The sequence below is a fragment of the Podarcis pityusensis genome (genome assembly GCF_964106645.2).
Source record: "Podarcis pityusensis genome assembly, chromosome: 8".
Taxonomy (NCBI): domain Eukaryota; kingdom Metazoa; phylum Chordata; class Lepidosauria; order Squamata; family Lacertidae; genus Podarcis; species Podarcis pityusensis.
In genome coordinates, this window is record NC_138033.1 from 63,330,986 (window position 1) to 63,403,074 (window position 72,089).

The 72,089-nt window shown below is 43.8% G+C and overlaps 1 long non-coding RNA gene across 2 annotated transcripts; it reads left to right on the forward strand.

Annotated features, from left to right (window-relative positions):
• Window positions 1–15,355: 15,355 nt before the first annotated feature.
• On the forward strand, window positions 15,356–37,722 carry LOC308483400. 2 transcript variants are annotated; one of them, XR_013989658.1, is made up of 4 exons: window positions 15,356–15,437; window positions 29,302–29,417; window positions 31,964–32,117; window positions 37,495–37,722. It is a non-coding gene; the product is annotated as an uncharacterized lncRNA (long non-coding RNA). The 2 variants fall into 2 exon arrangements; XR_013989659.1 differs by having other exon boundaries at window positions 15,372–15,437; window positions 29,299–29,417.
• Window positions 37,723–72,089: the final 34,367 nt, after the last annotated feature.

Consider the following 72,089-nt stretch of genomic DNA (forward strand, 5'->3'; position numbering starts at 1 on the left):
TTTTAAAAGAGGATTGGATAAATTCATGGAGGAGAGGACTATCAGTGGCTGTTAACCACGATAACTCTGCTCTGCCTTCATGGCTGGAGGCAGTAATGCTTCTGAATATCAGTTGCTGGGAGCCACAGGAGGGGATTGTGCTCTTGTGCTTGGGTCCTGCTTGTGGGTTTCCCACTGGGACATCTGGTTGAAAACAGGACGCTGGACTAGATGGGCCATTGGGATGGTCCAGCACACCCCTCTTATGGTTCTTATGTACGTTTGTGGTTGGCATTAAGACTTTGGGTTGGCTAACTTGCCTAATTGTCTTTCCTTGCCTAGTCAGCCAATCAGGACCTCAGACAATTCCTTCAGCTCAAGCCATTGTTTTAGCCCCTGATTCATGCCAGCAGCTCAAGCTTCTTAATTTGGGGACCTGACTCCCCACTATTCTTCTCCCCACCCCATCCAAAGCTTGGAAACTTGTCTCAGATGCCCTGGAAATATGAAGCACCTCCAGATGATAGTGGCAATAGCAATAAATTTCAGGGCAACATTTTTCATACTGTAAAGGTTACGTCCTGTTCGATGCCTTGTCCTGTTACCAGCTTTGGAGTGTTAGCAGGGGGAGAAAAAGAGGGAAGATAAATCTTGCGAGATGCGGCCTCATTATCTGTGTGGCATTTGAGGGTAATTTATGCCCCACATCCTACCACTCTGCTCAGCAGGAAATCATGCCGTTGGTTCCTCTCTGCCACTATGGCAACTGTGTCAAAAGTATTGAAATAAATTGATTTAACTTGAATCCTCTGTGAATTTTTATAGCCTATTTATCAATGTGGGTGAGGCATAATATGTACTAAATTACTTATCTATCAAGAAGAAGAGGAAGGAGAGAGAAATGTTTTAAAGCATTTTTAAGGGTGAGCCGCTTGTGCCATTGGAATGCTTATCAGATCTGGTGTGAATGAATTCATTCTCAGAATTTCTCCTCTGAGTGTTTCAATATTGAATATTCTCCAGATATTCCTTGAAATATTAAAAAAAATGCTTTTGACATTCATTGGTATGAATGTTCTGTGTTCGATCATCTACAGTGGATATTTGAGAGTTAGCATGCAATTGTATAGAGAATGCAATGATGACATGCAATAGCGCATAGTATAGGATATTTGTTGGATTCCTTACCTGCCTTTCACCATAGTGTCCCAGGGTGGGTTGCTACAATAAAGACAGTATAAAGTAAAACAAAACCAAATCAAAATCGCACAAAATCAGTGACACACAACAGGCACCAGGATCTGTCGGTAATGCTTAGATAGTAGGCAGGGTATTATTTATAATGCTGTTTCTATATTTGCTATTGTGCTGTGTTCTATTATGTTACTAAAGGGAAGTTCTTGCCATTCCCTGGGACATTGCAGAAACCAAAACATACTGTGATTTTTAAATGGATATTGCAATTTGCGAGTTTGGACCTGTCAAACCAAAAATCAAGCAAAGTCACATTTTGGTCTGCCATCTTGATTCAAAATGGTGTCTGGTATCCAAACACCATTGAAGACTGCTGCCCCCAGCTCGGGAACCCTTGTGGCAAGTTTGGTGATGATATCTCAAGAGGCAGTCAAATCTATGCCAAAAGACACCAGTCATTTTTCAGTCTGCCATCTTGATTCAAAATGGTGATCAGCATCCAAATAGGGGCAGAGTCCATTGCCACCACTTTGGAAACCCTCATGCCACATTTTGTGATGATATATTGAGAGGCCGCTGAACCTATGCCCAAAAAAGGGCAAAGTCAAGCCAAAGTCACATTTTGGTTCACCATTTTGATTCCAAATGGGATCCAGTATCCAAATGTCAACAACAGCTGCTGCCCCCTGGGCCAAGTTTGGCAACAATCTCTCAAGAGACAACTGAACCTATGGAGAACAGGCAGGCAGATGGACAAACAACCTACATAGTAGATTATGAAATTGTTCTTGTGGTGGTTGATCTCCGGATGCATTCCTGTTTTCTTTGTGGTAAACTGCTTTGAGCATGATCCTTTATTTTTAATGAAAAAGTGGAATAGAAATAAAATCATGAGCAAATGGAAGTAAATAAAAGAAAACAAACTAAGAACGTCCTGGCCCTAATCTCGACTGCCTCCCCCTCTCATCCTGCAACTGCATTTATAGAGTGAAAATGCACCAGGAGTTCTATAATGTGTAGTGTGACCCTTTGTAACAACAAGGCAGCATCACACAATGTTCTTTTCTTCCCTGGTAATGAATGACCAAGTGGAATCCTTTTTGGAGAAGTCAAAAATGGAGCATATGAAGGATGTATCTCTCTCTCTCTCTCCCTCCCTGAGCGTGGGCGCGGGAGCCAGCACAGCAGCTGCGAGCTTCACTCCATCTGATGCCCCAGACAACAGCGGGATGTGCCAGAGTGACTCCAGCGATCTCCTTAATTTGTCCTTCTGTCATCTAGTTTCTGGACAAAAAAGGATAATTCTCTTCAAACCTTGTCACCCACCCCAGCAACACTTGAGACGGCGAACCGGTTCCACGTGCCGTTGAATAGCACAGAACTCAGGACAAACCTATACTTTTAAAAGTATTTATTAATTATTATTATTATCATTTATAGACTGCTTACTATCTGAAAGGGATGCGGGTGGGACTGTGGGTTAAACCACAGAGCCTAGGACTTGCCGATCAGAAGGTCGGCGGTTTGAATCCCTGCGACGGGGTGAGCTCCCGTTCCTTGGTCCCTGCTCCTGCCAACCTAGCAATTCAAAAGCACGTCAAAGTGCAAGTAGATAAATAGGTACCAATCCAGCGGGAAGGTAAACGGCATTTCCGTGTGCTGCTCCAGTTCACCAGAAGCGGCTTAGTCATGCTGGCCACATGACCCGGAAGCTGTATGCCGGCTCCCTCAGCCAATAAAGCGAGATGAGCGCTGCAACCCTAGAGTCGGTCACGACTGGACCTAATGGTCAGGGGTCCCTTTACCTTTACCTTACTATCTGAAAGATCTTGCAGCATTTTACAATAAATAAATATGAAGAAGGTTCCATGAGAAAGAGAGAGAGAGAGACCATTTAATCCAAACCTGTGGCTCTTCAGATGCAGCAGCAGAGCTAGATGCCCCGGTACCTGGAGTGGCACACATGCCATGCACCCAAGGGTGGGGCGATCCACCCATGGGGCATGGGGCAATCTGCCCAGGGAGTGGGGTGATCCACCCACGGGGGTAATCAGCATGTCAGTGGTCCACCCGGGGAGCGATCGGCACTGCGGCGATCCACCCAGGGGAGATTTTGTCACCCCCCCTTTGGGATGACACCCGGGGCAAACCTCCCCCTCCGCACCCCCCTTCCTACGCTCCTGATCAGATGTTTCTGCCAGCCCCAGCAAATATGGCTAGTGGCCAGGAAGGAGAGGAGCTGGAAGCTGGTGAGCTGTAGAGAGGAACACACTTCTCAGCCTTGCCTTCCAGAGACAACTTGGGTCCATTTCTTTTGTCTGTCTGCTCTTGTCTTGCCATCCTTCAGAGCCCAGGTTTACACTTTAGGAAGCGGGGGGGGGGGGGGCAGTCAGCTGAAATGAAGTCCTCTCCCTCTCCCTCCCTTTCATTCTGTGCTGGCATGTCAAGTGAGACGTTTTTGCACATCTGGAGTGGCACATCAAAGCTGAGCTCAAGCTTTGCAGAAAAGTTTCACACTTTAGTGAACAATCCAAGTGTGTGACAATTTCAGCATCCTTGTGGGAGACCTGCAGCTCTCAAAAACATTCTCTCTCTCTCTCTCTTTCCTCTGCCAGCAGAATCAGGGCTCCCTGATTTGCTAGCAGCCGGCGAATGCCCAGATATTCATTACGATTGAGGAATGAGCAGCTAATAATTTATACAAATTGTATGTATAGCTCAGTGGATTAGCCAGCATGCCATTAGCTAAGGATTATAAATACCCATTCTCTCTCCCCCCCTCCACTTCTCCATTGTCAGAACATCCTTCCCCTGCTCACATTTTATTTTCTCTCTCTCTTGCATAGGCAAAATCGGATGCCAAGAACATAACCTGTTTGCAACAGAGTTTGGAAGAATTCATAATACTCAGATCAAACATTGCCCCAATTCAATTTTTGATTGAAAGATGCAATGTGGGGGATGGCAAGAACGTGCCAAGAACATAACCTGTTTGCAACAGAGTTTGGAAGAATTCATAATACTCAGATCAAACATTGCCCCAATTCAATTTTTGATTGAAAGATGCAATGTGGGGGATGGGGGAGAAATTTATTTATTTGATATATTTATATCCCACCTTTCCCCCAAGTTGGGATTTGAGGTAGTTTCCAACATTTAAAAATGTCATTATAAAATGCAGAATGTGTTTATCTTTAGTGCACATGAAACAAAAACTTCATTGACTTAGCTTATTGTGATAATTGACTTTTCTAGCCATGGACCCTAGAGAAGGGGAAACCATTTCCCCTTCACTTGTAAATGCCAGTTTCTGGACTGCAGCAGAGTGGGGTATACTCTTCTGCTAAGGCTTTGCTTGCTGGTTGGCCACCATGAGAACAAGATGCTAGCCTAGATGGGCCATTGGCCTGATCCAACAGGCTCTTTTTGCGTCCTTAACATTATATCAATGGATGGTCTGCCATCCTTCGCCAGTCCTGATCTTGTCACATTGTAGTGTCACCTCTGGAGTGATGTGCTGGTACCCACTTTGCCCAGAAAACCAGAGGGACCCTTTGAGAGTTTCTATAGAAGGCATGGAAAGCCTGGTGGGTGGGTGAGTCCAAAAGTCTGGGTGGTTGAAGTGCAGCTTTCCTCCTCACTTGCCACCCAGGCAATCTATCCCAAATCTGCAGTTAGAAAATAATAATAAACACTTTATTATTTATACCCCACCCACCTGGCTGGGTTTATTAGGAGATGGTTAGCCTTGCTCTTGAGAGAGAAAAAACCCCACAAACTCCATAATTCTGGGCAGGAAATGATGCCCCTTGTATCTGTTTCCAACTTGGAAACAAAACCCCTCTTTCACCTGCTCCATCCCCATGCAAGAGGAAAGTTTTTCTTTGCTTGGGGAATGGGAGGTGGCTGAGATGGTTTCATCAGAGGGGCCTGGACCCACTGGAAAAAAAAATTTAAGCAGGGGGAGTTTGCATTCTGAACTACAACCTGCTCCCCCATTCATTGTCTCACACAATGAATAGGTAAAGGTAAGGTAAAGTTAAACACCCCTGGATGGCTAAGTCCAGTCGAATTTGACTATGTGTTGTGGCACTCATCTCCGCTTTCAGGCCGAGGGAGCTGGCATTTGTCCGCGGACAGCTTTTGGGGGTCATGGGCCAGCATGACTAAACCACTTCTGGCACAATGGAACACCGTGGCAGAAACCAGAGAGCATGGAAACGCCATTTACCTTCCCGCCGCAGTGGTACCTATTTATCTACTCACACTGGTATGCTTATGAATTGCTACTGTAGGTTGGCAGGAGCTGGGACAAAGCAACGGAAGCTCTGTTGCATGGATTCAAACTGCCAACCTTACGATTGGCAAGCCCAAGAGGCTTATTGGTTTAGACCACAGCGCCACCCGTGTCCCTCGTGACTAATCCTGTCCTTGCCAACCTGCTACTCTCCAGTAGGAACATAGGAAGCTGACTTATACTGAGTCAGACCACTGGTCCATCTAGCTCAGTAGTGTCCACTCTGACTGGAAGTAGATTTCTGGAATCCAAGGCAGGAACGTTCCCAGCCCAACCTGGAGGCACTGGGAATTGAACCTGGACCTGGACCTGAACCTGCATGTGAGGCAGACCCTCTAACCACTGAGCTATGGTCCTTCCCCATGTTGGCTGGGGGTGATGGGAGTTGTAGTCCAAAACATCTGCATGAGCCCAAGTTTGCAAAGCCTAGATTAACGCATACAATTTGAAAATTAAAATCCGTATTGCACCAATTTTTTTTTCCAGCCTCCACTCCTGAAAATAAAGGTACTGAGTCTCTTCTCTAACTTAATAGAAATCAAAATCACCTGGAAGCAAACACATAGCGGCAAGCACCACTTTTCCAGCAAGCTATAAATCTGCAGGATTTGTTTGTTTGCTGCGATTTCTGAAAACAAAAGCGAGCGCGCGGTGCCCTACAACTGCTTATTGTCCAAATATTGTTTAAATATTTCATCTGGGAAATGCAGCACTGAAGGAGGAGGCAGACAATAGCTGGCCTGACACAAGATTTATTAGAGAAACTTGGCACCAATAGATTTGTAAGGAATGGAAATATGTTTGTAGAGATTATAGCAGATTTACAGTGATTAATAATGGATTGGACATGGCAGACATCAAAGGGGTTGGCTCTCTCACAGTTTCCATAGCGGATTGAGGAGGAAAGGAAGATTAACTTCACTGTTTCAAAATGCCTTCAGAAAAAGAGAAGAAAATGAGGTTTCCTTCTAAACAAAGGCAAAGGAACAACATCTCACAATAGCTGTTAGGCAGGGCAGGATCTGCATGCTGGTGCCCCTTGTGGTAAATTGCTGAACTGCAGGTGGCAGCACTCACCGCAAAAGAACCTTTTAGACTGGACTGGCTCCACCCACCCAGACTAACCATTAGATTTTTCTAGACAGGACGGAGTATATAGGGCTTCCTGTTTCAACTCAGTTGTCACAGAATCATAGAATTGTAGAGTTGGAAGTAACCTAAATGGTCATCTAGTCTAATCCCCAGCAATGCAGGAATCACAGCTAAAGACTATCTGACAGACAGCCATCCAACCGCTGTGTTATAAGAAAAATAACACATAATACCTTATGGGGTACCCAAGAGCCCGTATAGAGTCCTTATGTAGGTTCCCTATTGGTAGGAGAAAATAACAGAGGCCAACCAGAGAATATTGAGAAGCAAAGCAGCTAGTAAGCCTGATCTTTATTAAACTGTTGAAACAGGGTCCTCATCCCCCCGTGCAGGAGGGAGGAGAAACCCAGAACATTGGTGTGCAAGATAGACTTTTGAAACTGCCTACCCTGTAGCTCAAGACCCCCCCCCCCAAAAAAAAATCATACATACATCACTGAAGGGGCGGTCTACAGCAGAAAACCTGTCTGCCAGGATACCTGATAATGGACACTGATTGCTTTTACCCGGGCATCCTGGCCATTCTTTTGTGATGGTAAATACTCAGTTCCTGAATCCAGGTCACAGGCTCACCCTATTCATGCACAGATACGTCCTTAAGATCTGTGAGCAAAGTGGGAGGCTTTCTCATTTCCTTCCTCCTTGCAGAGAAACATTTGAGGTCAATTTGGGAAAGTCAAAATGGTTTCAGGATTGCTCTCCTGTACTATTTGAGACAATATGTGTTTGCCTTGTAAATTTATGAACATATGATTTATATGTATGAGACCTTAGAATTCATATAACACTGTTTAGAAACATCAGATGAAGGAGAGGTTTTGTTTGAGTTCTGGTGTGTGCGGACATTCAGCAACTTGAGTGGTTTAAAAAAAGGATTTGACAAATTCATGGAGGATAAGGTGATCAGTAGTGATGTTTGGAGGCAACATATCTCTGAATGTGGGTTTCTGGGAATCTCAAGTGCTGTTGTACTTGTGGGTTTTCCCACATGCATCTGCTTGTCCATTGTGAGAACAGCATCTTGTACTAGATTAGCCTTATCCAGCAAGGTTTTTGTTTGGGGAAGAATATATACAGCTTATCCATGTGAGGATGAAAGAATTGGCTAGATCTCTAGATCCAAAATGCAGGGCTAAACACACTCTCCAGCCACAGAGAGCCCCTAGCAGAGTATTAAAATCACAGAAGCAAGCAAAAGTATAGTTTGGGAATATAGGCTGTTAAACCTTTTAAATATTCCATTCTAGTCTCTTCCAGAGCTTTCCCGTTTCCACCCCTCTTATCATTTAACAGGCCACACTCATTAGTAAGTTTTAAAATGTTTTAGCCACAGAGTTCCAAAGGTCAGGTTCATGCATTTATCCATGAAGCAGCAAGTAAACACAGGCAGAAATCTTGTGCTACAAAATTTGGTGAACTAGCTGTAAGCATGCACTGAGCTTATAGTGGGCAAGCTCAGGAACATCCTATTCCTAGTTTAGTCTAGGAATAAAGATCTGTGGTCTTAACTTTTTCATGCATTAACTAGTGCAAAGCTTGCAAGATATATTTGACTGCAATTTCCTACATTTTCTATTATATTCTTAACACACCACCATTTTGCACCCTCCACAATACAACAGGACTAGAGTCAGTCAATGACATTGTATTTGCACATGTTTGTGTGGTTGTGTGTCTGCAGGGGGGAAATGGTACCTACTATTAAATTGCTAGAGAATATTTAGTGGTAATTCTGCAAATTTGCCTTATTTTTCTAGGTTTGGTGGTGGGGAAATCTCACCGAAAAAAGTCTTCTCGGAAATTTCAGCTCTTGCTCCAGCCATCTCAGAAATGATTATTGGTCCACATGCCTTCCTTTCCCTCCTGTTTGCAAAATCGAGACTATCTCTATCCCAGCTGGCTAAGCTCTTCTCTAATCTAAACTTTGCCTTTTAGATGAAAATGCTGCTGAATTGGTGCCTGCCTGAGCTTTAAAGCATGGGGAGGGAAAGGAGGAAGACCCCAAACCTTCCATTAAGTGTCATCAAGCAGCAAATCTGCCCTTCCCTGTGAAATTAAAACAACCACACTCAGCACAGCTACAGAGAAAGGGAAGTGTGGAACGGAGAGAGTAACACAAAATAAAAAATACATTAAGTCCTACCTAGAAGACGGTTAGTTTATGCTCTAGAGAGAAAAACAAAGAGGTATTTGATGCTCCAACCTTATGACAGGTCAACTTCCCCTGTTCTTTTTTTATGAAGACAAATGGTCAAGATTATCAAATGGGAGAGTAAAGCCTGTGTAATACATCTCACCTAAAGTGAGCCGTTTGACAAAGTTCCTCGCAGCTTCTTTGTAAACAACGTTCCATCCTTCCAACCAGAACACATAGGTCTTTATTAGGGGAGCATCCTCTGCAGGCCCTCTGCCCCTGAAGTGCAGTGGGTGTCCCCCATGGAGCATGGCCACCACGGAACTGATTTATGCTCAGAGGAGATGCACTTGGGTACGTTCAATGTTTGTCCTACTCAGAGTGGACACACTGAAATTAATGGATTCAAGTTAGTAATTGCCATTCATTTCAATGTGCCTACACTGAATAGGAATAACTTTTTTAGTTAACTTTTTTAGGGACGCAGGTGGTGCTGTTGGTTAAACTGCAGAGCCTAGGGCTTGCTGATCAGAAGGTTGGCAGTTCGAATCCCCGTGACGGGGGGAGCTCCCGTTTCTCTGTCCCTGCTCCTGCCAACCTAGCAGTTTGAAAGCACGCAGTGCAAGTAGATAAATAGGTACCACTCCAGCAGGAAGGTAAATGGTGTTTCCGTGTGCTGCTCTGGTTCGCCAGAAGCGGCTTAGTCATGCTGGCCACATGAACTGGAAGCTGTCTGCCAGTAAAGCGAGATGAGCGCTGCAAACCCAGAGTCATTTGCGACTGGACCTAATGGTCAGGGGTCCCTTTACCCTTTACCTTACTCTGAATAGGACTAACTTTGGATGTACCCAGGTGAGTGTCCTCTGAGCATAAATCAGTTAAATACAACCTGGAGTCATCAAAGTTTAGGGTAACATGGCAGTATAGCAATAGAAAAGCCACAGTTCCACAATGCAACAGGTATTGCAGTATAAAAGAAGTCTTCAAAAGTAGGATACAAGTGCTAGCATTATAACCAGGAAAATTATGCAGTTCCCTACAAAGAGACTGGCTCCTTCCTTGTGATCTTTCTCCTGGCAGGCTAAGGCATTCCTGTTCAAACAGGCCTTTGGAAACAATGGTTCAAACAGTGATGACCACTGAGCTGCTGTCAGGGCAAACTGGGTTATATTTTCTGGTTCTAAATGTGTTGTGATGTCTTTCAACCGTTGGTTTTAACTAGTTTGTTGGGGAGTTGGGAATGTTTATCCTGGAGAAGAGGAGACTGAGAGGAGATATGAGAGCTATCTTCAAATATCTGTAGGACTGCCACATGGAAAGATGGAGCGAACTTGTTTTCTGCTGCTGCAGTGGGTAGGACCCAAACTAATGGATTCATGTGTCCAGAAAGGAGATTCTGATTAAACATTAGGAATAACTTTCTGATGGTAGGAGCTGTTTGATGGTGAAACAGGTTCCCTCAGAAAGTGGTGGACTTTCTGTTGTTTGAGGTTGTTCAACAGGGGTTGGGTGACCAATTATTTAGGAATTATTTAGCTATGATTATTTAGCTATGATTCCTGCATTGCAGGAGGTTGGGCTGGAAGACCCTTGAAGTCCCTTCCAGCTCAACAATTCCATGAATTTATGATAATGGGAATACTCAAATGTTGCTGAATTTTGTTGGTCAGTGTGGAAGTCAAAATCTTTGTCATTGGCTCTGAAGTCTCCCAGCATGCTTAGCTGCAGCTTGACTGCTTTGGGGCTTATTGAGCCAAAATTAGCTTTACCCACAAGAAACATGTCAGCTGTTGCAAGTGGAAATCCCCTCTTAAAAGGTTATGGTTGGAAACAAAGGTATTAGAGGTGACAGTGGCCCAGAATCCACATATTGCCCTAGGACAGAAATGCATGTGACAGGAAGTCTTAATAACAAAGATCGCTGCAGAAAGGGAAGGACTTGTGGTATTTAGGTATCACAGGTAATAAAATAAAGTTACTTGTGGAAGATCTATTGATCCACCTGAGGGCTATAAGACATTTGAGTGGTGAATTCAACTCCAAAACTGCCAAATCTATACTAGGACACTAAAATTGCAACTTTCAGCACCGTTAGACACGGCTGGATTCCTGCAATGTGGTCTGTGAAAGGCTGCCCTTTGGTTTGGAAGCTCCAGCTAGTGCAGAATGTGGTGGCCAGATTGCTGATGGGGGCATCTGGTGTATAACATGTGACACCATTGTTAAAACAGCTGCAGTGGTTGCCCATCCACTACCAAGCCAAGTTCAAGGTCCTTGTGTTAACTTACAGAGCCCTGAGCAGCCTAAGTCTACAGTACTTCAGGGATCACCTGATCCCTTATTCCCCAGCTCAATCACGGAGATCATCTACAGGAGCATCATTGGACAGTTATCCAGAAGTCTAGGCCAGGCATAGGCAAACTCGGCCCTCCAGATATTTTGGGACTACAATTCCCATCATCCCTGACCACTGGTCCTGTTAGCTAGGGATGATGGGAGTAGTAGTCTGAAAACATCTGGAGGACTGAGTTTGCCTATGCCTGGTCTAGGCCTTAATGATTTCTGAACCTCCGCTAATAAAGGACCTTTGCGGAAGGGTGCAATGTGTGTCTTTGAGTGTAGATGCAGAGATGCATTGCACTACATGAGGGGTTCCAGTAATTCAAAGGACTCCACCTTTTGTAACAATGGATGATTTGCTCACAACTGCTAGCCAAACACTCATCACCAGGCTGTCATTGCATCTTATCTGCTTTCTTGTTTGTACCTTCCTTGAAGCTTCCACACTTGTCAGCATCAGTTAAAGAACCTCTGAAACGGATGAACTACCTAATTACTAACTGGGAGCTGACAGCTACAGAAATGTGTCTCATCAGTGACAGATTGCTCGATATTAATCAAACATTATTATATGTTATGCCTGGAAGGCATTTTGCAAACTAATGAAGATGTGTGCGCGAGTTTGTGTGTTTTCCCCAATCTCTCCTACATTTTTATCATGATGCTCAGAAGGCTTCAGCAAAAGTCCTCATTCTGCTTCCAAGCGCAGGGTTATAGGAATTCCCAGAAGTCCTAGTTGCCATGGAAATCTTTTAATGCATCAGTTTGAATTCCTCCCTGGAGTTCTCCCATGACAAACTGGACTCATGGTAGCTGTAATCTTCAAGCTGTCCGTGTAAGTGATTGATTGAGCAGAGCTGGTGTTAGAACCATCTAGGTGCTCCTTTCGCAGCAGGGGGTGGAACAAAACAAGGCAAATGGAACACAAGAGAAAAAGAGAGAGATTTTTCTCCAGCAGACCTCTGTGAGGAACTTTCTCCCAATGGTGGATGAGGAAATGAGTGAAAGTTTGCTTGTGCTGTGAGAGCTGACTTCTCAAGGCATTTATAGAATCATAAACATTCCAGGAACCTCTTTTTACCCAGGTGTCAGAATCTACCTGGCTAAAAACAACTGGTAGTAATGTAGAAAGCCTTTATCATAGTCAGCAATAGCTGTGATTCCTGCATCGCAACTGTTTGGATTAGATGACACTTGGGGTTCCTTGCAACTATACAATTCTATGATTATGCGATGATCATCATCATTTACTTGTATGCCGCCTTTCCATAGTTAAACTCTGGTCAAGGGAGCTAATGAAACAAAAAGATTTACATAACAAAAGTAATCACATACAATAAATAAAGCATGTCAATAAGTATACAGTAAAATTAAATGGTTTCCACATAAGTCATAACAAGATCTAACAAATAATAGAATTTGTTAGAGAATAATAAGAACAGGAAAAATTAGGCATTTCCATTATTGTTATTTGAAGAAAGACATAGTGTGTGTTTTTTTTAATTTTTAACATAAAACATACAAGGAAATAACATTCTTCCATACTGCTAAAGACAGAAGCATTGAATGACATGTAGAGCCTATATATTGAACATGTTGCAAGTCCAAAAATTCAGAGTGCAGAAGATACCTACAGATTTTGTTAACAGACTAGGAAGCTGAAATGAGATAACCCATCCAGAGAGCCTGCTGCAATTCAGGAGGACAAAATGCATCTGTATTGCTATTAACAAATGAAATAAATTGAAGCCATACACCCTCAAATCTTTCATTTTTTTGTACTTCTGCAGACAGCTCTACAATCATGAGTAAGTCTCTCTGAAAGAACTACGTTTCACAAAACTTCCTAAACAGTATCTCACCCCAAGAGCACCTGGGCACCCTGAGCAGGACTCACAACAAAGATGGTCTCCAGCTTTTTCAGCCTCCTCAGCTTGGTTAGTAGAGTCAGTCAGGGCCCCAGGGCCCTCCCAGGCCAGGTGGAAAGACAATAGCAGGGCAGGGAGCAAGGCTTGCTGGACTCCTAGCAAAGGTTATGGTATGAACTCAGTGACCAGTACAAAGCAGATTCTCATTCAGTTGCTCTTAAAACAGCAGTGACAATAAATCTCATTTGAGAACAAGGGACAAGGTCCTGGAGTTCAGAACAGTAACAAGAGCTCAAGACAGCAGAAGAAGCTGTGAAGTTGCTTCAACAAGTCTCCCCATTAAGCTTTTAAGCAGAGGTGGTGAGAGCTCAAAAGCTCAGTTACTAATGAGGGTTCCTCACCTTGATGGAATTCACTGCCAGAGCATAGGCACTTCACTTGGGGATGAAGGAGGAAGTCTCCTTTCTTGTGGGAGATATCACTGCACACATCTCCTCCTCCAAATTTGACCGTACTATCTTAGTAGGCTGGGCCACTGGGCTGCTCCTCATCCTCCACAGGTTGGGAAGGAGCAGCCACTGGGTCATCCACCTTGTCAAGGTTGGGCATGTCCAGAGGCAGGGGGTTTCCTCATGTGGATTCTGCTACATAGTCTCATCCCTCTTCCTCTTCTCATGATGAATCATCCAGAGTTGCCCACTGCTTGTCTGAATGAGAGGGCAGCGTGGGAAATCATGGCTGTCTGGAGCATCATTTTTCAGTGGTGAGCTAAGGGGAAGAACTTTCTGATGGCAGAAGCTGTTCGACAGTGGACTGGACTCCCTCTGAAGGTGGTGGGCTCTCCTTCATTGGAGGTCTTTTTCAGCAGGAGTTGGATGGGCAGGGATTCTTTAGCTGTGATTCTTGGGCTAAATGTGTCTTTGGGTCCCTTCCAACTCTACAGTTCTACAGTTCAAGGAATATAAATAAATAAACCTAATAGTGTACCTAGTGAAGGGAAGAGTCGTACCCTTGAAAGAGGGAAGGGCTCTCCGACTGTGTCTGAATATAAGAAAACACACTGGAGCACTGAAAGTACTTGAGACCCCCCCCCCCCAAGGAAATAAGGCAGGAAACCTCACAAGGCGAACCAACCAAATTTATCCCTGATCTCTGCCCCCAGGGTCCCCCACAGAACCACCTCTTTCTAGCAGTCTGATGGACTGTTTTGCAGTTTGGGTATCAGCTGTTACATCTCATCTCCAATCTAGTCATGCCTCCGAGTTATAGCTGGTTCTATAAATAAAGTGAGAATTCTCCCGCAATGTTGTTCTCCTGAAATTAACATGCATCCAGTGCAAATTAAACGGGATAAAATTAAACATATATTTACCTTCTTATTCAATGTGTTTCATGGTGCTGGTGGAGCAGCAGCTGGAGGAGGGGTGACCGGGGGGTGGGGTGGGTGGCAATGGAGAAAGAAGCAAAAATCCTAATGTTGACATTTGTGAAACAGCCTTTCAAGCTGATAAGAAAGCATGAATGATTCATAAAAATAAAAGAACAAAGGCGTTCTAATTAACCATCCCAGGAAATGTGTAATTTCCTTATGCAAATTACATTATGGGTTTATCACAAGGTTTTGGGGATTTCCCCCCTTCTTCTGCTTCGCCAGATCCATCTTGCGACCAGGCTGCAGGGATCTGCACAGCTGAGGGAAAACATACAGGCAAACTAAACAAGGAGCTGATAAAATGTAATAATTGAAGTGTGTGGGGGTGTGTGGGGGAGGGTGTTCCTGACTTCCCCCCTCCCTTCACACCCACAAAACCTGATTTAGAAATCAGTCCTGTTGCAGAGAAGGGAACATCAATTATTTAAAACAGTCAGCCGCTGAGATTCTGCTCAGTAGTTACACAGTTAGAAACTTTGCTACTGGACAGTCTCTTTTGCAACACCTAATAATGTTCCACTCCAGGAGAACAGCAGGTAAGTCCCCAGAAGGGCTATTTCAGATGTTTTGCAGAGGCAAGTCTGGCTTTGATACAGGCAGATGAAAGTGATGCAACGGTTAGTGCACTTAAATAGTGGGATCAACAGGGAGTTGCAACCAGTGCTGGGCTGAGGGGGTTGCCCCTTTTTTTGGCAGTTTGGGGGTGGGATCAAAGAAGCTAGAGGGATAACTCTGAGGACATTTTATGGGGGAGGGGAATGGCATCAAGTCCGTCTAGTTCAGCACTGTCTAAACACAAAACCAAGCATGGCATGGAGAAAGTGGATAGAGGAAAGTTTCTCTCCCTCTCTCAAAACACTAGACGTCCAATGCAGCTAAATGTTGGAAGATTCGAGACAGATAAAAGAAGGTCCTTCTTCATGCAGTGCAGAGTTAAACTATGAAATTTGATCCCACAGAAGGCAGTGAAGGCCACCAACTTGAGTGGCTTTGAAAGAGGATTTAGCAAACTGATGGGAGAGGTGGCTGTCAAGGCAACTGGTGAGTTCCCTAGCTTAATAATGTGCTATGCAAAGAAGAGTTTTCCCTGAATCCTCCAACATCCCTGACTCTGACTCAGAGGAGGAGCTCCCTGAAGGACCTTTGTTCCCACAGCCCTGCAGAAGCCAAAGACTTAAAAGTAAGTTGACGCCTTTCCCCTCTCCACCTCTCCCCCACTTTTCTTCCTAATGTAACCCTAATGTCTCAACAAATGAAAGTGACCTATGGAAAATGTAACTTGAAAAAAGAGACATTACGCATAAAGTGGTACCTCAGGTTGCATACGCTTCAGGTTACAGACGCTTCAGGTTACAGACTCTACTAACCCAGAAATAGTACCTCGGGTTAAGAACTTTGCTTCAGGATGAGAACAGAAATTGCGCAGCAGCGGCATGGCGGCGGGAGACCCCATTAGCTAAAATGGTGCTTCAGGTTAAGAACAGTTTCAGGTTCAGAACAGACCTCTGGAACAAATTAAGTTCTTAACCAGAGGTACCACTGTACCTGTGTAAACCAAGAAAACTTTAATAAAAATGTATATTTAAAAAATGATTTTTTTAAAAAAAGTAAGTTGATGTCCCTTTAAGCACTCAGCCGGTACGTCCAGGGAGGGAAAGCCTATCACATTCCAGGTAGTCAGCTTCATGATTCATTGCACTCTAGTTCCCAGCAGAGGCTGCATCTTCTGTAGCAGCCTTAGGGTGGAGAAAGTCTTAAGGCTGCAGTGCCCTGTTGGAGCTATCTGAGGTCCTGTTCTTGTATGTTCTATACCAGGGGTGTCCAAACTTTTTTCAAAGAGGGCCAGATTTGATGAAGTGAAGGGCCATGAGGGCCACCCAAAGGGCCGACCAAAGTTGTTATCCTTTTTTTTAAGGATTGAAGTTGTTGAGCTTTAGGTATGATTTTACCCCAAAGTAAATACAAATTCATGCTGGCCACATGACCCGGAAGCTGTATGCCGGCTCCCTCGGCCAGTAAAGCGAGATGAGCACCACAACCCCAGAGTTGGCCACGACTGGACCTAATGGTCAGGAATCCCTTTACCTTTACCCCAAAGTTGTTGAGCTTTTAGCATTGATGTTGTTGAGAGAGACCGGATTGAACTGACTGGCGGGCCGGATTAGGCCCCCGAAATGGACTTTGGACATGCCTGTTCTATAGAAATAAGCTAACATGGTGCCCTTTAGATATTGAGCAAGAACTAGCCAGACAGCTGCAAGAAGGTAGCAAATAAGAGGCTTTAGGTGACCGTCTCCAATGTTGTGTTGGGAAAAAAAAGTTTAATGGGGCTAGTTCCAGAGATTTTGATATCTGCCATCCAGTTATTTTAGTAATTTCTGCAAAGACCGCTGTCCAAAACTGTGATGCATTTTTTTCCACAAGATGAAACAGCACTGGTTACAAAAGGTGATGATGGTGATTTATTAAATTTGTATACTGCCCTTCATCTGTCAATCTCAGGCTGGGCCGCAACATAAAAATACAAGATAAAAAAACACAAAATACATAATGACATGGATCTAGAAAAACAGTTTCCTCCAAGGGCACATGGATTTGGTCCAAAACCACCTGCTCAATAATCTTGCCCAAGAAGAGGAGATTAGCAAACTGGCCAGTAGTTACTTAGATTTTCCAAATCCAGGGAGGGTTTCTTGAGGAATGGTTTTACCACTTCCTCCTTCAAACAGTCAGGGACCATGCCCTCTTGCAAGGAGACATTAGTCCCCTCCCTGGCCCAGATAGCTGTCCTTTTCCTGCTAGTTTTTATCAGCCTAGAGGGGCAAGGGTCCAGAGTGGTCACTCTGATTGATTCAAGCACCTTGTTCACATCCTTGAACCTTACTAACTGAAACTCATCCAACACAACAGGACAGTGCTCTGGACACCCCATGGAATCCATCTGCTATAAGCGGATTATGGCTTCCCAGCTTGACCTATATGAACCCCATATTTGCAGCTAATATTCCCTAACAATTGGGAGGAAGGAGGAAGCATTAGTCATTGTGAGGGAGATAATCTTGGACAAACAACTGAATTAAGAAGCAAACTGACCTCTCCTTCTCTATCAGGTTCACTTCAGGTCTCTCCTAATTTCTTACATCTTGAAAGGAAGCCTTAAAAGTTCTGTGTAGGCAGACCTGAGAGATGGAGGGATTGATTCATTCCCGGTGTAGTCAATTTCAGTTCTACTTATTCATAGGGTTGTTCCATCCCATTTCCTCATTAATCTACATTTTTAAGGCACAAAAATTGCATTTAAATAAGTGTCTTATCACAACACATGCATTTCTAAATGTTATTTTATCAGAGAATAAACATTTTGCTGTATTCTTTCCCCTAGCCAAGTAGTGTATTGGGAAATCAGAAAAATGCAAGATGTGGTGGATAATTATATTCCCATTTGTGCTTCAGTCTGACATCATGTAAAGTGGATCATGTAAATTCACACTGGAAGTCATGGAAATCAGATGCATGCCATGTTGTCAGCACATTGAGTGATTATTCTGGACAGATAATAATAATAATAATAATAATAATAATAATAATAATAATTTATTTATATCCCGCCCTCCCCGGCCAAAGCTGGGCTCAGAGCGGCTAACAACAGTAAAAATAACACAGTTTACATACAATCACAATCAATTAATTGAAATACATTCTAAAATCAATTCATTCTAAAATCAATTCAGAGTCAAATTAATGGCAGCCATTTGGGTTAGAGTTCTATGAGGATTACAGAAGGAGGGTGTCAGACTGTGCCTTGGCCAAAGGCCTGGTGGAACAGCTCTGTCTTGCAGGCCCTGTGGAAAGATGTCAAGTCCCGCAGGGCCCTAGTCTCTTGTGACAGAGTGTTCCACCAGATCAGGGCCACGGCTGAAAAAGCCCTGGCTCTGGTTGAGGCCAGCCTAACCTCCCTGTGGCCCGGGATCTCCAAGATGTTTTTATTTGAAGACCGTAAGGTCCTCCATGGGACATACCAAGAGAGGCGGTCCCGTAGGTACGAGGGTCCTAAAAGAAATTACTTCTTCATGCAGCGCATAGTTAAATTATGGAACGCCCTCCCACAGGAGGCAGTGATGGCCATGATGACTATGCTCTGATGCCACTGTTGGAGGCAGTGTGTCTTTGAATCCCCTTTATTGGAAACTGCAGAAGGGGAGAGTTTCTGGCCAGCTTGAGGGTTTTCCACAGGCATCTGGTTGGCCACTGTGAGAAGAAGATGTCAGACTAGATGGGCCATTGGTTGGCTCGTCTATGTTCTTAAGTTTTTACAGCTAAGCTAACTTCAATGATATGTGCTGGTGGTCATTATTTTGGCCTCTTGATGATCACTATATTCATTCCAGTAGAAAAGGCAATACACCTCTTAATACCTGTTACTGACAGACAGTGCCCACCCCCATGTTGCTTGTAAGTAAAAGGGCAGGAAGGTGGAAAGCTAGCTGAGAGGCGAATGAGGTTGGTGGGACACTTCCCCATTCACTATAATGGACTATCCACCACTGCAACAACAATAATAATTTCAGAGGCAGGGAGAAGGAATGCTGAAAATATCTCTGACAGATGGTGTTTGGCTTTTCCCTAAAAGCCTTCAGGGAACAGGGAGATAGTATGTTCCCTCCATCTTACACCCCCTTGCTGGAGTGTTCTGAGAATTAGAAACATCTGATCTGCATAGAAAACCTATTTCTCCCCTTCTCTTTCCTTCTTTCACTCCAGTACCTTGGAGAGATGCCTCTCCACATAGCAGGCATCAGTTCCAACCCATTGCTGCTATGAAACAAACACTCTGATTTCCCCAGTTGGAGCCTGTATAGATATCATTTTGAGTTGGTTTCTGGTCTCCTTGTTTGCACGAACAGTGATCCTTGGAGATGAAACATCCTATTGGCAACTTGACCTCCCCCACCCCCGCAACCCACCTGAGTGTTTTGCATTTTCAACATGGTAAACATCTTATTATTTGAGTGAGACTGGTTTTCTTACAGCAGGTTTGAGATCAGGATTATAATGACTGTGGTGAATCTTAGACAGAGACCTCCTCCCATCAACACAATTACTTAATGGCCCAGAAAATATAATTATTTAGAGAACTTCAGTTTGTTTTGGAGAATGTTCTCAGATGCTGGCTTTGAAGCCCTTGATCAGTCAATGGATTTTGCATCATTGCTGTGGCAACTGTTTATTAGGACTGTGCATTATCCTGCCCAACCTGATCCAGAGCCCCATTGCAGAGCCCCAGATTGGCCCCAACACCTGACCTGACCTGGATCCAGACCTGAATAAATTTAGATGGCAGGGCTGATGTTTAATTAAGGTGGTTGATTCTTATAAACAGCCAGTGAGTGAAGGATTTGATCCTGCTGGGTTCTGCTTCCCTACAATGAACATACTGGTGAAGCAGACCCCTAAAACCAGCAAGACTGTACCCAAGGCAATCCAAGGCTGCCTCAACTCGACTCAGTCAAAGCTCAGATCAGTCCAAATCAGTGCAACTCAGTATCGAGAGTACACGACTGATTTACATTAAGAAGACCCTATTGGTGTTTCGCAACCTTAACCCGTTGCAGGATCTTAGCCAGACCCAGTTAAATATAGCAGAGCTTATGCAGACTTCCAGAAGCAATCAGTTGCAGGCAGGTAGGATGAAGCAGGAACATGACACTGCTACTAGTAACTTGGTTACTTATAGGTGTTTATTATTTACTGCAGACTCACAAGTTACTATATACAAGATACAGACACGGATCTTCTCTCCCACTAAACAAACTCCAAACAACTTTTAGTACACACACTGACCAACCAACTAACCAACAAGGAAGGTCATGAGTCATCATGCCTATATGGAGACCTCAACCAATAGCAGCGTTGTATCCAAGGTCCCATATCTCTAGGCAGAATAACTCCCATGCTCAGTCTTCTTTGCCTTCGGCCAACTTCTTAATTGCTTTGTGGGAAGCTGCATCAAATAGCACGTAGTCAAAAATCCCAGCAGATCCAACCACAAACCAAACTGTGGGCTGTATCCCAGTGGTAAACTTATTTGGAGTAAACCCATCAAAATAAATGGACGTGATTCACATTGGCCCAATAATTTCAATGGGCCTACTCTGAGTGACTCTTAGTTGGATACCACTCTGAATGGCTCGTGGCCAGCATCCACCCCACCCCACTGCACTACTGTGAAGACCTACACACCACCCCTCAGTCAGAAACCCCCAAGATTTTCATACCTAGTCCCTAGTTACCTAGCAGAATACATTTTGTTCTTAATGGCCAGTGCATCCTGCTTCCTCTACTTTTCTCGACAACAACGAAAATTAGTAATTCTCATCTAATTTCTTTTTCCCTCCTTGCCCTCTCCTGCAATGGCACATTTTTTAACTGGCATACGTAGAAACTGGGCGTTAATGGTGCAATGGATTTATTCTGCTACTACAGTCCTGAATAATGAATTTCTAAAGTATGACTAAGTAACACAGAGACCCAATTGCCTGCTTTATAGTTCTCCAGCTTCTCAGCTTGTCGAGTTGAAAGTAGCCACAGGGGCTTCTCAATTCATCCTGAAACAGAACGTCAAATGCACAAATTTGTTTTGGTTCCCTTTGCCACCTTGGAGCTGCCTTGCAGTTGGACAGATCATTGACATGTCTTCCCCAGTTCTGGCTGCTTTTAACTGGCAGCAGGCTCTCCAGGGGTCCAGGTGTGGGCCTTTCCCACTCTGCTACCTGTAATGAGTTTGGATCCATGAATGTACATCCACAGAATGAAGACTGGCAGGCATTTGAAGCAAGAGTCAGTCAACAGCTTGTTCGGCAATCCTAGGCCTCCCTCTGCTCCATCAGGGCATGTCCACAAGATATTGATTTCGAAGAAGCAACTAGCCTCCCAAATAAATGAACACCTCTAAATCCTAAACTGTTGGCACACATACACCACAATACCTTTGAACTAAACACATTTGGAAATGGGATGTTGCACACCTACACACACACCAAGCTTTTCATGCCTTCTATAGAAACTCTCAAAAGGTCTTACTGGTTTTCTGGGCAAAGCAAGGAAGCAGGGACTGGCACATCACTTCAGAGGTGACACCATGCCCTCCAACATTTCTCCAATGAAAATAGGGACGTCCCATTCCAAAATGATAATTTTGCTATTTATACCCCACACATATTACCAGGTTGCCCATGCAACTCTGGGCAGCTTCCAATAGATATAAAAACGTAATAAAACACTAAGCATTAAATAAAAACTTCCCTATACAGGATTGCCTTCAGACGGCTTGGGGGTCGGATAACTCCACACCCTCCAACATTTCTCCAATGAAAATGGGGACATCCTAAGGAAAAGTGGGACTTTCTGGGATCAAATAAGAAACTGGGATGGTTTCTCTAAATCAGGGATGTCACTTGAAAAAAAGGGACACTTGGAGGGTCTGGACTCCAGATCATAGAACCTTAGAACTGTAGAGTTGTTCTCTGCAAGAAACCATATCAAGCAGATTCCATTCTGCAGAACTATTTCAATTCTACTTTCATTCAAAGAAAAAGGGGGATCTGTCTTCTGCAACAAAAGAACTAAGCTCTGTTTGAGATTCCCCTGCTCAGCGTTTTATAGTTTGTCTGAAGCACAGATAATATAGTACAGAAACTAAGCTGAAAACATTACCCCTACCCAAGGATATCCAATCTACCAGAGATATTGATCCCTCCAAACCCCTTCACTCAAAGAGCAGCAGTCAGACCATTGACTGGGGCTGGTTGTAATGAGAAAGGGCTCCAATGGCAACCAGTCTGTTTCTGGGCACAATTCAAAGTGCTGGTTATGACCTATAAAGCCATATACAGTAGTACCTTGGGTTACATATGCTTCAGGTTACATACGCTTCAGGTTACAGACTCTGCTAACTCAGAAATAGTACCTCAGGTTAAGAACTTTGCTTCAGGATAAGAACAGAAATTGTGCTCCGGTGGCGCGGCAGCAGCAGGAGACCCCATTAGCTAAAGTGGTGCTTCAGTTTAAGAACAGACCTCTGGAACGAATTAAGTACCTAACCCGAGGTACCACTGGATCGCTTAGGTCCAGGCTATCTGAAAGACTGGTTCCCCTCATACAAACCTGCCCAGGCTCTGAGATCTTCAGGGGACACCCTTCTCTCAGTCTTGCCACCCTCACAGGCACACTTGATGTGGATGTAGGAAAGGGAGATTGCTCCCAGGCAAGAGAAGCTGAACTGGTTCCCTCCTTGTTGTCCTTCTGCTGAGGGGGCGGGGGCGGGGCACAAACAGAGCCTGAACACATGCCCAGGAGATGGGGGGCAGGGAGCTGACCTCTCCTTCTTTAGGGAACTTTCCTGCCTGAACTGTGTTGATTTGGTTTCTTCTGTCTCATTGCTGTTTGCAGAGCCTTCATGTTGTTATATTTCAATAAATACAACCCTTTTTTCACCACATTTATGTCGTCTTGAGTCTTCTTTATGTGTGCAATTCCTACCTTGGACCCTGTCCAGGTGGTATCAACAGCCTCAGTTGTCCAATCATGGTAACACTAGGAATTCATCAAAGCAACCACCAGCCTCAACAGCTTGTTGCTTTTCTTCAAAATCTCCCAAAGAGCTGTCTCTCTCTCATATATATATATATATATATATATATATATATATATATGAGAGAGAAATCTAATATGAAATCTATGTAATAATAGGACTTGTTGAGGAGAGACAGCATGATCTGGAGGAGGACACTAATATGGTGAGGTGGCTGGCTGGATTTTTCTAGCCTTCACATTTCAACAGCCTGGTGAATCACAGAAGTATTTTTAGAGATTTAAGCAACTTCAAGTTATTAGAAAGATAAATAAATGCTGAATGTCTCCAACAAGTCTGGGCGCTTTCAGATGGGCCATTGTATAACTGGTAGTCATAACTGATGAGGGGGACACTCAGTGGTGTAGATGGCCAGCAGCTGAAGAGCAATAAACATCCATGTCTGGAAAGGCATGTGAAAGTCAGAGGCCCACACAGAGAAATCAGGATTCAAGTGGGAAGAAGCCGAATGAGTGGATTCATTTCAATGCAAACCTTCACATTTCACACCTCTTGAAACACAGCTATCCTTTTACAATGCTGCCCCCACCTGCAAGTGGGGATGGTTTTGCCACACCCCAACTCCCCTGGGCAGAAGACTCAGAATGGTTTTGCTCTGGGGTCAGGGGCAGGACGTCGGAGGAGGAATGGTGGAGACCACCTCCCCCTTCTCCTGAACCTTCCTGAGAAGAGGAGGACAGTATAGATTTACAATGGTGATATGCAGAGGGTCACAGCTCAGAGATAGAAGAGGGGCAAAGCTGGGAAATAATGGGAGAAGCAGAGCAGGAACAGCTGGCTGACATGTTGTCACTAAAGAGCATTCCTGACCCCCCTTCTCCCAGAACCCAGAGATCAATGAAAGTAGGAGAGCAGAGAGCTAAGAGACAATTGGCCCTAGGCAGCCACCATAAGGGGTGTCCTGTTGACAACTGAGAAGGGAAAGGGGAAGAGATTACTCAGAGCAACGCAATTACAGTGGTACCTCGGGTTAAGTACTTAATTCGTTCCGGAGGTCCGTTCTTAACCTGAAACTGTTCTTAACCTGAAGCACCACTTTAGCTAATGGGGCGTCCTGCTGCCACCATGGTTCTCATCCTGAAGCAAAGTTCTTAACCCGAGGTACTATTTCTGGGTTAACAGAGTCTGTAACCTGAAGCGTCTGTAACCTGAAGTATCTGTAACCCGGGGTACCACTGTACCCAAAGAGGCTGCATTTCTACGCCTCTCTCTGTGAATATTGAATAAAAAGACATTGGTAAGAGCTTCTTGCCTTTCCATTGCTGGCAGCCTGCCATGAGGGAGGGGGATCAGATCCCCTGAAGCCTGACATCTGGGGAGAAGTTAGGGAAGGGCCAAGCAGTTTATTGGGCCAATCAGGAAAGGACTCCCTCTGATCCGGAGGGACTGGCTCTACGGAAATCGGGTCTGTTCCGCTACGGCGAAGCGGGGACCCTTTAAAAAATCACAGGCGGGTGAAGCCTGTGACCGTGGGACTCAGCGGGCACCTTTCGCGCCCCCCCCCCCCCAATTTGTAAAGGAACCCAATTACGGGCTCCGGAGCGAAGCAGGGCAAGCGGCGCAGTGCTGAGAGTCAACTGCTTCTTCCATGGAGCGAAACCGCACAGCCATTACCGGAGAGTGCTGACTTTTTCCTGTGACAATCTGGCTACAAAAACAACTACCCGTGAGTAGGTTAAACTTGGAAATAAAGGAAAATAAAGACTTAATTTGGCACCGAAGCGGGGAGGCATAAACAGGAAGTCCGCCTTCCGTTTCTTGTAAATAGAGTAAAGCAAAGAAGTTGTAAGCTAAAACCTGGAAAGTCGATTGAAAAGGACTATAATCCTAACATCAGAACAAGCGATTCCCCCCTTGGTTGCAGGAGAGGAGGGGGGAAAGGTGTGAACTATATTTTCCTGCAAAAAGAGAGGAAAGGAAATAAAAATCCACCACTTAAAACCTGGGAACGGGCTGCCAATGGACAATAAGAATGCCGTATTGTGAATGCGCTGTTGGTGAATAGAGTACTTTTTTGACAGCTAACTCTGCAAGAGAGATACATTGTTTCTGGCTGGCTTCTCCTGATTTTAAAGTAACTGGAAACTAACTGAAATTGAAATTGTTGCCTATTTTGTGAATTGGGGGATTAAAAAGAGTTATTTTTTAATGCAACAAGCTTTGACTGCTACTGTGTCCCCCTAGAGGAAGTTTGAAATTGTTACAACAACTGGGCCAGGGGAATTTTCCACTTCAAAACAAATTCTGGCCATGGGATTGACCTTGGGCTTTAACTAGAGTGTTATGGCAGATGGAAAAGAAAAGATAGACTTGTTTCAAGAAAAAACAACGAGGGATAGAAAAAGGGACACGACAGGGGTGCCCAATCTCCCCACTGCTTTTTATATCGGTCCTGGAGGTTTTGCTAAATATGATTAGAAGGGACCGGTTGGTCAAAGGTATACAGGTCGGAGGCAAACAGTACAAACTGAGAGCATTTGCAGATGACTTAGTATTGACGTTACAGGAGCCAGAATCTAGTACTAAAAGGGTTTTAGAATTAATTCAAGAATTTGGTCAAGTGGCAGGTTTTAAATTGAACAAGTTAAAAACTAAGGTTTTAGAGAAAAATTTAACACCGATTGAAAGAGATAGGTTTCAGAATGAGACAGGATTGACTGTGGTAAAGAAAGTGAAATACTTGGGGATTAATATGACAGCCAAAAATGGGAACTTATTTAAAGATAATTATGAAAAATGTTGGACGGAAGTGAAAAAATATTTAGAAATTTGGTCAAATTTGAAACTTTCATTGTTGGGCCGCATTGCTGTGATAAAAATGAATGTATTGCTGAGAATGTTGTTTTTATTTCAGACATTGCAAATTGTGGACAAGATGGACTGTTTTAAGAAGTGGCAGAGAGATATTTCTAGATTTGTCTGGCAGGGCAAGAAGCCCAGAATAAAATTTAAAATACTAACAGATGCAAAGGAAAGGGGTGGATTTGCCCTGCCAGACCTTAAACTTTACTATGAATCAGCAGCTTTTTGCTGGTTGAAAGAATGGCTACTTCTTGAAAACACAGACATTTTGGATTTAGAAGGTTTTAACAATGTATTTGGATGGCATGCATATTTATGGTATGATAAGGTCAAAGCACACAAAGCATTCAAAAATCATATTGTTAGGAAAGCATTGTTTAATGTCTGGATAAGATATAAAGATCTACTGGAAAATAAAACCCCAAGGTGGCTGTCACCAATGGAAGCAAAAGCTCTGAAAAGGCTCAATATGGAGGCCAAATGGCCGACATATTGGGAAATTTTGGAACAAGAAGGAGATAAATTGAGATTGCAGAGTTTTGAAAAACTAAAAAACAAAGTGAGAGATTGGCTTCATTATTATCAGATAATGGAGGCATATAATTTGGATAAGACAATTGGCTTCCAGGTGGAAAAATCAAAATTGGAAACAGAACTGTTAGACCCTAAAACCAAGATTTTGTCAAAGATGTATAACTTGCTGTTGAAATGGAATACTCAGGATGAAACGGTGAAATCAGCTATGATTAAATGGGCACAAGATGTTGGACATAACATAATGATGGCTGACTGGGAACAGTTGTGGACCACAGGTATGAAGTTTACAGCATGTAATGCCTTAAGAGAGAATATTATGAAAATGATTTACAGGTGGTACATGACACCAGTCAAGCTTGCAAAAATCTATCACTTGCCCAATAATAAATGTTGGAAATGTAAAGAAACTGAAGGTACATTCTTTCACCTTTGGTGGACGTGCCCAAGGATTAAGGCTTTCTGGGAGATGATTTATAATGAAATGAAAAAGGTATTTAAATATACCTTTCTGAAGAAACCAGAGGCCTTTCTCCTGGGCATGGTTGGCCAATTGGTGTTAAAGAAGGACAGAACTTTCTTTATGTATGCTACAACAGCAGCAAGAATACTTATTGCAAAGTATTGGAAGACACAAGATTTACCCATTCTGGAAGAATGGCAGATGAAGGTGATGGACTATATGGAACTGGCGGAAATGACTGGCAGAATCCGAGACCAGGGAGAAGAGTCAGTGGAAGAAGATTGGAAGAAATTTAAAAACTATCTACAGAAATACTGTAAAATTAATGAATGTTAGAATGATGTTGGATTAAAGTTAAGTGGTTTTTAGCAGCAATGTTATAAAGGAATATGTAAAAATGGATTGTTAACAGGTGATAATCTAAAGTTATAATATATTAAGATAAAAGATTAAGATAAAATCAAAGAGGGAAAGGAATTGCTGAATTAACTAATTGAACTGGAATACAAAAAAGGGAGGTGTGAGGAGGTCAGGGAAACAAGCAAATGAAAGATAAGATATGGAAAGACTGACTTGTTTTTAACTGTTTTTTTTACCTTGTATTTTTATTTTCTTTTTTTTCTTTTTTTACTTCTTTTTCTTATTTTTGTGATATGCTGAAACTTTAATAAATATCTTGTAAAAAAAAATAAAAAAGGAAAGGAAAGAAGCTGGGCTTTATAAGCTGGCTCCATCCCAAACCCTCAATTCTTCTCTTTGCCACACCCTCCCTCCCTCCCTCCCTCCCTCCCTGTGCAGTCTGGACTTTGCTAATTGCCTGTTTGGGGGCTCAGTAAGAAATTTAGAGAGGAGCATCTGATTGACCTTGGGACTCCTCTTTTCCACCTACTCCATACTGCTGGGAATCTTATTCTCGGAACGGTTCAATTGGCTTTCTGCCCAAGCAGAAAATACAAATTAAGATCTGTTGGTGTAAATGCCCAAGGCACTGTTACATTAAAGGCACTCTTTGTCCCCTTTGCCACCTTAGTTGTGGGTGCTTTCAGATGCCCTTTAAGCTTGGCAGACACACCAGTGTGAACCCTGACATGGCAAGGCCATGGTGCACTTGTTAGTTTCACAAACCCAAGGATGAAGTGTTCCTTCCAATCCTTTGCTGTGAGGCCACAGGTGGATTCTGAAATGATGCCTAGGACCCAGTTTCTCTTGCCTTAATGAACTTCCCTGCCTGGACTATAATATATTTTTCGTAATTATGCATATCAAGTTGTTTGCAGATTCACTATTTCAGTGGTTCCCAACTGCGGACCCCCTGGTTTCCAAAAGCCAAGTGGAACCCTTACTTTTGAAAATTTTGATATCTCTATGCTAGTTTGTGTTATTTGAATGGTAACATGGACTCAGGGGATCCGCAGACCACCAATTGGGAACCACTGTGCTGTGGTTATATTTGAATAAATATAATCTTTTCCACCACATTTATGGTTTCCCGAGTTAACTTGCACTTCCCTAAACTTTGCTGTGCAGTTCTCCAATCAAAAGTCGCATACAAAAATGTGTATATTAGGTGTGAGTGTGCATAAAAATGGATAAATTGCTGAAAGGGGATATTGCTTTGGAAAATGTATATATTAGGAGAAATGCACACTAAAATGCTGACAAATTTTTGGCAACGGCTTTTTAACAAAAGAAATATGCAAACTGATGCAAAAATGTTGCAAACGGAGCTTAAAGTTGGAAAATGAAAAACAGAGAAGAAACAAAAACAAAATTGACAAATGTGTTTTATTTCCCAGCCCAACCTGGCGATGTCAGATATTGAACAAGCTTTCTACATGCAAAGCTGGTGCTCCACTGCTGAGTTGTAGATGCTGCTGTTGAACACAGAATGCTGTGTTCTGCCAAGTCAGACGACTGGGCCATCTAACTCAATATTGTCAAGACTGACCAGCAGTGGCTCTCAAGGGTTTCAGACAAGACTCTTCCCTGACCATACCTGGTGATTCTAGAATTGAATCTGGGACCTTCTGTGTGCATTAGATACATGTTCTTAATCAAACTCAGAAGCCCCAATCACTAGAGAGTTGATGGGCTTAGTGCTAAGGGGCATTTGCCTTCTGAATGTTCAGTTCCTAGACCAGGCATAGGCAAACATGGCCCTCCAGATGTTTTGGGACTACAACTCCCATCATCCCTGACCACTGGTCCTGTTAGCTAGGGATGATGGGAGTTGTAGTCCCAAAACATCTGGAGGGCTGAGTTTGCCTATGCCTGTCCTAGACTCATCCCACACTAGATTTTCCCTGCCTTCCCTCAAAGAAACAGACTTTTTAGAAGCCTGGAAGAAGCTCAAATAGAAATTAAACACACACATTGTATGCTTTCCAGTTTTTCTCTGTGTTTCCAAAATTAACATGACTGAGACAGCTCTCCCTCCCCCCATACCTTTTAAGCAGTGCCTGAAGGCAGAAGACCAAGCAGAGCAGCTGATGTCAGAAGGAAATAAGGCAGCATCTTGAAGACAGAGGAGAGTGAAGGAGTCTTTGGCAGATATCGAACAGAGAGGTGAAAGGTGATTTTCTAAAAAGCCATTAAGTGATGGGATGGGATGATGTATATATATAGATACACACACACACACACACACACACACACACACAATCTTGTTTGCACTTAATTTCAATTAACATCCCTCTAAGGGCCAGAAATTTTATCTTTACCCACAAGGAGGTTTAAAATATAGATGAGAAGAAGGATGGAGGGAAATTTATTAAAGGTTCATCGGATTCAAGGATGTTGGAGGAAAGAGTAGTCTTGTGATCCTCTGAATTGTCCTTGCTGGTGTTGTGAATTTTGCAGCTTCATCTGATGAGGAAGAGCATTGCTAGTTCAGCGGTCTGTGCAAAAGGTTACAGGTTCTAAAGGTCTGTGCAAAAGGTTACAGGTTCTAATCCCAACACTTCCAGGCAGATGTGTAGGGGCAGCTTGAACCTGGATACAATGTGATGTGTGAACAAGGTTTTTTGTGTTGGGGGGGGTAGGTAAGTAATGTAGACAGGTGGTAATTAGCAGAAAATGCCCCATGAGCTATATTGCACGTCTTAACAAAGCATATTCTGCCTTCTCTAAAAGTTCTTATCCTGCTTATTTAAAGCAGGCATTGTCTGATTAGTTGGGTCCCCTTACGTTTCACCTGAAGACTGCCAGGAGGTTTATGAACAGATTTTTCTACTCCTCTCCCCACTGCTTTCACCGCCATCCCTCCCACATGTCCTTGCCATTTCGAAGCTTTGAGAGCAGAGTGTAGCTAAGAGGAAACAAAGCAAGCCTTGAGTAAGATTGAAAGCAGACCCAAGGGCATTCTTCCTCTTTACACAAGTGATGAAACCTTGCTATCTGTTCTGATTTAACATGTTGGAAATGCAGTAACCCAGAAAAGCAAAGCTATAATGAATATATATATATATATATATATATATATATATATATATATATCTCCAATTAACTAAATGTGACAGATTTAGCAAAACAGGTCTCTGAACAAAAGATGAACTTCAATGTCAGTCCTGTCATTCTTCCACTTTCAAACCCCACCACACCTGAATTAAGAAAAGTAGAACATGTTACTAACCATGCTGGTTTTATCCTAGGGTCAGAGGCATAGGAACGTCAGGTGGTACCCAGTGCGGAAAATTTCTTGTCACCCCCCCCCACACACATTTAATTTATTTTTTTGCCTGCAAAAATGGAAGATGGAGCAAGCTTTTTTTATCCTTCCCTGGAGGGTAGGACCCTAACTGCTGTGATAATGCTTTATTTTAAAATGTTTTGAAAATTACATTGAATTTCTGCATAGCTCATTGTCACCATCTAGTGGCATATTTGTATATTGCACTTTGCAACACATTTAAAGCGTTTTATTTGCAGCTATGTAGCTGAGTCCTTAGTTTCACAGTGGAGTAGGGATTTGAACCCTGGTCTCCCAGGTCCTAGTCATGCTATAACCACTATACAACAGTAGCTCTCACTCTGCACTGTTATATGTGTCCGGCGGCTTTTCTCCATCTCCCGATCCTGGTCCCTGGAAAAACTCCATTTGTTAAAATCAAAGAGACAAGTTATTGGCCTCCCCCCAGCCTAGGTGCTCTGCATTGAAACACTTTAATGGAGTTTTGGGAATTCAGCCATGAGGCTCAGAATACTGAGAGATAATGGCTCCTTACCACACAGAAAGGTCTCCATTTTAAAAGCATTTCCTCCCCAATAGTTTTTCCTTCATTAAGAAGCTGCAAGGGCTCAAAGATGCCACTCAAGAAACAAGCAAGCGAGGGAGGTTTTTGTCCATATTGTCATCCCCCATGGCAGACAGCCACACACCACAATGCTCTTCAAGTGCTCCTGTTCATTAGGGATGGTCCCAATTGTCTTCTGCCTGGCCTGTAGGATTGCCATTTTCACCATGTGGCCACAGTGTACTAGGGTGGCCATGCGTCCTCATAGACCTCATAGACCCAGCGCCTCCAAGTGTCTCTATTTTCCAGTGACAATCCCAGATTCACAGAAGCCATCCCAGTTTCTGATTTGATCCCAGAATGTCCCGCCTTTTCTTAGGATGTCCCTACTTTCATTGGAGAAATGTTGGAGGGTATGTAGACCTTCATATTGGTATTGGACATTAGCGTTTTATTCTCCCATGAAATGGAGAAGGTGAGCCATTACTGGAGCTGCCTTGCCAATATGCTTGTCCAGCTCAGCATCATTGGAGGGATTGCTGGTTGTGGTGGAACTCAGATAGATGAAATCATCTACCACCTCAAGCATGTGGGCACCGATGCTGTAACAACTCAACAGACATCTTTTTGTTCTTGTTCTTTATTTCATAACCTTCCTATGCCACTTGATAGTAAAAGCAAACAGCTCAATACGGTTTGCAGAAAGAATAATGCAATAAAATTATCAATAAGAACAGGTGTGCCTAAACAGAATGTAGGTGTTGCCAAACTAAGAGAGAAATTTCTCACAAAGGCAAAAGAGTTTTCTGTCGAACCAGTCCAGCAGGCATATATATGGTGCAACATTCTTTTTTATTTTTATTTTTTAAAAATGCTATTTTTAAAGGGGCAATAGTACATTTGAAGGTGCCTGTTCAACTTCAAAAAGAAGACTGAGTGATTCAGAACTCCAAAAGTCCAGAAGAAATTCAGAGAAGGAGAGTTTTCGGAATGTGCGTGAACCTGGATGCCAGCTTTGTTGGACTTAGAGGGACTTACTTGTAAGTAAAGAGGCATGGTCTCAGGCTGCAAAAGGGCAGAGCAGAGAATGGATTTGGTTCCGAGCTGTGTCTCCTGATGTGAAAGAGTCAGGCGACTTCATTAACCTGCAGTAATTAAGCAAGTGCTCACTTTCCCTCTGCTGTGATTAAAATGTTAACACTTGCTAAAATTAGACAGCCGAGGGGTTTGCAACTTCTGACTTTGAACACCACGGCGTAGTGACTAAAGGACGGATCAGCCCACAAGATTGCTGTCCCTACCTAAGGGAAACGGGAGCTAAAGGGGCCTGCTTTAAATGGGCTCGTCCTTTATTCACCTCCCAGTAACACACAACCCCCCCCCCCCCACATAGTCATTTTCTGGAAGAGACAAGAAAGCAAAGGGCACCCCAGTCTCCATCCCTGAAGAGTCTCAGCTTAATCAGTTTATCAGCTTGGGCAGGGAGTGTGAGACGGGCAGGAGACTTGCCAACACCTCCTTGATTAATAAGGAAGGCAATGAAGGCCGACAGTTTGCTCAGGCCTCCATAATAGAGTGAGCAACGTCTCTCCATTGAGCACGTGGGCTTTATGGCGTCCCCTGGTGCCATCGGACAAAAGCAGCCTCTTGGCAGGTGAATTATAACTTTGGCCGTGGACGGGGGCTGCTCTCCTGAACCTGAAAGCTTATGTTTATTTAAAGTGCATACAGCTGTGGTCATCTCAAAGAGGACAGCCTTGTTTTTTGTTACCTGCGTGGCAGAATGAGGTGCATGTACTTACAAGCTTTGCATTGACAGCGGGAGAACATTTTTTATTGATTTGTTTCTTTGTTTTATTCCATTAAATTATAGACACTGCTTGACTGAAACAAACAAACCCCTGAATAGAACAGGGATGTTCAACAGATTGATCGCGATCTACTGGTAGATCCCCGGGAGGTTTTGGTAGATTGTGGTCGATCGCTGGGTCACTTTTCTTAGCATTGGTAGAAGAGAATCCATCCCCGCACCCTTGCCTTGTCCTCCATTGTTGCACAATCTGCAGAAAGGTAGACGGAGGTTACTCAGTGAGGCTGTTTTTTCTGCCAGCAATCTGTTGAAGAATGGCTGTTCCCCTTGAGCTTAGGCTTGAATCCTCAAAAATCGGAGCTTTCCTCCTGCCTAAAAAAAACTCAACAACTTTGACCTGAACCCCAAAAAGGGGGTAGATCACTGCCAGTTTTTAATTCTGTGAGTAGATCACAGTCTTTTGGGAGTTGGCCACCCCTGGAACAGAACAATAAAATCATCAGTTAAAAAAACCATCTTTGAAACATGCAAAAGATAAGACGAGCAAGCTAAAAACAGATTGAAACATACAGTAACATTCTACATTTCTGGGTAGGGTTATCTAAACAGAAATGTTTTTAGCAGGTGCCTAAACAGTGCCTACATGATGTCAATAGGCAGGGAGTTCCAAAGTGCGCATGCTGCCACACTAAAAAAAATCCAAGTTCTTACAAATGCAGAACTGGTTTTATGTGCCAGTTCCACAGATCAATGCAGTTGTGCATATCATAGAATTGTAGAGTTGAAAGAGACCACTGAGGTCCTCTAGTCCAACCCCCTGCAATGCAGGAAATCTTTCACCCAATATGGGGCTCGAACCCAGAACCCTGAGATTAAGAGTCTCCTTCTCTACCAACTGAGCTATCCCAGGTCTTTGATATATGTGGGGTCTTGCAAGAAAACTGGTCCCAAACTGTTAAGGGCTTTATATACCTAATAATAACGTCTTGAACTTGGCCTGGCAGCAGACTGCCAGCCGGTGCAGATCTCTGAGCAGAGGTGTTTTATGCTGGCAATGCCTCAATTCTGCCAACAATTATGCTGCAGCATTCTGCACTAACTGCAACTTCCGGGTCTAGCTGAAAACCTACCTATAGGAAATACTTCCTTGAAGCAGAAAATGAGCAAAACCAGTAGTCTAGTGGAGTGTAGTCTAGTGGTCCATTAGGGTGAGCAGATCACCACTCCAGGTCTGCTCTGCCACACAACTAGGTGAAGCAGCTAGCTTAAAGTTGAGTGGCCGTGTGGCCATCTTTATAGAGGACAGTCCTCTATTTGAAGGGATAGCCAATTGAAAGATATGGGATTGAATCCAATGCTAGTCCTACTCAGAGCAAACCCATTGAAGTTGGCTCTAAAAGAAGATTAGACAAATTCATGGTGAAGATTCTCAATAGCTAAGCCATGATCGCTATGCGCTGCCTCCACAGTTGGAGGCAGTGATTCTTCTGAACACCAGTTTCTGGAGACCACAGGAGGGGAAAGTCCTCTTGGGGTTGTGTCCTGCTTTCAAGTTTCCCTTTGGGGCATCCGCTTGGCCACTGTGATAACAGGATATTGAACTAGATGGACCATTGTCCTAATTCAGCTGAATGCTCTTACGTTCTTAACTGTTCAACTAAACTCTGCCCTCCTGTAACTTAAGCCCATTAGATCCAGTCCTGCCTTCTGGGGTGGCAGGGAGCATGTCCTCAACTTCCCCTAGATGAGAGCCAGCCAGGCATTATGAGAGCACTAAAATGAATGTGCCCCCCACCGCTACATCAAGTCAATACTGGAAGAGCAGAGCCATGTCTCCTTTGCCTCACGTTGCCTGCATCCCACAACCTCCTGGTCCTGATGGGGAGCCTTAAAACCCTCTCCCAAAAACTCGGCAAAGAACAGCTCAGCTCTGTCCCATGGGGATGGAGCAGAGCACAGCTTCCACTGCACTCTGCGGAGCATATAATTGGATTACAGCCTTTTCCCGAGACTCGCAGAGCCTCTCCTGTCTATGTGCAACCTCTTTCAGCCTATGTCTTTACTTACAGCTCAGTGACTGCCAGCTATGACTGAAAATTACAAGGCGGGAGCCTCCATCTGTATTAAAAAGTGGAGCAGGTGTGCTACTACTATATGGCGAGGGGAACCGAAGATGCTTGCTGTCTGCCTAGACCACATTAGCTGGAGGAGGACCTTATGGTCTGACGGCAATTTTGCCCAATTGGGGAGAGCTGGAGACAGGCTATTTAAGTCAGCTCTGCTTCACTCTCTTCTCTTCCTTATTTAGCATTGCCCACCCACTCTTAAATTGTATGAGTTATTTTAACGGGAGAGGGACAAGGCTGCCCAATGGGCCCCAGCCAAAAGAATGGCTGGGGCAGGTTCCACAGCAGGGGATGCATTGGGGTACCCAATCTCAATGATCACACAGACAGGAGGAGGAATTACGCTAGGACCAGACCGTGTCATTACCAAGGAGTCAAGTTTAGTTGTTGTCTGAAGACTCTCCCAGCCTCTGGGTCTGGTCCTGAGCAGAAGAATACAGGCATCAACAAGGGTGTCCCACACGACCTTAAGGTGCTGCTGTGCAATGCCAGGACAACGATTCACAAGATCACTGCCATCTATGACTTGATCGCGGATGGAGGAATTGACCTGGCATGTGTAACAGAGAATTGGTTGGACATGGCAGATGAGCCAATTCTTGCTGCTGCTTGTCCACCAGGTTTCTCTTATGCACAGCAACCCAGGGCATGTGAGTGGGGAGGTGGGGTTGCAGTGATTTTTAGGAAGTCAGTTTTCACCAGGCGTCCTATTAGGGAGATCAAGTTTTCTGAATGCATGTTCTTGAAGCTGGGCAATAGGAACAGTACAGTATTCCTACTGGTGTACCGACCTCCTTGCTGCACCAAGGATTCACTGCCTGAGCTGCTTCAGGTTTTTGACCCTTTAGTTGTAACCCCAATTTGAGTGTCAAATGCTAAATTTGGGGGGATGCGCAGGAAGCAGTGTTTGTGGCACAAAACCAGCACACTACTTTGGCTCCAATTGGACAGGTTGGGGTTTGGGGTGTCTCTATGGCCCCTGGTTTGAGCATCAGTTACTCAATTTGGGGGGCAGTGCCAAAAGCAGTGTTTGTGGCACAAAACAGCACAAAACCAGCACGCCTCTTTGGCACCAGTTTGGAGTCAGTCGGACGAGGTTGGGTTTTGGGGTGACCCTATGGCCCCTGGTTTGAGTGTTAATTACTCAGTTTGGGGCTGGCACAAAAAGCAGGCTTTGTGGCATGAAATAGCACAAAACCAGCACACCACTTTGGCACTGGCTTGGCGCCAAACAGCCAAGGCTAAGTTTTTGGCCCTTTACCTTTGACACCTGTCTGAGTGTCAGTTGCTCAGTTTGAGGGGGCTGCAAAGAAAGTGGGATTTGTGGCACCAAATGGCACAAAACTAGCACAACACTTTGATATCAGTTTGGGGGGATCTGAAGTTTTAGGGTCACACATTAATGTGTGGCAGCTATGATCAGGTGGCCATTCAGCCTCTGCTTTTAAAACTTCAGTGATGAAGAGTCTGTGGCCTTCACCGAATCATAGAATTGTAGATGTGGGAGGGATCCCAAGGGTCATTGAGTTCAACCCTTTGTAATGCTTTCTCTGTATCATGGAGGCTGTAATTCTGGCTTTACACCACAGGCATGGGGGAAGACTGGATGATCCTTGAGGTCTCTTCCACTTCTACACTTCTACACGCATGGTTGACAGAGCCAACAAAGCAAAATTTAATTCCTCTTGCCCTTATTGAAAGATAAGGATCACAGAGAAGGAAATAAAACAAAAAAAACCCCTCAAGTAATCTTCAACGTGATGTGGAAGAAAGATTCTGGAATACAAATGCAGTTGTGCTTGGTCTCCTGCTTTACAAATGATTTTTCAAGGATGTGTCGCAAGGAAATAGCAGAAGTAGGGTGAGCCCAAATTTTCATCCTGGATCTATGGGCACTGTGTTGGTGATTCAGAAAAGGAAACTCATTTGTTTTCAGCCTGGTGGCATTGCCTGGTGGCATCTTGAGCTGGGTTGTGGGGGGCGGTGCGGCGGTGCTGTGTGAAAACTGTCCTTTGGGTTGTGTGTCAGTGGGTCTACTATGAGCAGGACATAGCTGGATTCAATCCTTGAAACCCTACACTTTGTGTTGTGTCTTCAATCTATAGGTGCGGGGGCAAGGGGGGGCACTCTCATCACTTCCATTCCTTTGTCCATCAAATTTCATGGGCATTTAGGCAGTGTTAAATAATTCCAGAAAGCCTTTTCAAACTCAGGAGGTGGGGCGGGGGGGGGGAACGCTTATCACAGCTAAAGTTCAGGGACGGGTGACAAGTTTGTGAAATAGGGACCTGGTTGGGGAAGCATATTGGCTTGCAAAACTATTATATTTCTGTCACTAGGATGTGTGACTCTCCATCTGTAAAAATAATGACTATCGAGACTTGTTAACACAGGGGTTTTAGCACAGCGAAGATAAGATGTAAGAAAAGAGATAACAAAATCTTGGCTGATGCTTTGATTCTGCATGCTTTGTCTTCACAGGATAATGGATTCTTTGAGCTGGTTCACACGTGCTGTGCATGGACATCAGTAGATTACTGAACACTTGGCAGAAAATGGGATCCCTTGAAAAGCGCTGGGATGTGAGGCTGTGTGCAAATATACCTTTCAGTTGTGCAAAAACTGAGGAAGGTGTAGCCACAAATGCCAGAGAGAGACTGGTCATATCCTGTTCCTTTGTTAGTCCATAGATTGCTTTTGGATGGCTTTCCCCCCATTCTGAATTCCAGAATAATTAAGAGCATTTCTGTAATTTATGTACTGTATTTATTTTAGTGATGTGGATGGAAGGGTGAGCTTTTTCTTTTTCTTTTAAGAGGGAGATTTCAGAGTTCAGGCCCACTTGGGATCCTTCCTGTATTCATAGAATCATAGAATGGTAGAATTTGAAGGGATCACGAGGGACGGGATCATTTGGTCCAACTCCCTGTTATGCAGGAATTCAGACCTTCCAAAAGTGCCCCTGTTTTCCAGGGACAGCCCCAGATTTACAGAAGCTGTCCCAGTTTCTGATTTGATACCAGAACGTCTCATTTTTCTTTAGGACACCCCTATCTCCATCAGATAAATGTTGGAGGGTATGAAGTCATAATGTGACCCACGAAGCCAAGGAGATAAGTAGCTGTGCAAGCTTTAGAAGACGTCTGAAGGCAGCCCTGGTTCCCAAACGGCTTAGTTGTCAAACAAATCTGCTCCCGAACGCTGCAAACCTAGAAGTAAGTGTTCCAGTTTGTGAACATTTTTTTGAAAGCTGGACGTCTGACGAGGCTTCTGCTGAGTGCACATAGCTCCTGCAGCCAATCGGAAGCCATGCCTTGGTTTTTGAATGGTTTCGGGAATTGAACGGACTCCCAGAATGGATTAGGTTTGAGAACCAAGGTACCACGGTGTAGGGAAGCTTTTTAATGTTTAAGGTTTTGTTATGTTTTATATATGTTGAAAGCTGCCCAGAATGGCTGGGGCAACCCAGTTAGATGGGTGGTGTATAATAATAATAATAATAATAATAATAACAACAACAACAACAACAACAACAACAACAACAACAACGACAACACTGGTCAACAACAAATTTGTTGTCTGCGTTTTTTCAGTTGATTTAGGATGAATCTGATGCGCTGAATCCAAAAATCACATTGGTTTTGCTCAATCAGGTCAGGTTTTTGAGCTATGGCAACATGTCATTTTTTTACGTTTTTGTTCACATGTATGCTTGTGTGGAGCATTTTAGAAGAAGTTGGTGGGGGTAAAATGCCATGTCGAATAATTGTTTTGATTGGAAATGATTATTTTAATGACAAGAAGTATTCAGGTCCGATAGTTCTGGGTGATTATGTCGAACAGAGATCAGTTTGAAGTCATAAAACCTCGAAATCGTCCATAAATTGGTGCGGCAAAGCATAAAGTTGGGGGATCAAAACTAAGTTAATGGGGCAGCCACCCCACAAAGTATCCTGATCTTTAATCAGCATGTGGTCCTGTAGCTCATTGTGATGAAATTCCAGTGCCTATCTTCGGAGAACTTCCTGACATTAGTGACGAAGATGCTTCCAGTGTTGAAGGACATGAAGAAGAAGAAGTGGTTCTTGAAGATGATGCTCCACATCCATTTTCCCAAAAGGAGTTGAATGATCTAGTTCGTGACCTCAGCTTGTCAAAGGACTCTGCCGAACTGTTGGCATCCAGATTGAAGGAAAAAAACCTCCTCTCTGACAGTGCTCGCATCAGCTTCTGCTGCAACAGGCATCAAGAGTACCTCCGTTTTTTCTCGGAAGAGAAGGACTTGGTGTACTGTGCAGATATTGCGCAGCTTCTGCTCAAGCTTGGAGTGCCACAGTACGAACCCAAAGATTGGAGACTGTTCATTGACAGCAGCAAGCGATCACTGAAATGTGTTCTGCTACACAACGGCAACCAGTTTGCCTCTATACCCCTGGCTCACTCGAGTACACTGAAGGAGAACTATGAAGTGGTGAAGTATGTGCTGGAGAAAATTGGTTATGATCAGCATAAGTGGTTTATTTGTGTTGACCTGAAGATGGTGAACTTTTTGTTGGGACAACAATCTGGCTTCACCAAGTACCCATGTTTTCTCTACATGTGGGATAGTAGGGACCGTGCTCAGCATTACACGAAGAAGGACTGGCCTGTGCGGGAGGAATTGGTGCCTTGCAAAAAAAGGAACGTCATCAACGACCCTCTGGTGGACAGAGACAGAATACTCTTCCCACCGCTGCACATCAAGCTTGGCTTAATCAAGCAGTTCACCAAGGCTCTGGACAAGGATGGTGACTGCTTCACTTACTTGTGCCAGGCTTTTCCAGGATTGACCATGGGGAAGTTGAAAGCTGGCATCTTTGACGGTCCTCAGATCCGTCAGCTCATCAGAGATCCAGAGTTCAGAAAGTCAATGAACGAAGTGGAACTGAAAGCATGGAAGGCATTTGTTCTGGTAGTGAAGAACTTTCTTGGCAACAATAAGGCCAGAAACTACGCAGAACTTGTCAACAACATGCTGACTGCTTTCAGAAACCTGGGCTGCAATATGAGCGTCAAGATGCACTACCTATTTTCACATATGGACCGGTTTCCTGAGAACCTGGGTTCAATGAATGACGAGCAGGGGGAGAGATTCCATCAGGACATGAAAGAGATGGAGACCAGGTATCAGGGTCGCTGGGACGCAGTCATGATGGCTGACTACTGTTGGACTCTGAAGAGAGACCTCCCTGCCGCTGAGCATTCCAGGAGTTCCAAGAAATGGAAGTTCAAGCCCTGAAGTTTGAAAAATGGTGAAGCAACATGCAATTTATGTGTACTTATCTTTATCAATGCCCACCATTCAGTTTACAGTAAACCTGACCTGATGGAGCAAAACGGATGCCATTTCCTGATTCAGCAGTGCAAAAATACCCTAAATCAGTTGTAGAAATCTAGACAACATTCAAAAAGTAAAAAATTGTTGCCCGGTGTAATAGTTGTTGTTGTTGTTGCTGTTGTTGAATAGGATGTCCCTATTTTTATCAGAGAAATATTGGAAGGCATGGGAAACACAGCCAAAGAATCCCTGATAGATGGCCATCTCCCATTCCCTGGGAAGAAATAGAACAGAAAGTTTAAATTGCATGGGTACAGATTGATGTCAGGGAACTGTACTCTGAACATCAGGAAGGGGAAACCTCAGATCCGAGGGACTGAACGTGGCCCTCCATACCTCTCCTCTTTGCCCTTGAGACTCTCCCAAGGCCACACCCACAATTGGTCCTACTCTGCAGCCCATTGTATTGCATCTGTTACTCTGGCCACTTCTGCCTTGGCTCCACCCACCACCAGCCAAATGGCCCCCAGTGGGCTGTCCTTGAGGAAATGTGGCCCTTACCTGTGATGCACATTCTGAAAAGCTCATGAAGGAAGTCCTGGTGCCCATCTTCATCAGGTTTCCCCAGGTGAGCATTAAAGAATCGCACCTATTAAAAACACAGAGGGGTCAGAATTCTTAAGTTCACGAATATATTTCCGCTGTTTGTTGATTCAGATACTTGTTTTAACTCCATTCGCTTGAATTATATAATAACTACGTAGTATCTCATTAATTCAACTGTATTAGTTCATATAGTAGTTCAGTTAGTTCAATGGCTCATCTGACTCTCCTCATGTCCATAACTCAGAGATCTGTATACCTTACACTGAGGGCAAGGAAGGGCATTTGTGAGTGATGGCAAGTGAGGGAGGGAACTGAATAGGCTGGCTTTCTTTTCTTTTCTTTTTTCGCAAGCAGTGCTGAAATATGACCAAGATTTTTTATTATTATTAAAAAACAACAACCATGAAGACCATACTCAGAAATAAAGCAATTCTACTCAGCTCTGCTTATTCTACACTCCTATTTGCCTGTTATTGTTTTATTAGTGAGACCCTTAAGATCCATAGGTTGGTGTATTATATTTAAAAATGGCCCTTACTTATCCAACCTGTAGGGGTGGAATGGGCCCTAAATCAAGATTAAACAAGCCAAAAGCACGAGTATCATTTCTGGAAGGAATCTATACTTTCCCCGAGTTCTCCGTTTTTCAAAATAACATTTGAGGCATGCACCTGCTGATGTCTGTTTCATTATATTTACTGCAGCTCCTAACAGCATCTTAAACCATCAGGCAGGCAGCAAATCCAGAGATGCTGTCAACAGATGAGCAGTGAGAGACGTTCTTCAAATTGCATGGAAGGAAGCAAGAAGGGCTAAAAGCCTCCAAGTAAATTTCCACCATAAATCCTCCCTAACTGCTGGAACACGGAGGAAGCACATCAGCACAGCAACTCTATACTCCAAACAATGATCATATCTGAATTAAATTAAGGACACTGGAAGAACCCTCCTGGATCAGACCAAAGACACATCCTGCCAAAAAGAGGGTCCCACAAGCAGGGTAAGGGAGCAAAAGCAATCTCTTGTGCTTTCCAGCAACGGGTCAAGAGAGGCATACAGTCCCTGAGAGTGGATGCAAGAAATGGCCAACTTGGCTAGTAGCCATTGATAGCCATGAATTCGTCTAAGCTCTTTGTCAAGAATTCCTTCCCCTGGAGTCCAAGATGTCCTCAGAAAGACAGACTGTCTTTTGTCAGCAAAGGCGCCTGATGAGCCCTTAACATTTACACACTTGAGGCTCTTATCAGTGTGGTGTAGTGGTTAAGAGCAATAGACTCGTAATCTGGTGAACTGGGTTCGTGTCCCCGCTCCTCCACCTGCAGCTGCTGGGTGACCTTGGGCTAGTCACACTTCTTTGAAGTCTCTCAGCCTCACTCACCTCACAGAGTGTTTGTTGTGGGGGAGGAAGGGAAAGGAGAAAGTTAGCCACTTTGAGACTCCTTCAGGTAGTGATAAAGCAGGATATCAAATCCAAACTCTTCAAAGGACACACCCTAATGAGGCTACTATGTATTCCTGTTAAGGTAAAGGTACATGGGACATGGGTGGCACTGTGGTCTAAACCACTGAGCTTCTTGGACTTGCCAAGCAGAAGGTCGACTGTTCAAATCTCCGCGACAAGGTGAGCTCCCGTTGCTCTGTCCCAGCTCCTGCCAACTTAGCAGTTCAAAAGCACGCCAGTGCAAGTAGATAAATGGATCCCACTGTGGTGGGAAGGTAAACAGTGTTTCCATGCTCTCTGGTTTCTGCCACGGTGTTCCATTGCACCAGAAGCAGTTTAGTCATTCTGGCCACATGACCCAGAAAGCTGTCAGCGGACAAATGCTGGCTCCCTTGACCTGAAAGCGAGATGAGCACTGCAACGCCATAGTTGCCTTTGACTGGACTTAACCGTCCAGGGGTCCTTTACCTTTACCTTTACCTATTCCTATTCCTGTTATGTGACCTGCCACCCCTTGGGGTTCTGCCACCTGAAGCAGCTGTGAACCAGCCCTGCACTTCTCTCTCCTTCACTGCATTGGGGGGGGGGGGTACCCACAGTCCTTGAACCGAGTGTATGGTTTGTTTCTAAACTGGGAGTTGCTACTTAAATTTGAGCTCATGAGGGAAGGAGAGAGCTCATGGGCACGTGGCCATTTTTCATAGTGCCAAACCACAATTTGTCATCCTGTTACCCACATACCCTGATAATATACTTGGGGACCCAGTTTCCAAAGACAAGGACTATTTGTTTGCAAGGGCTGGTAAAGGAAACAGTCCCAAATGGCTTGTTCCATTTTTCTCTATTCTAATCACTCCTAACTTATTTCCTGATTTCTTTCTGTTTGTGCCTATAACCCTATATAACCTTTGGCATCAAAACCCATGATCAGATCTCCTCAGTCAGCACCAGGCAACAGCCTTTACCCTCAGCCCCAGGGGAAGGGGTTACCATGACGATGCCCTGGAGCAATGCTATGCCAGGAACACTCTGGGTTGTTGTTGTTTAGTCATTTAGTCATGTCCAACTCTTCATGACCCCATGGACCAGAGCACGCCAGGCACTCCTGTCTTCCACTGCCTCCCACAGTTTGGTCAAACTCATGCTGGTAGCTTCGAGAACACTGTCCAACCATCTCGACCTCTGTCGTCCCCTTCTCCTTGTGCCCTCCATCTTTCCCAACATCAGGATCTTTTCCAAGGTGTCTTCTCTTCTCATGAGGTGGCCAAAGTATTGGAGCGTCAGCTTCAGGATATGTCCTTCCAGTGAGCACTCAGGGCTGATTTCCTTAAGAATGGATAGGTTTGATCTTCTTGCAGTCCATGGGACTCTCAAGAGTCTGCTCCAACACCATAATTCAAAAGCATCAATTCTTTGGCGATCAGCCTTCTTTATGGTCCAGCTCTCACTACCATACATCATGGGTTGTTGTGGGAAATGTTAAATGGAACATCATACCCACCTGCCCTGGGGTAGGCCCTGCCATGATTGCAGGTTCTCTAGCAGCAGCCCAGTGATGTTAGGTGCTGGTGCCAGGCCTGCCCACAAGAACCAAACTGTGAGTTCTTGCTCGGTTTGATTCTTTTCACTTCGAAGCAACTTATCCACACAAGATCTATTTGCAACACTACAAGCCCAATGATGCAGTGCAATTTCCTCCAGATCAGAAATGCACAGACAGCCAGGTTTTTATGGACACTGGGCAACAGATAATATTTAACTAGGCAAAACAAGTTGTGATACACAAAGATTCTCAGTGTTGGGAAGGGAAGCCCTCTCACCCCACCACAGTGGTACTCTCAACTTGGAGTACAGGAAGCTTATTTGTGTGATATCAGGACACTGGTGCATAAAACATAGTATTGTCTGTACTGGCTGGCAGCCAATCACCAGGGTTTCAAATTTGCGGTATTTCCAAGCCCTACCTGGAGATGCCAGGCATTGAACCCCGAACCTTCTGTATGCCGTGAATATTCCCTACCACTGAACTGTTATTTTATCCCTCTACTTGATGTTATGTTGAAAGCAGCAAAGCTTCCCCATTGATGCCAGAGCACCAGGCATGGACTTCAAAAACCTCTAAATGTCTGTGCACAGTTGGAAGTCACGGCCAACACAAAGCCCCACAGCCTCAGTTAAAACGCTAAATTTGAGTTCCCAGCTCTAAAGGGATGTTGTCAGCTTAGATCTCTGCCACCCAAACCCTGAAGGATTGAGTTAGCACATGGTAAGCTTGCAAGGGAAATTGACTAGAAAGGGAACAGTCAACTCTAGTTTGGGTGACTTGTCTTGATTCTGTTTGCCTCTGCTTAGCTTGTCTTCCTGAGCTGAAAGCAGGAAGTTAATATTGACATATTTCTGGATGCTGTCAGGAGCATATTGTGAAATCTAAAGCAAGATTTCCCATTCTGTACACTGGGGCATGCTAGGATGCAATGAGGAAGCAAGCAAATAATCAAAAGGACATTGGAAGCCCAAATCATCCATCTACAGGGGAGGGTGTCCACTTTGTCTCTGCACAATTCATTGTTGTGGCCTTCTACCTGCTCCAGTGTGGTGCAGTGGTTGAGAGCGGTAGTCTTGTAATCTGGGGAACCGGGTTCACGTCTCCGCTCCTCCACATGCAGCTGCTGGGTGACCTTGGGCCAGTCACACTTCCTTGAAGTCTCTCAGCCCCACTCACCTCACAGAGTGTTTGTTGTGGGGGAGGAAGGGAAAGGAGAATGTTAGCCGCTTTGAGACTCCTTAAAGGGAGTGAAAGGCAGGATATCAAATCCAAACTCTTCTTCTTCTTCTTCCTAATCAGTCTGCACTGAAGTAATTCACCCATTCCTTTCAGCCAGGGGTGATTTGATTCCTAGTTACTCCTGATGCAGAGATGCAGAGGAGTTACCATCCTCAAAATTGGCAGCCCTCTGTTGTGTCTCTGCATGAATCACTGTTCTACCCTTACCTCTTTCTGATCTGTCTCTGCTGAGAAGTGTGTTCTCTCTGTATGTCACATGACTGGCCCATTCAGAAATATAGTAGAATTGCATGCCACACTTCGTTATATCTCTTCAGCCTCTGCCCCCACCCTCTGCTGGTATGTCGCCCCAAGAAATGATCCTCACCAGTCTTCATTGGTTCCACAGCAGCCCTGAAGAATGTTGGCCCTCATTACCTCTGGGATGAAGTGGATGGGAGCTTGGCCATGGTTTGGGGGCCCTTCGGTTTATTTCAGCGAGCCCCCTTCCCACTGATGCACATAAACACATAAATAATAATGACAGAAAAAGTTCATATGTGATTCTAAGAACATAAGAGCCTGATGGATAAGGGCTATGGCTTATCTCGCCCAGCATCCTGTTCCCACAGTGGCCAACCATATTCCTGGGGGAAACCAGCAAGCAGGATTTGGGGACATGAACAACTTCCTTTTCTGTGTGGTTTCCAGCAATTTTTATTTGGAAGCATTGCTGCCTCTCAACTGTGACAGCACAGCTATCATAGCTAGTAGGGACACGGGTGGCGCTGTGGTCTAAACCACTGAGCCTCTTTGGCTTGCCGATCGGAAGGTTGGCGGTTCAAATCCCACGACGGGGTAAGCTCCCGTTGCTCTATCCCAGCTCCTGCCAACCTAGCAGTTCAAAAACACGCCAGTGCAAATAGATAAATAGGTACCACTGTGGCGGGAAGGTAAACGGCATTTCCGTGCTCTCTGGTTTCTGTCATGGTGTTCTGTTGTGCCAGAAGCAGTTTTGAAGTGCTGGCCACAGGACACGGAAAGCTGTCTGTGGACAAATGCCAGCTCCCTCAGCCTGAAAAGTGAGATGAGTGCCACAACCCCATAGTCGCCTTTGACTGGGCTGAACCATCCAGGGGTCCTTTACCTTTTACTTTTACCTTTACCATGGCTAGTAGCCATTGATAACCCTCTCCTCCATGAATTTGTCCAATCTTCTTTTAAAGTCATCCAGGTTGGCCTTCAGGGCTTCCTGTGTGAGAGAGGTCCATAGTTTAACAATGTGCTTCATGAAGGACTTTCTTTTCTCTTTCCTGAATCTTCCAACATTCAGCTTCACTGGATGCCTATGAGTCCCTAGTGTTATGAGAGAGGGAGAAAACCTTTTCTCTATCCACTGTCTCCAGGCCATGCAGAATTTTATAGACTTCTATCATGTCTCCTCCTACTCACCTTTTCTCTAAACCAAAAAAACTGAGACACTGGAAATTATCTTTATAGAGGAGTCACTTCATTCCCTGGATCATCTTGGTTGCCCTTTCCTGAAACCTTTCCAGCTCTACAATATCCCTTTTGAAGTGAGGCAACCAGAACTATATGCAGTACTCCAAATGCTGTCACACCATAGATTTGTATAATGACATTATGACAGCAGCAGTTTTGTTTTCTCTTCTGTTCCTAATGATCCCTGACAAGGAGTGGCAGAGGGGTAGCTGTTGCTGGACTCCATCTCCTATCAGCCCCAGCCAGCATGACCAATGGTCAGGGATGATGGTAATTGAAGTCATTCCATACCTTGAAGGGCACCAGATTGGAGCAGGCTGAACTAATTGGAATAGAAACATGTAACAATTGTGCATGGTATATACAAGATTGGGAAATATGAACAAATCAGAAAATTGTTTCCTAAAGCATCTGTTTCAGTTAAAGAACCAGGTGAATCTGAGCACTGAAACTTGGTTGCATCCTGAGGTTTTAGTATTCTTCTGCTTCCTTCAGTACTCCATGCAATTGAAACTATTCATCTATAACATTTGTAGCCTATTAAGTGGGAAATACAAATTTCATAGCTACGGATTAGTCTGATCAATTTTCCTCTGCAAAACTAGCTGAGGTTTATTTGGGTTTTTTTATTTTCTTAAGCAAGCGAGTAAACAAAATATAATAATAATCTCCAATTATGGTGCAGACCAGTATTTGGCGTGTTCCATATTAACATGTCCTATTGGTAGTTTATCTCATACTCTATAACGTACATCTATTTTGCCAGTAGATAACAGGTTACGTGACAGCTAAACTCTCATAGCATGAGGGAACACCAAATGAGTTGTGATCCACAGTGTTACCAGAGGAGATCATTTATTTAATGCATTTCAGAAGATCCTGCTGGATCAGGACTATGGCACTTCTACTGCAACATAGCGCTCACTGTGGCCAATCAGATGCCCATGAGGGGAAACTGGTACGCAGGATTCAAGCACAAGAGCACTGCCCCTTCCTGCAGTTTATTTTGCCCTGTTTCGTTCTGTGTATGCCTCAACTGTTCCCATTTACCAGGGGAAAACTCTACGTTTTGATACTTTTCTTTGATACATCACTGTCCCTGTTTCCCCCGCTTCCCATGTTTCCCTTTGGGAATACCAACTTCAAATGCTGTTCACTGAAGTTCCTAGAATTGCTGTTTTTCATGGTTCATAGAAACTTAGAGTTGGAAGGGACCCCAAGGGTCATCTAGTCCAAACCCTTGCAATGCAGGAATCTCAGCTAAAGCATCCATGACAGATGGCCATCCAACCTCTGCTTAAAAACCTCCAAGGAAGGAGAGTCCACCACCTCTCATGGGATCCTGTTCCACTGCTGAACAACTCTTACTGTCAGAAAGTTTTTTTCTGAACGTTTAGTCGGAATCTCCTTTCTTGCAGCTTGAAGCCATTGATTTGAGTCCTACCCTCCAGAGCAGGAGAAAACAAGCATGCTCTCTCCTCCATGTGACAGCCCTTAAGATATTTGAAGATGCCTATCATATCTCCTCTCAGTCTCCTCTTTTCCAGGCTAAACATACCCAGCTCCTTTAAGCGCTCCTCATAAGGCTTAATTTCCAGACCCTTGATCATCTTGGTTGCCCTCCTCTGAACACGTTCCAGCTTGTTAACGTCCTTCTTAAATTGTGACATCCAGAATTGGATACGGTATTCCAAGTGTGGTCTGACTAAGGCAGAATAGAGCGGTATTATTACTTCCTTTGATCTGGATACTATACTTCTGTTGATGCAGCCTAAAACAGCATTAGCTTTTTTGCTGCTGCATCACACTGTTGACTCGTGTTAAGCTTGTGGTCCACCAAGACCCCTAGAACCTTTTTACATGTACTGCTATTAAGCCAGGTGTCCCCCATTCTATATTTGAGCATCTGATTCTTCCTGCCTAAATGCAGAACCTTACATTTGTCCCTATTGAAATTCATTTTGTTATCTTGCACCCAGTTCTCCAGTCCATTGAGGTCATTTTGAATTTTGATTCTGTCTTCTGTGGCATTAGCTACCCCTCCCAGTTTGGTGTCATCTGCAAATTTGATGAGCATCCCCTCAATTCTTTCATCCAAGTCATTTATAAAGACGTTGAACAACCATTGGCCCAGGACAGAACCCTGCAGCACCCCACTTATCACTTTTTCCAGGATGATGAGGAAACATTAATGAGTACTCTTTGGGTTTGGTCAGTCAACCAGCTACAAATCCACCTAACAGTTACCTCAGTCAACCCACATTTTACCAGCTTCCTCATGAGAATATCATGGGTGATGTGATGAGTATGAGTTACTCGTGCGTAAACTGGTGCCTCTCTAGGCTAATTTGCCTTGTTAAACCTTTCTGACTGCACAGCCCTTTCTAATTGTGACTGCCTCAGTCACTGGCAGAATCCGTCAGTGGGTGTTTCTTGAACCTCTTCCAACATAAAAGTTGTTTGACACCCAGTCTCCTCCTCCTCTCACTGCGCGGGAGTCTTCTGCGCAGGGAGGGCGTGGGTAGCGGAGGACCTGTCCCCTCCTCACTGAGTTCCAGTGAAGAGTCCTGGAGCCCTCTCTCCGATTCCCCCATCTGCCCACCTTTATCCCTGGTGTTGCGCTTAAATGCTTCCCCCTCAACTGAGCTGTTTCTCCCCCTGCTGCTGGGTCCTTCTCCAGCATCATCTAGGAGCCTCCCCTTCGCCTCTCGCTCCGATGTCAGTTCCCTGACAGGTGACTTTCTCAAAAGCCTTACTAAAATCAAGATACATTATATCCACAGCACTTCCCTGATCCACCAAGTTTGTAATTCCATCAAAAAAGGAAATCAGATTGGTCTGGCATGACTTATTTTTGAAAAAAACCATGCTGGGTCTTAGTAATCACAGCATCCTTTTCTAAATGCTCACAGACTGACTGTCGAATTATCTGTTCTAGGACTTTCCCTGGTATCGATGTCAAGCTCACCAGTCGGTAGTTACCTGGGTCTTCCTTTCCCCCCTTTTTGAAGATGGGGACAACATTTGCCCACCTCCAGTCTGTAGGGACTGACCTGTTCTCCAAGAATTATCAAAGATAATAGACAAAGGCTCTGAAATTACATACACAAGCTCCTTTAGTACTCTTGGATGGAGCTCATCAGGCCTTGGAGATTTGAATTCATTTAAAGTAGCTATGTATTCCCTTACTATCTCTTTTCCTATCTTGAGCTGCAGATCCTTCCTTACATCATTTATTCTGATTTCACCAGGCTGGGCATCACTTTCCTTTTGGGTGAAGATAGAGGCAAAGTAGGTGTTAAGTCGGTTCACCTTTTCTGTCACCCAATAGCATTTCTCCGTGTTCCCCCGTAGAGGACCTACCATTTGCTTGTTCTTCCTCTTTTTCCGGACATAGCCGAAGAAACATTTATTATTATTTTTAACCTCTCTTGCATTCTGAGCTTTAGCTAGTCTGACTTTTCCCCTGCAACTGTTGGCTACTCATGTATACTCCTCTGTGATTTCCCCTTTCTTCCATTTCTTAGTTCATCTCCCTCCAGAGAATCCCAAGCTAGATGTCTGAGTGGGGCATGGATGTACATTTCAGAACTGAAGTGCACATCTGTTGTCAATGCATTGCACATGAATATTAGGTCCATACATATTTCACACCCAGCTAGCTGCCTGGAGCATATTTTGAAACTCTTGCAGGACACAGAAGAGGCAAAGAAAGCCACATTCATCTATATGTAAAATCCCCAAAGCCACAGACAGAAAATGTCCTTATCAAGACCCACCAAGCCATCACAACATAGCGAGGAAGCTTTTCTGCTCTCCAGAAATCATAAATGGGTTGGATGTTTTGCAAAGTGAGAATGAGGGAAGAGAAGCATACTACTGAAGTGTAAATGCTACACATGAGCAAGGAGAGTGTGGGACCTAAGCACAGGATGCTTCCTTTTTCAAAGAGCTGTTCTTCCTTAAGAACATAAGAGCCCTGCTGGATCAGGCCAATGACCCATTTAGAGCAGCATCTTGTTCTCACAGTGGCTGACCAGATGCCTCTTTTGGGAAATGTTCAAGGCCACTCTCCCCACATGTGTCTTCCAGCAACTGGTATTCAGAAGCATTTAGTGCCTCTGATCACTGAGGAAGAGCAAATCCATCCTGGCTAGTAGCCATTGATAGCCATCTTCTCCATGAATTTGTCCAATCCTCTTTTAAAGCCATACAAGTTGGTGGCTATCACTGTGTCCTGTGGAAGCAAGCTCCATAGTATAACTATACACTATGAAGCACTACTTGAAGCACTACTTTATTTTATTTCTCCTGAAATTAGTTACTTAATTGATTAATTATTTTGTTAGCCACCTAACACAAATGAGTCTCTAGATGACTTACAAGCAAGTATAAAAGCTTCTGAAATTCCATCAAATGCTTGGGTGATGTGAAAAGTCTTAACCTGCAGCCAAAAGGATGTCACTGCTGGCACCAGGCAGGACTCACCCAGGAGGAGCCACAATTGTAGAGGTCTTCATTGCCACCATCTAAGCTTTTCTCAGAGAGGGCATGTGGGAAAGGGGCCTTAGGTGATGCATAGAGGTGACAGGGATGTCAAGGGGGGCAGAGAGAATTTAGTCTGCTTCTCTACATTCTCCTTGCTCATGAGTAGCATTTACATGTGGGTAGATCATCTGCACAGGGCTAGGTAGAGGACCCAGGTTGATGTGGAAGCCATATAGTTTCCTTTGTAGGGTTGATTCACCCCATATGTGCCCACTTAACCACTTATGCGGGTGGGTTCTCTGGCTTGAAGCAAAATATCACAAGCACCCAAGAAGCACAGCTTCACACAGTCTCAGCTTGGACAATGATTTTTTTGTTCCTGAAATGTGGATTTCTCTGGATTTTCCAAGCAAAGAGCATCAGTACCACGGACAGCTCCATGCAGATCTTGGGGACTTGTGGCTCTCCATTAAGAATACAAGTAAATTGCAACTTACCGTATGTGAGGGTTCCATTCCAGGTGTCCACACATAAATGCAAAACCAAGTAAAACCAGGAACCCCCAGAACTGTGCCCCCCATGACATCTCTACCTGTCTGGAGCCCTCCACCTCATTTACTGGGCTCTGGAAAGGACGTGCTCTAGTATGCTCCTCCTGCGACCTTCTCAGAGGTTCGTAAGCAAGGCGGAGGGCTTAAAAAGCTCTTTCTGCAACAGGTTTTCCATGCTCTCCATTTATTTATTTTTCCGTCACCTGCATAAATTTGTGATCGTGTGAGTTTAATAAGCATAAGACGTGAATAAGACGAGCCCTTTAGCCAAATCAATTCAAAGAATTATCTAGTCCATGATCCAAAGAGGCCAAGTAGATGCCTATGGACCTGAGCACACTCCCCCCTGGAGTGATATTCAAAGTCTCACTGCCCCCTCTTGCAATACTGCTTGCCAATAGGTTTGCCATCTGACCAAAAAAAAGGACTGGCCTGGGCTGCCCTTGAGCTTTTAACAAAAGTTTGAACTGCACAGGGTTTTCACAGCATGGAAATGATCGTTGCTCCCTGCTGAAGTGTGAAACTCAATTCCTAAGGCAGAAGATCAGGAGCTGGCAAAAAGAGTTGGCAACCCAGGCAGGAAGGATGTTTCATTCTGATTTTATGCTTTGGGTCTTTAAAAAATGCTTAACGGTGCACCACCGCAGGAAGAAAAGAAAGTTTAAAAGCTCTTGACGAAACTAGGGGACGTTGTGCAGAAAGTAATTGGATTGGAAAATTCCAACCAGTATCTGTACAGTTCCCGATGATTAAATCACACAGAGAAAAGCAGTTTGCTTTTTTCTTTTCCATATCCCCTGACAAAACAAATGAGTTTTTGTGCATTCCTGGGGGTTTCTGGCTACTGTCTTCCATGAGCAAGCTTAGAAAACAGCCCTGTCACCTGCTGAATAATGAAGAGGAACTTCTTCTAGACCCCAGTGAACTTACCTGCTGTATCTGGATCTGGATTTCCATCAGCAGGCAGAATTAAACAGGATAGTGCTCCTCTCCAGTCCTCCACTGGTGCCACATTTTTCAGAAAGCATCTCTCTGGCTTGCAAAGAAAGTGTACATGCATGTGTCAAGAGGAATCTCTATTAAAATCCCATCTCCTTCCTCTCCGTCTAATAATCTATCACTGCCAGCATACTGAAGTAATAATGACCAGGGGTATTGTTTGAAATCTAATTCTGTCTCCCCATCAGTCATCTGCAATCACCTGATCTCCTAATCCAGAGATGAGATAACTAAGGCCCCAAGGGCTGATTGTAGCCCTCCAAGCCTCTCCATGCCCCCAAAACTCCCCCCAGGTCACACACCCTCACCAGATCTGCTCTGTAACCCCTTTGAGTGTGATTGGCTAGAACCTGTCCTCACCTTGACGGGCTAACACCAAAGTGGCCAAGGGATGCACACACATGAATTTGGCAAACAGCTGGTGGAAGGACCCTTGGTGAGAAGCAGGGGATTGAAGATCTCCCAGGATGAGAAAACAGGAGGGAAAATGAAAGGTCCCAGGTGAGAACTGGGAGGGTCTGCCATTTCCACTGGTATGCAGCCCCCAGACGTTTGTCATCCAAGAGATGCACCTCTTGGGCTGAAAAGGGGGTTCCTCATCTACCTCTGGTTTCAAATCACAGTTAGTTGGGGAACTCAGAATCTACTGCAGGTGCTCAGTGAGTCATGAGTGAAAATGGGCAAGAGCAGTGCCGCAATATCATCCTGGGATTCCCTTCCTGTAGAAACAAGGCACGTTGCTTCAAGATAACATCAGTTGGAAGAACCTTTGGCATCCCTGATCAGGGAAGGAAGCATTGAATAGCAGAGTTAAATAAGGCTGCCTGTTTATTTGTGAATCTGAGAATGCTATGAGCAACTCAATCAACTTCTCTGACAGAGGTTCTGTTCCATTCAGAAAGAGTAAGGAAGAGACCTCTCGACTGGCCCTTGTGAACACTTCATCAACGCTGGCTGGCTGCTACACCTTTCAGTGGGATAGCACAAAGCACCACTACAAAAAGAGACATTTATAAGTGGCATTCAAGGGAGAGAGGGAGAGAGCAAGAAACCAGAGGCAGGAGATTAAGAAAAGAAGAAGAGAAAACATTCTACAGAATATAGATGCACCTGTCTATTCCACACAGGAGCTGCAGAAAATCAAAGGAAGGGACATATAATAAAGAAAAAGAATAGAGACACACAGAGAATATAAGGAAGAGTGAAGAGAACTTTTAAAAATGGAGGGTGTCAGAGAAACACAATTCTAAACATGATCAGTCATTACGGAAAGAGAGTCCGCAAAGGAAATAAAGCAAAGGAAAGTAATTACCACTGACATCTCCTGAACCATTACCCCCTCTCGCAATATTTCTTGGACTGGAGCTATTTATTTTGTGATTTTTGCTTTCCCCTCTCCTTTAAACAACAATTGTCTTTGTTCTGTGTTTAGGGTAGATGCAGAGCCTTTTATAAATCCCATTCATCTTCCACTGTCCATTCGTTTCCTAGTCTATTGCTTTCATTTTTCACGCTGCCTCTCATCCTCTCCATCATCCCCCCTTTCCCCAACTCCCCTCCAGGGGAGTTATGGTCACACCCATAAGCTGGAGAGCAAAATATATTGACAAAACATGGGAAATGTAGGCATGCTTGCCCAGGCAAAATCTGAACAAGGGTGCAAAATGAGGAGGGAAGATCATTCTGCACTTCCCCTCCACAAGGCATGAAAGAGTCTGGGAAAGCAGTTGCCACACTTTAAACTATAGCCAATTTATGTACTGATTCAGTCAACAAACCTCAACAGTACCACATACCGGGGAAATCACACCACCACTCTATTCTGCCTTGGTCAGACCCCACCTGAAATACTGTGTCCAGTTCTGGGCATCTCAGTTTAAGAAGCGTATTGACAAGCTGGAAGGTGTGCAGAGCAGGGCAAGCAAGATGACTGAGGGTTTGGAAACAAAGCTTTATGAGCAGTGGTGGAGGTAGCTGGGCATGTTTAGCCTGGAGAAAAGAAGACTGAAAGGTGATATGATAGCCCTTCAAATATCTAAAGGGCTGTCACATGGAAGATGGAGCAAGCTTGTTTTCTGCTGCTCCAGGACAAAGAACCAAAACCAACGGACAAGAAAGTAGATTCTTTCTAAACATTAGGAAGAAAGTTCTGGTGGGAAAAGATTGATGGCAGTAGAATGGACTACCATGGAAGTTGGTGGATTCTCCTTTGTTGAACTTGAAGGTTTTTAAACAGAGGATGGATGGCCATCTGTCAGGCTTCTTTAGCTGTGATTCCTGTGCTGCAGGGGGATTTGACTAGATTAGTTGTGTGGGGTCTCTTCCAACTCTACAGTTCTATGATTCTATCCATTTCTGTCATACTGTCCTCAAAATACCTTTTGTTGAACAAGTCTGCTTAGTCAAGAAAAGCAAACTGTCTTTGCATGCTACTTTCCACAACATTCTCTTTTCCTAGTTGTTACCCAACCACCTTAGTCATTTTTGCATGTACAGCATCCAAAGGGAAATCTCCATGGAGTTCATCATTTCCTTTATACAGAGAAAGTTTATTTCCCTAGCTGCCCAAATCTTATGTAGCAAGAAATGTGTCAGGAACTGTTAACTTTATAAACTAAAACCAGTGCTTCCTACAAAATAGAGGAAAATAACATTCCCCACCCCGATCCCAAAGGAAAAGGAAGTAGGGCAAGAAGCCACTTCCTCTGACACCACTGGCATTTGCCAGTGGAGAGGAGGAGTGGGCAGAGGCTACCTTCCTGACCCAATCCTCCTCTTTCACCAGAGATTGACATGGCATCCAGCCCTCCAGCCCTGTATGCAGTATGGGAGATTAGCTAGTCATCACAGTGGGGCCAAGTAGGATTTTGTTGTTGTTGTTCCCTTCTGCAATTGGCTGGCAGAAGGGATTTTCCCCCACCCCTATTCCATACTGTAATGCAGTTAGCAGTGGGTGTGGCATAACCACATTGATTGGTTTGATAAACTTTTGGTCACTTGGCAATAACAGGGGAAGAGGTAGACAGGAATGATGAGTTGTGCTGAGGCACTTTTCAGGTGACTAACAACTCCAGAAACTTGCACACAGGGCTTTGTGACCTCATGGGGCAGGGTATGGACCATTTTTAAGGTGAACCTGTGACACTTCCGGTTATGTAGCTTGGAGAAGCATGAATGGAGGTGGAGTGGGGTGGAGATCTGGGATTAAACACAGGATCATAGAGTTGGAAGGTCGTAGGAGTTGGAAGAGATCGTAGAGTTGGAAGGGACCCTGAGGGTCATCTAGTACAACCCACTGCAATACAGGAATCTCTATTTAAGCATCCATGACAGATGGCCATCCAACTTCTGCTTTAAGAACCTCCAATAAAGTAGAGTCCGCTACCTTCTGAGGGAATCTGTTCCACTTTCAAACAGCTTTTACTATCAGAAAACACTTTCTGGTGTTTAGTCAGAATCTCCTTTCTTGTAACTTGAATCTACTGGTTAGGGTCCTACCCTCCAGGGCAGGAGAAAAGAAGCTTGTTCCATCTTCCATGTTAAAGCCCTTTAGATATCTGAAGATGGCCATCATATCTCCTTTCAGTCTCCTCTTACCCAGGCTAAACATACCCAGCTCCCTCAAATGTTCCTCACAAGACTTGGTTTCCAAACCCTTATTCATCTTGGTCACCTTCCTCTACACACATTCCAGTTTGTCAATATTGTTCTTAAATTATGGTGCTCAGAACTGGACACAGGTTTGATCTCACCAAGACAGAATAGAGTGGTTCCATTACTTCTCTTGACCTGGCTGCTAGACTTTTGTTGATGCAGCCTGGAATAACATTAGTTTTTTATCACTGCTGCATTGCTCTGTCAGCTCATGTTAAGCTTGTGGACTACTATGACCCTTAGATCCTTTTCACATTAAGAGCAACTTTGCTCCCTGCAAGGTAGGCCTGCACAGGCATGACAGGCTTAAGAACCTGAATTGGGATGTTTGCCTCACAAGATCTAATTTCCATAATGCCATTTAGAAGTTTTAATAAGCTCTTAAGTCTGATCTTGCTTAAGTGCTTAAGTTGTAGTTGTTCAAGTGGTCCTAGTTTACCCCACAACCTCGTTTCCAATCTCCTAATGCAACTGGACTTCCTTTTACTTGAGAATGAATCCAGAGGGAGCTATTTTAGGTTTTGGCTGCTGATGCATGAACACTCCTTGGTTTGAAGAGTGGGTGCAAGATGGGCGTACAAGTGATGTTAACAAGTGCCTATTTCTGGAATCCAGTTGAGCAAAACTGGTTTAGGAGAAATGGACATTGTGTTACTTTTGGGATGGGCCACATAGCACCACACAATTGCTAAAATGCATGTTTCACAAGCATGTCTCCCACAACAGATCCATAGTGGAACTACCTGTTAGGACACATAAAACAGAACCGCGTCAAAATAATTGTTTTCTGATTACATTATCAGAGGAAATGTTAAGGCCAGTTATACATGATTTAAGCCCCTCTACTCTTTGAACATTTTTGAAAATAGAAAGAAAGAGAGAAAGAAGGTTGAAATACAACTTTAATGGCCTCATAATTTTGGACTTTATCATTAAAATTAATGATATTCTTAATGTTCTATGTACGCTGAGAGTCCTGATCAGTCTCTCCCCCACCCATATATCATTGCTATAGAACATTTTAATGGCTCTGATTTCCATCACTCGGAGATGGAGTCCTAAATATAGGCAGAAAACATCTTCCATCAAAGCCAATCACCACTAACCCCTAAATTATTCAACCCCGGGGATTAAAAATACCTGATGTTGGAAAGGATCCCAAAAATGAAAGGATAAGGGGGAAATGGTGCTTGTCTCTTTCAAAAAATAATAGTGTTGGGAGCTTTAATTTTTGAAAATCCATTATGTTGAATTCCAGTTGATGAGCACAGTGTAAAAGAATACTTTTTTTTTTTTTTTAAAGGCCAGATTCTTAAAAGTGTGTGCATTTATCAAACATAGCAATCTTGATGCGGTTGATTATATATACATTCATTTCAAGATTCCCTCCCCACACACAAAACACACACAATGAGGGGTAATCTGGTGAATGGGGTGAATGTGACAACACCAGATAGGCAATCAGATTTGCCCATCTAATGGAAAGTGAAGGCAGTTAAAAGTCAGAGGTGAGGACAAAGTAATGGAACAGGGAAACGTTTTGCAGAAGAAGCATTTAAAAAAACCAAACAAACAAGTCTTCAGTGGTGCTGCACATTTATGAAAAACTATGTTGCTGCCTACAAAATTCACTCTTTTCAACATATCATTAATTGTCCTATTTGCCTGGATGTGTTGGAGGTTTTTGGTTCTTTTTTCGTTCTTTTTTAAAAAGCTCTGATTTTTTTTTCTACAAATGCCCTCACCATTTCTGTTTCAGTGTATCTGAAGAAGTGTGCATGCACACGAAAGCTTATACCAAGAACTAACTTAGTTGGTCTTTAAGGTGCTACAGGAAGGAATTTTTTTATTTCGACTATGGCAGACCAACACGGCTACCCATCTGTAACTCACCATCCAGAACAGACAACAGGTCAGTCTCATGGACATGGGAACCACCATCCTACCTGAGCTCCAGAACATCACATACCTCTGCAAATTGATTCAGGACAACCCGATTCACACTGTAGTGATTTGTAGCTTCATCAGCTCAATCCAGACAATGCACAAATCAGCCTGGATTGACCTAATTTAGTTCAGGGTTTGACAAGTTTGGGTTCACAGTGCTAGTAATTGTGCATATAGATGCTTTATGGTTTTCTCTTTCCCTTTCTTCCTCTCTGGAGTTTTACCATACACAAAGCCAAAATGGTGCCCTTCTCATGTTGTAAATTACAGCACCTGTGATCCCTGAACATTAGCTATGCTGGCTTGGGCAAATTGGAATTGGAGTTGGAGTCGAACAACATAGGAGACCAGAGTTCAAATCCACACTCAGCCATGAAACTCATTGGGTGGCCTTGGGCCAGTCATAGTCCCTCACAGGGTTGTGAGAATAAAATTGGGAGGAAGAGACCTATGTACATCACCATGAGCTCCCTAGAGGAAAGGTGAGGTAGAATCACAACGAATAAAGATAATAATATATAAACTTATGGAGGATACCACCTTGGCTCCCCTTTCAGTCAAGGAACATAATAAAGGAAATTCTCATTCCTCATTGGATGGCATGCTTATTCTATTTGATAAAAGATGGCTCTGATATGAATTATTGTAGAGTATACATCTATGAGATTTAATATGGATAAGAAAAGACAAGAGGCATAAATATTGCAAAAAGAATAACGGGATTGTCAATACTTCCATTGGAATGGTGAGATAAAAAGGAGGAGGGAAATTAGCATCACCTAGGGGACGCATGTGGCACTGTGGGTTAAACCACAGAGCCTAGGACTTGCCGATTCGGTTGGCGGTTTGAATCCCCGCAACGGGGTGAGCTCCCGTTGCTCGGTTCCAGCTCCTGCAAACCTAGCAGTTTGAAAGCACGTTAAAGGGCAAGTAGATAAATAGGTACCGCTCCGGCAGGAAGGTAAACGGCGTTTCCGTGCACTGCTCTGGTTCACCAGAAGCAGCTTAGTCATGCTGGTCACATGACCCAGAAGCTGTATGCCGGCTCCCTCGGCCAATAAAGCAAGATGAGCGCCGCAATCCCAGAGTCGGCCACGACTGGACCTAATGGTCAGGGGTCCCTTTACCTTTTTATGCCTCTGAATGCCAGCTGCTGGGAATTGCAAATGAGGTGAGTGCCATTACACTTTTGATGTGATCCAGCCTAAGAAGTGCTACAACTCCCTGAAAAGGCATTGGCATTTTGAGCCGTGGCTGCTGTTGAAGCAACATCTGAACTCTGCTTTTAAGGAATCTCCATCCAGCACTCTGCATGGAGCTGTCGAGGGTACCATAGGAAGATAAGGATCTCCAGATTCCCCTTACAGAACTACAATTTTCAGAGTGTTTAAGCAATCAATCCCTCTTCCCAGGGAACTCTAGGGATGGTAATGCTCTGAGCATAATATGGATCTCCAAACAACTTTCAGCACAACAAACTACAGTTTCCAGTATTCTTTGGGGAAAGCGATGTCTGTTTGACATGATGTGATACTGCTTTAAAGGTGTAGTGCAGATGGGGGCTAAAATAAAACAGGGCAAAGCAGGAAGATTTGAAGCAGGCTGCAGCTAAATCCCTTCTCCTCTAGATCTGAAACCCTGGCATGGGGTGGGCTTCCCCTGTTTCCAGAAGGCATGGCTTTTCATCTTCCCAAAGTGCTCTTTCATGCTTTGTCATCTGAATAATTCACACACACACACACACACACACACACACACTACAACTCATTCACTTCATTCTTCAATGTGCACTGCTTACAGTAGCACTGTCTGTGAGATTTTGTATTCTCCAGCCATGGATTTTTAACGACGGGCAGATGTCGGCTCTGGTTTGTGGAGAGAAGTTTGCAAGGAAATGCCAATAGAACTTGGCAGGGATTGCCAGTTCCCATACATCCCTTCCTCTTCCTGCAGCCTCTAAAAATAACAGTTTTTCACACAGTTTGAAACAAAGAGTTTGGGAGAGGCTTTTGTTTACCTGGGAGGGGGGAAATGATGAACAGGCTGAAAGAGAGGTTTCAAGCAGGAGAGCGAGTGGGGACAACAATTATCCTCCAAGGACAATATCTGCCCTACTCTGAAGTTTGGAAGATATATTCCTGCAAGGGATATATATATATATATATATATATATATATATATATATATATATTGCAATGAATCTATTCATGTGCCATCACTGTTGCAGTTAGGTCTGTTCCAATAACCAATCTCAAATTTCTCGAAAGCTTTCTTCCATCATGAAAGAGATTTCTGTTCTTTGGCATCATTCACAAGGCCCTCCAGAACTTCTTTTAATTCCAGTGGGCATAGGCTTACATTTTCATTGCAAGGTGAAGGCAGTGGCCTGTCTGTTTTTCTTCTCATTGAACCAGGAGTGGAGAAACCTCAGGCCCAGGAGTGGAATGTGGCCCTCTAGACCTTGCTATCTGACCCTTGGGATACTCCCCTGACTATATTCCCTTTCCAGCTACGCACCTCCCTCAGGCCATGCCTCTCACTGACCTTATATCACAAGTACCTGGAATGTGTTCCTATACTCTGATAAGGCATTTTCTTGCTAGGATGGATATTGTGGATACCTGAGAGAGAAGGGTGTGTGAGTGTGTGAGATAGCAGTGTCTTATACAAAGGTAACATTTGCATTCATTGTTCCACCCACTTCCTCTTCTGTCCTGGCCCACCATTGTCACGTGGCCCCCTGGCAGTTTGTTCAGGAGAGAATGTGGCCCTCAGCATTAAACTATTTCCCTGCTCCTGTAACGAAGCATTTCCTCCATGCTTCCTGAACTGGAAAAAGCCCCACAAAGTTAATGACTTCATGATGTCTTCACCTTGAGTTGAACTGAAAAGTGAGAAACTGGGGAACTAGCTACCAGGCACCTGAAATTGGCACACTTCATTTCTTTTTTTAGGGATGTCTTTCCTATTTCTCTCCACACTTCTTTAAAAATAGTAAGAATGGGCCATTTTCAGGGGTACATTGGACAGCTTCTCCAGTTTCCTGCAGTTACTGGAAACCCACATCAAAGTTGTGGTAGGGTTTTCAGGAAGTCTGTGCACCTGGGCAGACTGAATAATGCAACTGCTGGAGATACTATTTGCAGAATGAAATAAAGGGCACTCAGAAATCTCATTGCCAGCACAAAAGTAATATGTTGTGGGAGTGGGTTTGCCACCTGCCCACCCCCCTTAGGGAGAAGACCTGAGATGGTATTCCCAGGGGGAGGGGGGTTGGGACATCCCATGGGTTTTTAAGCCCAGTTGGAATGAGTGTCTGCTCAGCTATTTAAGCCAGTTCTACCCATAATACCCTCTTATTCTCTTTTGCAGCTCCACCCTTTTTGTAAACAAAAAATAACATAACTTGGAACCAAGGTACCTAAATCCTTGGTATAAGGCTGTCTCCTATGTCATGATGCTATTTGTCATGGGATGCAATAGCATGGATTCTATATGGAACCCGCAGAGGTATTCAGGTTGAATTCCATTTCCTGAGAAGCAACAGTGGAATAAATTTAGGGTTGTCGTGCCCTGGTTGTGGGCTTCCTGGAGGCATCTGATTGGCCCCTGTGAAGTAGCCTGCTGGGCTAGGCCAGCCAGTAGTTTGATCCATCTTCTTATTGCCTTCTGTATCAAAGGCAGAGCTCTGTATAACAATACACCTATTTAAAGCAGAGAATAATGGCCAGGTAAGTAAAGACAAGTTGCTTTTCTTGCTTTTTGCAATAACATTCTGATTTATGGCTTATCAAATCTGACTCCCCCACCCCACCCTGCACAGGCTACACGTACCTCTTTGTGAAATGGAAGAGATTATCTCTTTAAAGCCATTTTCAAAACTCTCGCTCCCACATTCTGTTCAGAATTTATTGACGTTGTATCCCTGTATTTCAATTACTCTGCTGAGATGACTTACCCCAGTTTCTAAATTATTTAAAATGTGCTTTTCTATAAAGCTGCCACTATTCATTTAGTGCCGGGATACTGAAGCGCAAAGGGAACTTTGAGAACAGGCAAAAGAAAAAAAGAAATATTGAAAGGAGGGATATCCCAGTGCTAGATGGATTTGTTCCATTGTCTGATGTAGAGCTCAGTATCTGTATTAGAGATGCTTCGAAGATTTTCTTCAGTCAGACTTTATGGGTCCAAATTGCCTAGTCCTCTTGTACCTGAGATGGCACTTCAGAATGGGGGAGAAATTTGCCATCCCATGCTGTGAAGTCTGGAGTGATTTCCCTGGGAGGAGGGATTGATTGTTAAACCTCTTGGGAATTGTAGTACTGTGAATGAATTAAGGGTATCCTACCAGTTCTCAACATCCCTAACAAACTACAGTTCCCAAGATTCTTTGGGAAGAAGCCATGATGGCTTAAATCGGAATGATACTGCTTAAGATGTGAAAGGCAGGTGAGGCCTAATAAAACTGTCCAGGCATTCCATCAATTAGTGTTGAAGGCTCTGTTAATGGGAAGGAGTTGTTGTTTTTCCAATGAGGGAAGATAAAATTTCTCATTTTCCTCTCATCTTCCAATGTGGAGTTTATGTGGCTCCTAACCTTTGAAGGGGCAGCATCTTTGCCACACCCAGTCTCCCCTCAGAAGAAGGCTCTGAGTGGTTTGGCCCAGGGGAGAAGTTGATGAGACTCTTTTTGTGTAGCAGAGTCAGTTTGCTTTTGGGAGGTATGAGGCTATTTCAGCTGGCTCCTCTCCAAACTCTCCATACTTCTCTTTCTCTGGCACATTCCACATTTTGAAAATAACCGTCATGTTGTATGTCCTTTGGGCAGTCTCCTCACCTCCCTGTGCCTTCAGGAAAGCCCCATGAAGTCACAGGGTCTTTCAAGAAGTGTGGGCACCTAGGAAGGCTGCAGAATGTAGGCCACCAGAGAGAAGATTTGTAAAATGAAATGACACCCCACAGGACCCCTTGGTCACTTCAAACACATACAAACCCATGAGCATTTCACCAAGATTCCATCTTCTCATTGGTAATTTAGAATGCAATTTATTTTCTCATTAATTGCCAGACAATGGTTGTGGTGGTAGAACAATCTTCTGGCACAACACTGCTGAGCACAGCCAATCAGGCATCACATAGTGTATCGGATTTAAACCATGCAATGATGTCCCTGAGGGCAATAAGCATAAATTTCAGGTAGGGGTTAAAAAAAATAATCACCAGGAAGGAGAGCCATTTTTCAATATTTATTAAAACTTTCCAGAAAAAATGCAGAAGAAAAAGTGATCTGCTGCCAAGATCATCCTCATTGAACCTCATATGAACCGTAAGTTGAGCTGTGCAGGCTTTTAGATATCCAAGTCTCCTTTCCCCCACTCCAGGCCATGTGCCCTTCAACAAGTTCTTATCTCACAGCCTTAGTTCCTCACCTATTAAACAGGTATAATAAAGATCTAACTTGCAAGGTTGTTCCAGAGATTGACAATAGATATTGCAAAACAACGTAAATTAAAATATCCTATGGAGATAGATAATAATAGTTCTATTTATTTTATCCCACACAAAAGATAAACCATTATCTCTCCAATCCGTTGCACAGTTTGTCATCTGGGGACATTGTCTGCCCTCTCTTTGAGGGTACATTTATATCAGAACTGAATTTTACGTTCTGAGAAACGAGCCCCATGACTCTTTATCTCGCAAGAATATCAGTGTCCTGTTTTATTTTCTTTCCCCTGATAAAAGCTAAGGAACACACAAACGAACAGTGTTGTTGATCTAAGGGTGCCTCAGCTGAGCCAGGAGATCTTTCAAATGGTTTCTGGATATGAAACCCAGCAGGTGGGGGAAGGTCATTTGTGTGATCCCCAGCAGCTGGATAATCTGCTTGCATTCACCTCCTCAGATTGAAATCTTCCTGGGGGTCAAAACAGGAATTGAATTGGCTGATGGGTCAGACTGCATCACACAAGAAAGACTTTCTGAAGAGGGAAATCAGAGAGGAGCTCCATACGTCTCTTGCAGGCTTTTGGATCTGCCCACCCAACCTGTATAACATTCCAGTTCAGTCATAGGCAAATGGTGGGATACTGTTAATGACCTTTCTGTCCTCTAAAAGTCTGGGCACCTGTGATTTCTATTATTATTATTATTATTATTATTATTATTATTATTATTATTATATTTCAGGCAAACTATTGAAACAAACAAACCAATATGACACAAAACACTTCAAAGATCACTTTGTGAAAGTAAACCCATGCATCCTCACTACACATTTTGGAAAGAATATGTATCTCTAAATGCCAAACATATAGAATCAATTGCAACAGCAGACTTGGTTTCCCTTTTTTGAATATATTAACAGGGAGGGATCTTCCCATGCCAGTCCACCTTCTCATTTTTCATTTTGGTTGGGGTATTTAAGTATCATCTGATAGTCAGTGAAGTACGATTGTAATTTGGTATACTGGTTTGCTATTTTTCATTCCACAACTCTGTATTACTGTATTTTTTCCCCTCTGCTTCTTTACTCTTTCTTCTTTGCCTGCACACATGCAACAAAAAAGGCAATGAAAATGTTTTTTAAATCGATTTTTAAAAAAGATTTGTGACATTAACAACAACCTTCTTTAAATCTGAGAGAGTCGGTGGCATGATATCTGAACAAAGAAAATCCAGAATACTTAGAGAAAGTTCGGGATAACATACCTTTGTCAAAAGAAAGGGGGGGTCTGGGTTCTTTTGGTGATGAATTAATGAAAGAAATGGTATCTCTGTTAATGTTGCTTCTTACTACTCTGCAGTGTTGTGTTAGCTTGTCTACAAGTGCAGTCTTCCAAACCCTATCATGCCAGTTTTGCATAGTTAACAAACAACTGTGGTTTTTTAAAATAAATCCACTTCTACCTGGGATGTGTGTGGGGTGTATGTGTGTGTGAATGCTTCCCTCATAGAATTAATTCAAACATGTACAATTGAAACTCAATTTTTATGTGTGCATTTTTAAAAAACCCCACAGAAAATGGAACAGAATATACAACAAAATGCATGTGAGACTGATGTGTAAAAGATGTCCATCCTTATCTCAGATGCTGATGGAATTTCAAAAGAGAGAGAAGTCACGACCTCCAAGCTCAACCATCATGCAGTCTGTGTATTCAAACAGATTTTGGTGCTGACTCAGGGCCAAAAAGGTCCTGATCTGCTGCTGACAAATGAACATAGAATCAGCCTTCACCCTGCAATAATAGCTGAGTTGAAATCTTATGCCCTGATGGTGGTGGTATTATTGGAGAAATCCATAAGTGACAGATGGTTGAAGATAGAGTGATTTTGAATGAAGCAGTAGAGGTGAATGGAGAGGAAGGAAGGAAGGAAGGAAGGAAGATACACTGACTGGTTGGTTTGCGTAAGACACTCATTTAGGTACTTGGGTCCAGTGCTGTTTAGGGCTTTATACGCTAGAAATAGCATTTGAACTGGTGGCCAGTAACTCACTGCCAAGTTTGCCCATATGCAACAGGTTTAGGTGGCACCCATTGGATCATCAGTTGTATTCAGCAAAGCCCTAGTTTAAACCTGTGCCTTGTGTCTTGCCTTTTTTGTCCCACTCTCCTTACTCAAAGACAAGTTTCCTTATCCATCACCACCAGAAGCCCAGAAGCCTCTGGGTGGGTGGGGGCATGAAATAGCCCAATGTAATTCTGTTGATAAAAGTCTGTGTTATGAAGAAAGATCTCACCAGAGGAGAGAATAGGGGGTGTTACAGCACATGTTTCATCTCGTTTCTGGCAGCTAGAGATAGCCCAGCTATACATTAGTGGAGAGCTACTAACATCACTGGCCAAGATATTGTAAAAGAAAATTAACTTTCCTATCTAGGCTGCTGTTATCTCCATTGATCTGCACTGAGCTCTGAACTGGCCTGGAAGAGAGAGAAAAGCCAGTAAGTGAAGATGCTTAAAAAAAAAACAACCCAACTAAAAAAAAAAAACAACAAGCTATTGGCTACAAGTTACTGGTTGCCATGTAGCCGAATAGGTCCAGATTTGGTCACAGGTGGGCTGTTGTACAAGTTGTGCATGGTACAGGTACGTAAATGAGGCAGCAAGCCGTCAGGACCATGGATAGTTCCCTATGGTGGGGATGCAAGATCAGTCTAGAGGAGATCAGTTTGTTGTATGGGAAACAGGGAGTGTTGCTGCTCTGAACCAGATCAAGGTTTAAATTGTACTGTTGAAGGTGTGTGATGCCCCCGATCCCAAGAGGAAACCTGGTTGAAATTTAAAGGGGGACACACACTTTGTTGTTGCTGTTGTTGGCAGGGCTAGGATGCCCTGGGGTTGTCATAGCAGACCCAGTAGAGCTGAAAAGGTGAGAAGATGAATGCAAACTAGTTCTGCAGGAGAAGAGGGTGGAGGCTGAATTGTCCCCTTTTGTGCCTTCTCTGTGGGTGTCCTCTACTAGGACAACTTGCGTAGAGATTCAGGAACCTAGCCCTTTCTGTCCTCTGAGTTTGCAGAGCCCTGATCTGAAGAGGGAGGCTCAGGGTCCTGAGGAGGGGACACAGAAACAACCTTTATTTATCTATATCATAGAATTTCAGAGGTGGAAGGAACTCCAACGGTCATCTAGTCCAACCCTGTGCAATGCAGGAGCACTGCCCACCGTGGTCCCTGGAGGGCTTGAACCACCAACCTTCTGGTTAACAGCTAAACACACTGACTCATTGTGCCGCACATATATAACCCACCTTCCACCAAGGAGCTCAAGGCGGCATGCCTACTTCTCCTGATCCCCATTTTATCTTCACAACAACCCTGTGAGGCAGGTTAAGCTGAGATTAAGTGATGGGATCAATGTCGTCCAGTGAGGTTCATGGCTGATGGGGGATTTGAACCCTGGCATTCCAGGTCCTAATCTGGCATTAACCATTACAGCACCACTGGCTCTCACCTTTTCCATGAAAAAAAACCAGAAGGGGCACCTGTTACCCACCTGTGCCCTCTACCCATTTACAGCCACTGTGCCAGTGCAGTTATGGGGTCATCCTGGTTGCCCATGTGCCCTCAAAAGAGAATGGTCACATAGTGGGGCAGAAAGAAAGAGAATAAGCCTGCTAGATAAGGCCTGTAGCCCATCTAGTCCAGCATTCTGGTTCTGGTCAACCAGATGCCCATTATGGGAAACCCACATGCAGGACCCGAGTTCAAAAGCAAATCTCCCCTCCTGTGGTTTCCAGCAACAGGTATTCAGAAGCATCACGGCCTCCAAGTGTGGTGACAGAGCATAACCATTATGGCTAATAGCCATCAACAGCCCCCTCCTTCACAAATTTGTCTAATCCTCTTTTAGAGCTGTCCAAGTTGGTGGCCATCACTGCCTCCCATGGGAGGGAGTTCCATATCTTAACTATGTGCTGTGTGAAGAAGGACTTCCTTTCTTTTATGTACTGATTCTTCTAACATTCAGCTTCATTGCATGTCCAGGGCTTCTGACATTGTGAGAAAGGGAGAAACACTTTTCTCTATCCTCTTTCCCCATGCCATGCATAATTTTTTTGTCTCCTTACAAGGTTCTGTGAAGTTGCTGCTGCTGCTGTTTTTATTCTTAGATCACTTTTGAGATGTTTTATAGGAAGTGCTTCATAAATGGGGTGTGGAATAATAATAAAAAATACAGGGTCACACTCACTGACGGTGCTCTATAAATAAATTGGGAGGGTGGGTGGTGTTCTCTTTTTTTGTTCAAAAGTTTGTGGAGTTCCACAATTAGGAAAAGGACAGGATGGGTTAAGGAGGAACTAAGGATCTACAATGATGAACCCTTTTTAATTTTTCCCTATGGAAACATCACTCAGTCCTGGAAGCTGCAAGTGTCTTTTCCTACTCAGAGTCAGGTTCCAACAAGAGTTCAGCACTCCCAGTGTTCTGGGCAGAGGGCCGAATGAATCCCAGGCTGTGCCCAGGCTGTCTGCTACGAGAGCCATTTTGCATGTCGTGAGAGAAAGCATTTCAACCTCTCATGCCAGTTTTTGTTGGGAACTGAGAAATGTTGCCATCTGTGCAAGCCAGCCACTTTAGCAAAGCTGAGAGATGATCCAAATTTAGTGTCCCTGTAGGGGGCAGTGTGTCCAGCTGGGAAGAGCAAGGTCCTGCTCTGAAAAATTATGGCAGCATTGGTACTCCTTCATTTATCCCCATATTTATTTCTTACATCACATGCCTCCATTCAGCCTGGACAATTTTCCAACTGGAGCTTACCACAGTCTTGCTAATATGCTTGGGTGTGGAGGGCATGCTGAATTGAGAAGGTGGCGGTGAAGGTGATGATTCTACGAACTTACATCTGCCACCAATCATGAGTTGGCCTGGTAAAAGAAGGGAAATGCTATGGTGCAATCCTGAGGCCCCTGGAAAGGCATCCCAGAGGCCTTAGGATACTGCAGACCACCCCTTAGTGAGCAGAAAGGAAGTTCCATCCATGGAGAATGAGAGGTCTGCTGCGGAGGACTTCTCTTGAGTAAGTGGGAAACTCTGCCTCTGAAGCTGCCACACAAGCAGTGCAAAGAGGGGCATTCTGGAGTGTGGGATTCCAAGGGCACATCAAGAAATGATTTGCATCTGCCATATGCAGGGGCGAGAGACTCTGTGTTTGTTTGTTTTTTATAAATATTTATTAAGGTTTTCACAATATTACAAAATGAAAAAGAAAAAAAAGAAAAAATACAAAATAAAGATAGTTAAAAACAATTCAATCTTTTCATCACTTATCTTTCATTTGCTTGTTTCCCGGACCTCCTCATACCTCCCTTTTTTGTATTCCAGTTCAATTTATTAGTTCAGCAATTCCTTTCCCTCCTTATTTTATCCTGATCTTTAATCTTAATATATTATAGCATTAAATTTTTACCTGTTAAAAATCCATTTTTTCATATTCTTTTATACCATTACAGCTAGAAACCACTTAACTTCAATCCAACATCATTCTAGCATTCATTAATTTTGCAGTATTTCTGTAAATAGTCTTTAAATTTCTTCCAATCTTCTTCCACCGACTCTTCTCCCTGGTCTCGGATTCTGCCAGTCATTTCCGCCAATTCCATATAGTCCATCACCTTCATCTGCCATTCTTCCAGAGTGGGTAGGTCTTGTGTCTTCCAATACTTTGCAATAAGTATTCTTGCTGCTGTTGTGGCATACATAAAGAAAGTTCTATCCTTCTTTAACACCGATTGGCCGACTATGCCCAGGAGAAAGGCCTCTGGTTTCTTCAAGAAGGTATATTTAAATATCTTTTTTAATTCATTATAAATCATCTCCCAGAAGGCCTTAATCCTTGGGCACGTCCACCAAAGGTGAAAGAATGTACCTTCAGTTTCTTTACATTTCCAACATTTATTATCAGGCAAGTGATAGATTTTTGCAAGCTTGACTGGGGTCATGTACCACCTTTATATCATTTTCATAATATTCTCTCTTAAGGCATTGCATGCCGTAAACTTCATACCTGTGGTCCATAACTGTTCCCAGTCAGCCATCATTATGTTATGTCCAACATCTTGTGCCCATTTAATCATAGCAGATTTCACCGTTTCATCCTGAGTATTCCATTTCAACAGCAAGTTGAAAAAGAACACATCAATAAAAAAGAAAAAAGAAAAAAGAAAAATACACAATTCAAAAATACACAATACATAATCAAAAAAAAAACAAAAGACAAAAGACAAAAAAGAAAACAGTTAGATTTTGTCAAAGATGTATATGTTTTCTTTTTTGTCTTTTCTTTTTTCTTTTTTGTTTTTTGATTATGTATTGTGTATTTTTGAATTGTGTATTTTTCTTTTTTCTTTTTTATTGATGTGTTCTTTTTATTGGAAACCTTAATAAATATCATTTTAAAAAAAACAAAAAACAAAATCTTAGTTTTGGGTTCTAACAGTTCTGTTTCTAATTTTGATTTTTCCACCTGGAAGCCGATTTTCTTGGAGAGACTGTGTTGGCCATCAGGGGGCAGCTTTTTCCACCAGCCTTGCCCCACTACCCTGCCCTTGGAGCCTCCAGAAGGGAGGATCTGCCAGAAGAACAACAGTGAGGGGTGAGAACCTCCAGAAGGGAGCTGTTTCAAGAGGAAAGGCAGTGCAGAGAGATCTCTTTTGTTTTTGTCATCAGCGAATGATCGTTTCACCCATATTGTGCTACCCTCCAGCCCTAGGATTTGAATCATAGAATGGCAGAGTTGGAAGGTCATCTAGTTCAACCCCCTACAATGCAGGAATTGCAGCTAAAGAATCATTTAAACCTCTGTTTAAAAACATCCACTGAAGGGGAGTCCACCACCTTGTGAAGTGCACCGATCCACTATCAAACAGTTATTACCACAAGATGCTCCTTGTGCATGGAAGTGGGAGATTTTGCCAGCCCTGAAGCTGATGTAATTATTTTCTCTCCCACTGAAATTAATGGGATGAAAACCCTTTTAAACACTGGGCGGGGGAGGAGGAGGGTGTAGAAAGCCACACATATACCATCCTAGCCAGCAAAAGCTCAACAGGGGTTAGGAAGTGGAGGGTGGTCAATGGTAGAGCACCTCTTTTGCATGCAGAAGGTCCCAGGTTCACCCCCCTTGTACCTCATCTCCAGACAGGGTTGGGAGAAACCCCTGGCTAGCTACTGCCAGTCAGTGTAGATAACAACGAAGAGGGATCAGTGAGTCTTACACATTAGAAGGCAGCCCACTGTGTTTGTGAGGCATTATCATCAGCTGCTTCAGGTGTTTTTTAAATACCTATGGTTTTTTTGCTTAGACTTTCCTGTTGTTACTGAGTCTTGTTTATCTGCTTTTCCAATACTTTTTAAAATATATTTTTGTACACCACTTAGATATTAAGCCATTCAGAAATGCTTTGACATAAATAAAAGGGTCACAGCCTTCCATCTTTCACTCTCCTGGACTCAGTAATGACCCCTACCTGAAGTGTCACACCTAATTGTGTCCCAGGTACCTTCAAATTCCCCACTCCAGCTCCCCACACTCATCTCACCACTCTGGTTCCAAACTGCCTGCCCTCCCAGTTAAGCTTATTAGAAATCCACCAACGTATAACTTTATAGACGTCCTGACACCAGGCCTTGATCAGACACAATCTTTACAAGGCTATTACAGCTTGCTCTCTCTCTCTCTCTCTTTTCCCCCCTGGCTCACATGTGTACTGGCACAGTGCATTCACCCACAGCCAAGCTTATTCCTTTATGAAGATAGCAGTGATTACAAAACGGGTTCTGCACAGGAGAAAAGCATCAGTCTCCAGCCATTTCCTCTGACCTGTTTCATGCAGTTATTATTGCCATGCAAGTCCATCTCTCCACAGCTAGCGGCCATGAAGTTTGGACACCCTGAGTGCAGAAATGAGGCATGCTGGGAGCTGCCTTATTCCAAGTCAGACCATCACTCAGTAATGTCTACACTGTCTGGCAGCAGTTCTTCAGCATTTCAGACAGAAGAAGAAGAAGAGTTTGGATTTGATATCCCGCTTTTCACTCCCTTTAAGGAGTCTCAAAGCGGCTAACATTCTCCTTTCCCTTCCTCCCCCACAACAAACGCTCTGTGAGGTGAGTGGGGCTGAGAGACTTCAAAGAAGTGTGACTGGCCCAAGGTCACCCAGCACCTGCATGTGGAGGAGCGGAGACGCGAACCCGGTTCCCCAGATAACGAGACTACCGCTCTTAACCACTACACCATACTGGCTCTCTCACCATACAGGGATCTCTTCCAGCCCTATCTGGAGATACCAGGAATTGTTCC